The 72,089-nt window shown below is 41.9% G+C and overlaps 2 protein-coding genes across 2 annotated transcripts; one reads left to right on the top strand and one right to left on the bottom strand.

Moving 5' to 3' along the window:
* Nucleotides 1-16,105: 16,105 nt before the first annotated feature.
* On the bottom strand, nucleotides 16,106-52,455 carry supt5h (SPT5 homolog, DSIF elongation factor subunit). The gene is made up of 30 exons (XM_030067355.1): nucleotides 52,314-52,455; nucleotides 51,987-52,091; nucleotides 50,616-50,772; nucleotides 49,921-49,986; nucleotides 44,889-44,900; nucleotides 44,645-44,714; nucleotides 43,936-44,004; nucleotides 42,310-42,375; nucleotides 42,148-42,178; nucleotides 41,965-42,033; nucleotides 40,637-40,888; nucleotides 36,429-36,518; nucleotides 36,279-36,349; nucleotides 34,299-34,404; nucleotides 33,434-33,524; nucleotides 32,455-32,591; nucleotides 32,000-32,155; nucleotides 31,588-31,734; nucleotides 29,733-29,879; nucleotides 29,224-29,349; nucleotides 28,591-28,675; nucleotides 27,504-27,608; nucleotides 25,803-25,905; nucleotides 25,238-25,365; nucleotides 24,261-24,366; nucleotides 23,880-24,038; nucleotides 21,970-22,138; nucleotides 21,482-21,679; nucleotides 17,564-17,659; nucleotides 16,106-16,818 (listed from the first exon to the last, which is right to left on the bottom strand). The coding sequence occupies exons 2-30, from the start codon at nucleotides 52,071-52,073 to the stop codon at nucleotides 16,678-16,680; spliced, it is 3,240 nt and encodes a 1,079-aa protein (XP_029923215.1). The 5' UTR covers nucleotides 52,074-52,091; nucleotides 52,314-52,455; the 3' UTR covers nucleotides 16,106-16,677.
* Nucleotides 52,456-53,037: 582 nt separating this feature from the next.
* triap1 (TP53 regulated inhibitor of apoptosis 1) lies at nucleotides 53,038-53,864 on the top strand. Its single transcript, XM_030067389.1, has one exon. It carries the CDS (start codon nucleotides 53,210-53,212, stop codon nucleotides 53,432-53,434), a length of 225 nt encoding a protein of 74 aa, XP_029923249.1. The 5' UTR covers nucleotides 53,038-53,209; the 3' UTR covers nucleotides 53,435-53,864.
* The last annotated feature ends 18,225 nt before the right edge of the window (nucleotides 53,865-72,089 follow it).

The following is a 72,089-nucleotide window of genomic DNA, read 5'->3' as shown; positions in this document are numbered from 1 at the left end:
CTTCCAGGGTCACCGTTCAACAACTTATTCAGTAGACCCAAGCCCCCAGGAACAGCGCCGCACGTTGAAGCCAATTTTACATAGTGGCCAAATGTGGAATTGCAGCATCACGTGATGCACTGTGGCCCAAAAAGCATTTTTCTCATAGACAATAACGGGAAAAGAAGCAGCTATAAAATGATAGATACATTTTTTGAGTGTCACAACCCCCGCAAAACGACTCATTTCACTAGTACAATTTGACCCATTCAGTCCAATTATGTTTGGAAAGTATAGAAGAGCCACACGATTAAATTATTTTATTCCCGTTCTAGTTAGCCGAGAGCTAAACCAGAAGTTAGCTGGCTAGCTCAGTGGAAGTCTCTAGTGCGCCCACTTCCGGTTTCTTCCTGAATCTGAATAACAAATCCGAAGTTTTTTTAAAAAGCCCAAATCTGAACCCGAATGCAAATGGCTGTACACCCCTAGTAGAAAACATAATGCTGAGTGTTCAATATATCCAGTTATCGCTTAACCTACACAGATTTCTTGGAGGCTTTGACCACTGGCAGCAGCCTCAGAAGAGCCTCCTCTGAAGCAGAGTATTTCTTCAGGTCAAACACATCCAGATCTTCTTCTGATGACAGTAAGATGAAACCCAGAGCTGACCAAAGAGCAGGGGACAGTTTTTCTCTGGAGAGACGTCCTGATCTCAGGTACTGTTGGATCTCCTCCACTAGAGAATGGTCATTCAGCTCATTCAGACAGTGGAACAGGTTGATGCTTCTCTCTGGAGACTCATTCTCCTTGATCTTCTTTTTAATGAACTCAGCTAATTCCTGGTTGGTCTGTGAGCTACTTCCTGTCTGTGTCATCAGGCCTCGTAGGACAGTCTGATTGGTTGGCAGTGAAAGACCCAGGAGGAAGCGCAGGAACAAGTCCAGGTGTCCATTTGGACTCTGTAAGGCCTTGTCCACAGCACTCTGGAGGAGGAGTTGTAGTTGGGATGTTGATTGTTCTTCTGACAGCAGATTGACTCCAGAGTTGATGAAAGTCACAAAGACATGAACAGCAGCCAGAAACTCCTGAAGGCTCAGATGGACGAAGCAGAAAACCTTGTCCTGGTACAGCCCACGCTCCTCTTTAAAGATCTGTGTGAACACTCCTGAGTACACCGAGGCTGCTGTGACATCAATGCCACACTCTGCCAGGTCTGCTTCATAGAAGATCAGGTTGCCTTTCTCCAGCTGCTCAAAAGCCAGTTTTCCCAGAGACAGGATCATCTCCATTCACATCGTTGGAGGGAGGACTGTTTTTGCAGTTGCAGTCACTAAGCAGTGGGGACTCAGAAAATGAAGCTGAAAAACTTTAACCAAAAAGAGGAGCTGTGTCGGTTGTTTGGAAGTTCTTCGGCTTCAAAAAATCCGTCTGGCAAAGGCAAAGAAACATTCCAGGCTACCACAGCGCACTGACATAGATTGTGTAACAAAGTGAAGAGTCCCCTCTCGGCTCTATTTTCACTGGCTAACAGCAGCACACTGGCTTAGCTTGTCTATTCAGAGAAGAGGTATCACTTCGGCTTATTTTTCAATCTATGTTATCACATGCATACTACTGCTCATTCATTGGTAGCTGAATTGTTAGGTCTATTTGATAAGTAATTCACATTTTTAAAATAACAATAATGATATTTTAACATATTGTTAAAAGTCAAATCAGTCTGCATATTAATGCAAGTGGCCTTAAATTTGCATAATAAAAAGGTTCTGTATTTTGACCGCAATGGTCATGCATTCTGATTCCTTCACTTCATTAGAATCATGAGTGCCACCTCTTTGCATCATTTTGTGTTGCCATGTAAACCTGTATTAATACTAGGGTGGACAACTTGGACATTAATGTCCAGTATTCATGTCTCATGACAGTAAAATAGGTAATTCTAAGTTAATTTACTGCAGTAATTCTTCTCTAAATCATTAGAAAATGTGGTTAACACCCAGTTGTGTATGAAAAAAGAAACTACTGTCATATACCGTGAAACCGATATAATTTTGAACAATACCGTGATATACATTTTTGGTCATACCGCCCAGCACTACATTTACACACCATAAATATGGAGGCCAAGTCTGTTTGATGCTGCTGGGCAGACTGACCAATGGGAACCTCTGAGCTCTGCTGCTGGACTCTGTGGAGGAAACACACACACACACACACACACACACACACACACACATGATGAATCCTGATAGAAATACAAGATGAACTCCATGTTAAGGGCTGCTCTGACACTGGATGTGATATTTAGAGAAAACTCAGTCAGAGGTGGAAGTAACTGATTACATTTCCTCACAGTACTGTGACTGAGTAGCTGTTTTGTGTACTTGGACTTTTTTGAGTCAAAAGGGGGAATAAGTGTGGGCAATGAGAACCTTGTACACTCAACCATGACATGATGTGCTTACTCCACATGTGTCAGTTGAGTCTACAGGGTCCTCACTTCAGTTGAGTGTAATGTCCCTTTAAAAGCATGTCATGTGCAGCGTGTTCTCTCCTCCTTTTCTAACTGCATGGAAAAGATCCCAGCTAACACAGTTACTGTTTGGAAAAAGGAGCTCAGTCACTTTTACTGCCAGGACATTTGAAATGAGATACTTTGGACTTTTACTGCAGGAGATTTTTACTGCACTACTTCTACTTCTACTGCAGTCACATACCAGCAGAGGAACAGTACTTCTACTTCTACTGCAGTCAAATACCAGCAGAGGAACAGTACTTCTACTTCTACTGCAGTCACATACCAGCAGAGGAACAGTACTTCTACTTCTACTGCAGTCACATACCAGCAGAGGAACAGTACTTCTACTTCTACTGCAGTCAGATACCAGCAGAGGAACAGTACTTCTACTTCTACTGCAGTCAAATACCAGCAGCAGAACAGTACTTCTACTTGAGTAGCAAGTAGTACCACTGAACTCAGTCAACAGAGTCCGAAGGGCCAAACCGATTCTGTCTCTCCTGGCTGTGACTCTGATAAAACCGAATGCATCAGGAGTGTACCGGTAGCTTATGTGTTAGAGCACATACTGCGCATCAAGGCTGGGTAATTAGCACTGACTTTTGTGTCTGTGTCGACTGTCACCGTTAAATAAATCAGAAATGCCTCCCTCAAAAAATCTTCCAACAAAATACATAATTACCTATGATAAGGAGAGTGGTGTCCATCTTTGAACTCATCAAATCGCTGTACAGACGCCTCACTCTTCATGGACACACAGCTGGGTTCAGGTTCTGGTCTGGTCTGGGTCCAGAGGTCTAGTCTCTCCTGCCACATCCTGATGGAATCATCATGAACACAGTGAAGGGATCCGTGTCTTCATGAAAAACACAGTTTTAATTTCTTAGCAGATACAATGACATAATAATGACTTACTGATTTTGAGAAGCATCTTTATTTTTAAACATTAGAGGTGGTTCCATGGACGTGTCACTCCTCATGGACACACAGCTGGGCTCGGGGGAGTGTGCTCTCTCCTGCTGCATCCTGATAGAAACATCATGAACAGGCGTGGGGGGTAACACGTAACAATGCTAATGGGTAAATGAGTACAATTTTTGAGGAACAAGTAGTCTTCATGTTATTTTCTGTGGGTTGTAGACTACTCTTACCCAAGTGATTTAAAAATAAATAAATAAATAAATAAAAATATTTCTACGGGCATAGCCTTAGTGTAACATAATATGCACTTGTTTCTGGCGTATCAGAAATACGATTCTAATCGACATATCTTCTTCCCATATAATTAAACGCCAATACAAACCACTTGGTTATGGTGACATAACATAACCTTTGCAACAAACACCACCGTCATGTCGTGCTGGACTCAAACTCAAAGAGACGAATGGTTCGTGTCCACAGGATCATTTTGACACTTTGCTTTCATCGTCTATGGAGTTTTGCGTTGCGTTTCGAGAGAGGCACATCGGCGTCTCCTCAGTTGCATACAATTGAGTTTTAGCCCTTCAAACAATTAGTGTTAAAGCTGGGGAGCGGCGTGACACCGAGCATCAAAAATACACCCCTGTGGACACAAACCATTTTATACTGTGTGTGTCTGGACGCGAGACACTATGTTGCTTATGCACAAAGTCTAACAACACAATATCCATCCTATAAACTTGTAACCAAGGTGATGACTCTTTCTTTCCACCACAGGGAATACCAAGGAAGAGAGCATCCATTTTACTGAGCTGACACAGTAAAAGCCGTCTTTGGTGAAATCTTACAGGTGGTGGTTGGACCGACGGGCAGGAACACGCAGGTATGAAGCTCACAAGAGAACAAAATATTTAATTTACTCAAGGGAAACGCAGGGAACACATGACAGTAAAACAAAACAATGAACGGACAAGGAATGGAACTGAAAACAGGACTTAAATACACAAGAACTAATGAGTGAACAAGACACACCTGAGAAAGGGGCCGGAGCACAAGACAGGAGAACACAGAGGAGAGGCCGAGGGAAACACTGGGAGGGATCAGAACAGTCAGGGCTGAAACACAACTCAGGACAGGTGTGAGAAGTGGGAGGAGCTAACCAGACACAGGTGGAAGCACTGAAAGGAACCAGAGGGCTATTCCATGAAAGCAGCTTAAGAAAGCTGCGCTTACGTGATATAGCCTGGCTTGAATTAGCGTCAACTTCCACTAAAGCCTCAACCCGTTCCACTAACGCGATTCAGCCGTGTCAAGTCAACGCTAAATCTAGCCACGTCTGAACAAGCCTCAAGTGCGCGCGTTCACGGGGCACATAAGCAGCCCACAACAGTCGATTGTCGAAACGAAGATACAACGTCTCAAAAGGAGGGGAAAAGGAGAGCCTCGACATTTTCAGTGGCGGAGCAGACACTGCTGATGGAACTATATGAAGAATATTGGGAAATCATCACAAACAGGGCTGGCTTTTGGCATAGGTGGTATAGGAAATTGCCTAGGGCGCCATCTGCTGGAGGGGCGCCGCTAACGGCCAGAGGGACGCCAGAAGCAGGATTGTTGACCGGCGCGACACCGTCGGGATATGGAAATCAAAAAACTGTAGAAGGAAGTAGGCTAAGTAGCCTATAAATTTAAACACAACAGAAAGCCATGGTTTGGACTGTATTTAATGCTTTCATTCTTTATCTTCACAGCTTGAACAAAATTATGATGATTGAGTTTGTTTTGTTGTTGTTGTTGTTGTTGTTTAATGGTTAATAGGCTAAATGATTTCAAAACTTAGGAATTTATATTATATATGAAATTATAGGTAGGCTACATGTAAAAATCCAAATATAAAGGGATCATTCAAAAAGTGGGATGACCATGAATCCAATTGGGATTAACTGAAATATGTGTTCTTGTAAACGTCCCTCACCTGTGTCAACTAATCTATTGGCTTCGGGCAGAATAGAAGCGGATCATCGCAAATTGCAGGTGGGAAATAAAATAAGACGTCTTTTTTATTTAACCTCATGTTCTTTTCACCCCTTTTATGTTCAACGCTTGTTGCATTTGATGTATGACTTGTGCTATATGAATAAAATTTGATTGAGTAATTGTTTATTTGGTTGATTTCGGAGACTGACAGTGATAACACATGATTTTCATTAGCCTACGTTTATTTTTTATTAAGTAAACACGTACATTCATGCTTGGTCACATTGTGGGAAATAGGCTAAGTCTGAATTTATATTTCCGAACACGGACATGGTGCTACATAATTAAATTTGAATTTAATTAAATTGAATATGTGATGCTGGGGCAACAATATAGACGTGACGGAGCCGTCATTTAGGGGTCTGTTTGCGTCCGTCAGACATTCTTTGACACGCAGCTGAGCTAAGCTTGGCTGTAAGCCTGCCACGGAGCAGGCTAGTTCTGCTGACTAAGTTGCCATGGTTATTGAGCTGCAACTTATATAAGCCACTTTGATGGAACGGAACTCTCACTTAAATTAGCGAGGCTCATCGAAATAAGCCAGGCTATCCCGTTAGCCAGCTTGATGGAATAGGCCCCAGGTAAAGGAAACACACTGGAAAACAGAAACAAAAGTCCAACCAAAACACAAGAAACACAAAACCATCCCTGCATTCCAAATAGCATACTTCTATACTTCTTTACTTTTAGTATATACTGCAGCTCCCCTTACAAAGTATGTAGAGTAGTATGCAGTATGCATGTGTATGCATACTATTGGGACACACTACATACATCGTCCCTGACCTCCAACCCTCTTGCTCACTTCTGCCGCCGTCCGTAGCTCCACATTTGAATGTTGTTGTCAAAATGCCGGTGCTGTTTCATACTGCGCTGTCATCTGCTATATTTCTGATCTTCTGTCTTCCTGTCGCTGCTGCTGTCACTGAGGGAGTTTTGTGCGATATGTGTGTTGTGTTGTCTTCAGTATGTGGCCGTGGCTTGTACACGCAGCTCAGTCGGTGCGATGTAACTTCCGCCGCGCAAAGGATTGTGGGTCAAAATGGCCAGAGCAGCATGCTGACATGCATACTGTGAAATCTGACCGGATGTAGTAGAACATCCTGGTACTCTTGGCATACTGCATCTGACCAAACTAACTACTCTTCTAATTCTTTATTCTCATTCCTATTCATACTCATCCAACTCTTTGGATGGGTAACTGTACTCTTACTCAGGATGAATTATTCTGTACTCTTCCCACCCCGATTGTGAACACAGTGAAGAGATTGCTGTTGTCACAAAGAACACGGTTTACTTTCTTAATCATTCCGAGATAATAGCAACTTACTGATTCTGTGAAGCATTTTTAAAATGTATACTTTGATATTTTGACCAGTCACTCCTAGTGTTGCAAAATTCCCGTAATTTTCAATGTTGGAACATTTCCATGGGAATTTTCGGAAATTAATGGGAATTAACAGGAATAAACGGGAATTTTAGGGGAATTTTTGGGAATTTATATTCACTGCATTCACCCGGTCATATATATACATAATAAACATTTTGGTTTGTTATAAGCAGATATGCATGCAAACATGTTACATTATAATGAATTTCCAGGGAATTTTTGGGAATTTTCCCTAGCTGAGTCAAACTGTTGTGAATATTGGCATAACCAGTTGAAATTTTGGGGGAGCCGTGCCTGCTCGGTGCCGGCCAGCACCGCACGGTGTGCGTGGCCACCCAGTCAGGACTGCCGGATTTGGTTGATTATTATCAGCTGATTATTGATTGCGCAATGCCGCGATTCGCAGTTAATCGCGCTGCACACATTAAACAATTTTGCGGAAGCAGCAGGACGACATGATTTACGTCATATCCACGTTCACGTGCTGCATGTGCTCGTGCATGAGCGCCCTACTGGAGCACACCCCCTCCAACCGTGCCAGAGTAATTTTAAGTTGATTTAATTAAACAGTCAAACATTACTTTGGTGGTCTGTGGATTAATTTTTATCATGTGGATTGAAGTTTGCGTAGCCCATATAAATGCTAGGGAAATCTGTTGTTCAAATGAAATTAACCTGATCCATCGGGGCGTTTTATGTAAATATCCTACATTAAGATATTAATGGTATCACCCGTGTGCAGCGAATTTTCTCTTTATAATAATCCTATGTCTGTTCTGTTGTAGGATATTAATGCAACGATCAGCAGTTATACAGCATTGGTAAGAGGTTTAGGCTATTAATTCAGGCATAGGACTGTGTGCAGTACTACTGTTAAGGTGTGCATATGAAGTGGTTCAAACCACCCATTAAAATGCATAGAAATGCAGGAAATTGAATCGTGATGCTGATGTGATGATCGTCTGTCTCAGTGGAAGTGCTGTAGCCTAGTGGAGTATAGGCTACTGATTGATGATGATCAAATGTGCTTGAAATTATTTGCATATGTGAATCATGGTACACAGCTGAATTTGCATTGAATCATGCAACATATTTGTTTCCACCAAAATGCAAAGTTAACTGTTTATATTTAAGTTTTATATTTAAGTTTTATTTCACACACTTGGGTATGGGGATGATGATTTTACAATATGCTGGCATTGTGGCCTTTGGGTTAGAGGTGAGTCCTGAGTTCAGGACTGAGTTAGGATTTCCATTTCCAAAATGGTGACATTGATGTTGACATTCATTTTATTGATTATTGTTTATTTTTGCCCCATTCATCTTAAGTTAACAACAACAAAAACGAAATTTCTTAATTTCTTGATTTCTTAAAAGCTTAAACTTCCATGGAAACTTTTTAAAAACCTCATTCAAATTGATGACAAGAAAAAAAACTAAAATTCCCGAGCCGAATTTTCCGGGGAATTTTCGGAAAAAATGAAAAAAAAAAAAAAAGTGACAGCAAAAATCTTCTGAAAATTTCCAATATTCCAGAGCGAACCTTTCAGGGAAATTTACCGGAAACTTTCCACCCCTTTGCAACACTAGTCACTCCTCATGGACATACAGCTGGGTTCAGGTTCAGATCATTTATTTTTATTCTGGTGGTAGGTTTGTGGTAAATTTCTTGTCATTTAATATTAAATGTGTATTTATAACAATTATACACTGTTGTCTAGTATTTTTCTTTTACTATTATTCATTTATTATTTTATTTTTCACCCTTACTTTATTTTATTTCATTAATTTATTTGCTAATTTTCTAGTAATTCTTTATTTTCTGAGGGTTTTTTTTTTTCATTTTGTCATTCTTTTCTCACTTTCATGTCATGTCTTGCTAATTTGCGACTCATTTTCTCCCCATGTTTTTTGAAAGAAATCAAGTGATTTTAATAATGTAACATAACAGGTGAAATAATTGTGTGAAATAAAAGTGTTTTGCTCTCTTGGTCTACCCGCAGCACAATCTAACTGACACTGACTTTGGTCACCATTAAAAATAGACATAAAACATATAAGACAGGGTGGATTTTCTCCTCAGTGTCGCACAGAGTTGAATATCATGACATGAATATTTAGATGCTGAAACATGTTAATCCCGTTTTGAAAGCCTTTCCACATGTGCTGGTCCCAATCTGCTCTCCAGTGCTCCAGCTTTGAAACACAATATAGGAGCCTGCAGTGTTGGGCAAGCTACTTGGAAAATGTAGTGAGCTAAGCTAGCAGTTACTCTACATTAAATGAAGCTTCACTACACTGAAGCACCACACCAGAGAAATGTAGTATGCTAAGCTACAGTACAGTGACAAAATGAAGCCTAACTACATCCAAACTACTTTTTTTTTTTTTTTTTTTTTTTTTAACATTGAGGCAACTTCATTCCAAGTCATTGCTATCTTTATTACCACTAAAACTGTCAGTCAAATGGATATTTGTTCAGTTCAATAGTTGATGAAACTGAGCTCTCTCTGCTTTTTCTGCTACTAACCATGGCAACAAAAACAAACAACATGCTTCACATAATAACATAAAGCAGGTGGTGTGTATATATATTAGTGTGTGCGTGCGCGCACGCGCGTGTATGTGTGCACGCCTGTGTTTGCATGTAGTTTCTGCCCTTGTGTTCCAAAGTTTTTTCCTTATTAGTGGATACGGAGGCCAGGCATCCTGATCTTTTTTTTTTTTTTTTACAGCAGCTGCTTGTTCACGCGACACAGGAGCTCGTGTCCCACTGCAGCAGACAGGTAGGACAGGTACGCGACTTCAAACAGAGGAGCGGCTGTCGGCTACACCTACAGGTCCGTGAGCGGCGGTGACGTCACCCGCTGCTCCCGGTTAGATGTCAAACCACAGCAAAAGCTCCGCTGCGTTTAAGGTTTAGAAATACCTGGGAAAATGTAGCTTCTGTGGACGCTACCGCGCTATTTGATCAGTAAAATAGTTTCACTACTTAAAAGCTGTTTGATTTAGAAAACAGCGACGTTACGACCACGCTACGGACAGATGTTTAACTAGTAACGTCGCTACTTGTAACGCCGCTACTACCCAACACTGGGAGCCTGTTCATCAAACATCTCTAATGATCCCTGGTCGGCTCTGTACCTGCTGAGTCACATCCACATCAAATGCAAGAGACTTTCAGCTTCACCTGGAGAGTAAACACAGAGAGAGAAGACGCTGCTGCTTCTCCTGAGTGTGTGTCTACTTCTGATCTGCCAATGAATTAACTTCCTCATAACTGCAGGCTCAAAGTGTATAGGTTGATGTTTGTGGACTTTGCCCGTGGCTGTCCAGCTGATCTGATTGTGAAGCACATGATGACTGGGATGGGCAAGGGGAAACGCCTCTTGAATGGAGCCATCATTATATGAGAAGTGGAAACTGTTCACAATCATTTGCTCAGAGTTGAATGTTACTGGATAAAGGGAAAAAACAGGACCCAGCTGCACAGACAGACTGCAGGCTGACTGGTTTAAAAAAAAATAAATATTTATGGACACTCACAAACACTCACAGGAGACATAACCATAACAACAAATGAGCAGGATCAAAAACCAATAGGACTTTAGACTGGAACACTGCTCTGGACTGGTTTTCCTCGTATCGAGCCAACAGAATTTTTTTTGGTTTCTGTTGGTGAATTTACCCCAAGAACTGCTCAGACCGAACAAGGGATACCACAAGGATCAAATTTGGGACCTACTGTATTCTTTTTACGCATTACATGTTGCCATTGGGACAGATACTTTGTCATCACAACATTTCCTTCTACAGCTACGCAGATGATACACACCTGTACCTGACACCAGTTGAATTCATTACATAACCCTAACACTAAACCCATAAAAAGCTGGATGTCCCAAAACAGTCTTAAAACTTAACCATGACAAGACAGAATTTGTCATCATTTGGCCCTGACCTTCTCTAAACAGATTCAGCCGCCCCCGACATGAAGTCAGCTACAAAGCTGTATGACTTTAATCTCAAGAATTTTCTTTTTTAGATTAAAATCAGACATTTATGAGAAAAAACTCAGTTATTATCTGAGATTAAAGTGTTAAATTCACAGGAAAAACACAAATTTATGAGAAAAAAATGGTGAAAACTAGTGTTTCTCCTCCTGTGGGATTCAGTCAGAAGGAAATCCTGCTGTTTTGAGCCCAGAATCACAATCTTCTCCTCAGCATCTGGACGTTGCTGTGACTTGGGCCAATTCAGAAGAAAACAATCTGATGATTCTGGGCTCAAATCGGCAGGATTTCCTTGTTACTAAATCCCATGTCAAAGCAGAATCTGCTGAGGTGATCAGCTGCAGGCCTGAGACACAGCCAGCAGGCGGCAGCACATGTGGCTCCTAAGTATAAATACACTCAGTGGCCACTTTATCAGCTCCACCCGCTCAATCTAATCCAATCCAGCTGTTGTGCCATAAAGTTTCCTTTCCTGCTGCCTATAATGCTCAGCTTTTCTCGTTGTCACAGTAACAGAGGTGCTCATTCACTTCTATGTTTGGCATTGAGCTCATAGTTAGTGCTGCTGTTGTACTGGACTGCATTTTACTGACAGCTGTTCCCTGGTGTATTCTGTCCACTGTCATTGTATATAAACAGGTAGGACAAAGAAGCTCAAACTCAAACTCAGGTTCGACATCCAGACATCCTGACACCCTGACACCTGCACTCGTATGTTGACAGACAGCAGACGCTGCGAGTTCCTGATGGCACCTGATGGATGGTATGTGGTAAAGACACCTGCTTGATGTTGTGGTGGTCTTCACTGAAAACCCCGTCCAGCTTCTCCTGCTGGTTTGAGGCAACGGCCGGTACAACCTGCAGATCTGACAGATGCTCATCGGTCCCACGTGTTGAAAACAGACACGGAACCCGACTCAAACAGGAACACAATTTCTAAATTTGAACCCAGCAGGATCCTGATGGGTCTGCTGGGTACGTTCAAAAAGGTTCATTATGCCTACTTTGAAACATGAGAGTTACGCAGCTATTGGTATATCGGATATACCAATATACTATATCCCAAGGACAAAATAGAACAGGACAAAAAAATGTAACATAGTATATGAAATACCGTGCAAATCATGCAATAAAACATATGTGGGAGAAACAGAAAGGTCATTTAACACCAGAAAGAAAGAACATCGCAGGGAATGCAAAAAGGAAACAGCAAGATGGCTCACAAGAACACAAAAAGAAAAAGCAGAACAAGAAATCAGCCATATCAGACCACTGCAAAAGAGATAACCACATCATGGACCTGGACAAGGCCAGAATCATCGGATCAGAAACAAACAAACACAAAAGATGGATCAAGGAGGCAATCAAGATCAGAAAGGCAAGCAAAGGATACCATCAACTGGGATGAGGGCGCTTTCATGCTCTCGCACACCTGGGACTCTCTCCTCCAGAGACCATCAAGCTGGGACTCTCTCCTCCAGAGACCATCAAGCGGCGTCACAGCTGTCAGGTGACGCTTTTGAGGAAGACTGCAGACGTCAGTCGAAACGTCTACTACCTTAATTTTTGTCTGATAAAAGGAACAGTAACTCTCAGGTCCTGCTGGGCTCTGAGATTAGAGTTTTTTTCTTATGTGCTTTTACTCTTCATTTTTGTGAGTCTCCATATTTCTTTAAGGATGCAGGACTGGTATTAGCATGTCATTATACTGGTATTAATATGTTTTCAGCACCAAGAACTGACAGTCTCTGCATAAACCTCAATGGAGGGGAGCAGCAGAGAGCACTCTAACAGCTGATATGTATTTCCACCATAGAAACCACTGCATTTAGGAGAAAATGACTTTTAAACAGTTGTCCACTGTAGTGACCGCTATGCGCCAGAGGGTTAAAGCGGAGGATCTGTAGTTTAATGGGTCTAATGGGTTCGTCGTAAGAGCGGCTCTCGCCCCCCTAACCTCCCTAACCCTCTCTGGTGTTCAACCAGTCTGACATGGTCTGGCTGGAACACTGCAGGACTTCATGTTCAATTCCCATGCAGACGGCTGCTCTGAAATGCAGCACGCATCCCATAATAATATAAACAGAAAAGTGGGCAGATAAACAGAAACATGAGTCATCACATCTGCTTTAGTTCCAGCACATCGTCTTCTGTCTCGTCACTGCAGCACAAAATTAATCAGCACGAGTTTGACATCTGGGCCATGTAGATTAAATGGAATTACACAGCTGTCACTGTCATCTAAGTGTCAGAGATTACTTTTCATTTGATTTATAATAATATCATTACATCTGCTTTTTTGTGTGTAAATTTTGAAGTCATTTTTTTGCTAATTTGCATCATCTTTTCTCCCCATGTTTTTGAAAGAAATCAAGTGAATTTGCTCAGGTTTCAAAGTGTTCGTATTGAAATAGTGATAGTGTATGTTTATTCTGGTGGTAATTTTGTGATATATTTCTTGAAATTTAATTATGATTTTTTTTTTTGCGATCAAATTTTTATTTTCATTTCCATTTCCATTTTCAAGTCAAGTCCAGCAGAAATAGGGAAAAACAGTTGGCCCAAGACATAGAACATGCTGTGGGATAAAGCAGTGAAAGTATTGATGAAAATAATAACAAGAAAATAAAAAAAATATATATATTACATACATAACCTATAAAGACACTTACGCACATAACCCTTAGACACATACAAACTCACAGGCATATGGACAAGACAGAGGGGACTTGACATCTAGAGGCACTAAGAGAGAGAGCCAGTTGTGAAACAAACTTACAGCATATTTTTCAAACAATCAGCGGCACTACGCCAGGTATTAAGCGTACTTTCATTAGCGCCATTGATCTGAACCGTTGAAAGCTCCATATAAATGACGTCCAGAAAGGACAGAGTCCAAGACTGAATAGTCAGAGAGTGAGGTGGCTTCCAGCGAGTTGCAATCATTTTCTTGGCTGCTGTCAGTCCAGCAAAATGATTCGCTTTTTAAGTTTAGAAATATTGAGGATTGACAGATCATTTAAAATCAACACACATATAGTTACAGGCACTGTTTCATGTAACAACTCAGACAGTTTGGATGCAACATTGCCCCAGAATCTTCCCACAGGAGGACAGTCCCAAAACATATGAATGAAAGTGCGAAAATTTAATTATGATTGTAATTGTAAAAATGTGGGAGCAGAGCCATATCAAGTTCTTGTCAAGCGAGACGTTTCTTTGGGGATCTGCTGCGTTGAACTCGACGTCGCCGACTTCTGAGGGCCGTAGCGTTGCAAGTCTCAGTCAGATTGCTTCGATTATGGCACCATTAGATTCAGAAGAAAATACTGAACATTTTTGGTGTATAATGTGTGCATGTTTGGTTTGAATTGCAGACATGAAAAGTGGAAACTCTGGTAGATATTCAGCCACTGTACAGACCCCTGGCTGACTCTGCAGCTTCAAATGCACAATCCTCCTCAGCTTTCTCCTCTTTCCACCCATCCATCACACCCAGCATGCATCTGATTTATTTCATGTTTTCTAATCAAGTGTAAAAAGGAACCCCACCCCCACTCCCCCCCAAAAAATTCTCCTGAGAGCCTCTGGTTGGGCTGATGTGTGTTTGGGAACATGCTGAGTGACTTCTGCTCCCGTAAATCATTTTCACGGACAAGTTTCCGTCCCTGATGTCAAACCTGTGAAAACAACAGCGCTCACAGAGGAATCTCTTCTCTCTCTCTTCGGCTTTGAGCTGAGATGTAATGTTAAACCTTCACTGAGAGTTCACTGAGGAATGAGGCTGGGCTCATTAAGCTGACGTGCTGCGGCTAACATGGACTTCAACTGGAAATCTGTCTGTGCTGAAAACAGAAAAAAAACTCCTCTGCGTTGTTCCACACTCAGCTGATCATTAAAACCTGGAAAAAAAAAATGTAATTCGAAAGTGTTCGAAACTGCTGTGTGCTTTTGTCCACAATTTAATTTCAGTGGAAGATTTTTTTTTCTCACTATTGTCAGATTGAAATCGAGGAGGCTAACTTTAAATGTATGTACAGGCTCTTTCTAACTCCATGATAATTCACCAAACTGCCCGAGAGGTGAAACTGAAGGAGGAACATTTCTGCACTTGTTCGGGCACTGTGATTTGTTGAAATGTTCCTGAAATTTGATTCATCCTCTCACTAAATCAGTTTTGAAAACAGAATTTGATTTATATCCCTGCCTTTAGTTACTAAAGGTTATGCCTGACTTTTATGTAGATCCAAAATAAATTCAGACTGTTATTCACCAACACAGAATTTCCCAAAAAATGCACCCTGCCCCCACCCCAAACCTTAAAGATGTTTCTTGACCAAATTTCAGAATTGTGACCCTTGGAAGAACTGACCGTGGACAAATATGACAGAGGAGACATTTTTCAAGACTTTTGGTTTCTGTTATTTTCCTACATTGGAAAGTTTTCTAGAGGTTTTTAATAAAAGGCGTGGAGATGTGATGTACCTGAGCTTCTACAGAAAGACAGCATGAATCATGGAGATATTATGAAAGTGTTTTTATAACTCTGTCACTGTTTTTTGTGTTTGGTATGAGGGAGCATGTGGGAGGGAGATGCAGTGTGCTGTTGCATTTCTTTATTTACTTATGGTGTTGGTCATTGTACACAATGTGAAAATAAAAAGACGTGCAAAAAAAACTGCCCAATGTAAACAAGTCCAGCAGTTTAGACTTAGACTAGACTTCAGAACACGGTGAAGATGGAGAATTCACTCAGCCAAACTTCACACTGGACGGTAAGTGTGTCGTTTTTTTGTAGCAGAGTGACAGTGACCCCTAACCCCACCACCCACGCTCACCCCAGGTAGACGCTCTGTATTATTTCCAGGAAAATAACCAGCAGCCGCATTTAACACTGAACACAAACCAAAATATCTCGAGATGTAAGACATATTTGGAGATCCTGATCCAAGGGTCTCTAAGAGGCAAAACCACCTCAAACGGTGCTCTGTGGCTCACTGAGGGTCAAATTGGGGGCACAGAAGATGAAGAAGTTTGAAAACCGCTAACTGACCTTCCAAAGCAGCCACACTGCTGACCTCGGCATAAGCATCCCAACGCGATTATCGCTAAAAAGTCTTCAGCTATATCCCGAGTCACGATACAGTACCAGTACTCAGCACAATAAACCGTAATGAATTGTTTTTTTTTTTTTTTTTTTTTTTTTTTTTTAAACATCACATTAAAAAAAACATTCAAACACAGCTGTATGAACTGGTTCACAGTTTATTGACAAGTTACAGTTTCCCCGAAGACGAGGCTGCGTCCATCTGAAACCCTCTGAGCCCAGAAAACCAAACAGACAGAAAGCACTAAAAACAGATCCAGAGCACTAAGAATACAACAAGCCTAACGACAAAAATAATAATAATAATAAAAAAAAATTATAGAGAATTATAGACCCGCTGGACTGATATTGGTTTTGGAAAAAAATAGAGAGAGAGACAGAGAGAGAGCCGTTGCTATCAGTGATCACAGACAGGGAGGAAAACACATGGAGAGTGTTTTTTGGCAATCTCTCTCACACACACTTGAACACACACTCTGATGTAATGACTGGAAGGATAAGTTCATTTCCTCACAATTTCCCCTTTCCAGATGTCATAAACGTCTCCAGTCTCGTTTAATTCACTGGCGGGACAAACTAAGTATAGCGGGGAAAAGAAAAGTCCAATAGTGAGAATAAAGATGAAATTTATCATCAGCTGGCCAAACTCCATCATCAGCCTTCTTCGCAAAGGCTGTCAAAGGCGCCCTGTGTGTGTGTGTGCGCGTGCGTCTCAGTGCTCCAGGCGGCCCAGGAACCTCAGGTTGAGGATCTTCAGCTGGTCGTCCAGCTCCATGCGGACGATGCCGTCGTCTCCGTCGATGCTCAGCAGGATCCCCGTGGCCTCGCGGTCTTCGCCCAGAATTACCTTCACCTGCACCGAGCGACAAAACACAGCGTTACATCACCTCACCTTTACTTCCTGCTTCACACACGCACGCACGCACGCACGCACGCACGCACGCACGCACGCACGCACGCACGCACGCACGCACGCACGCACACACACAGTCACAACCTGCGGCAATGGGCCACATGAGAGAAACCAGACATGCCAACGGGAAACTTAGGGGAAATGTGTTTCTGATGAGGAAAAACCACACTGGTAGACCTGGAGACCGACTTAATCAAGAGCCAGAAGGGTGTGAATAAATAAACACATAGATAAATAAAAGTGCAGTGGCAGTATCAGAGAAAAACAGGCCCAACTGGCACAAAGCCGGGTCTGCTCTGGCTTAAAAATCTGTGTCAAGGTTTTCAGGTCTTCAGGTTTCTGGACCAGGCACAGATTTGAAACTCCAGCTGTTTTTACCGAGGTTGTGTGATTTGTGTAAGTTAACGTCTACAACTTGTGAGAGAGATGATGTTACTAGCATCCAACAGGGTGATGACTAAGAAGCCCAGTGCGATATAAAGTTGCTGTATCATTCTGTCAAGTTCAGTCATTTATAAATATGGACTCTATGGACTATTTTGACATTTCTAGAGTGGAGCCACTCTGATGCCGGGTGTAGCTGGATTTTATTGACTGTAGAGCAGAGGTGTTTGGTTGCAGACATGTCACATGTCACAGGCTGTTTCTGCAGGTTAAACATGGAGGAAAAGAGGCAGACGGGCACCTTGTTGTTCTTGGTCGGGGTGACGGGCTCCAGGTGATCGCTGCTGATGCTGACAACCTTCTCTGACTCCTGCATGAAGACTGAACACATCCCCCCCTGAGAAAGGGAGAGAGAGAGGGAGAGGGAGAGGGAGAGAGAGAGAGAGAGGGAGGGAGAGACAGACAGAGAAAGAGGGGAAGGAAGGAGAGAAAAGAGAAAATGTCATGCAAACATCCAGTTGATTTATTAATAAACAGATGTGACAGACATCCTGTGTCAACATGCTGCTGTGTTCAAACTACACATAATTTCACAAAACGCACATTACTTCTTTATTGACAACAAACTTTTTACACCTCAGAGGTTGTACATTCCTGAGCAGGTTTTCATTCAAATGTGCCTTTCCCATTAAGCTGTTTTGTTTCGATGTACATCTGAAATCACACAGGAGCAGCTGTGGAGACGATGTCGCATGATGGAAAAGAAAACAGAGCTGGAGGGCGATGCACAGCTGCATTAGCGTCTGAGTGTGTGTGTGTGTGTGTGTGTGCTGCGTCTCAGTGTCACACGTCAGCAGTTGCAACAACACGGCTGGCCAGAGACGAGTCAAATCCTCGACCTGCTGCACTTTCATGAGGCTGCAACTGAGGACGATTTACGTTATCAATTAATCTGTCAATACTTTTAATTCATCAATCATTTCTCTCTTCAGTTCCTTACAGAGTCTGCAGCAGCCCAAACAAATACATGAATAAATGATGAAAACTTGATGTTTTATAACAATATGAAATGGGGAAAAGTATCAGTGAAGCGGTGAAGAATAAATTTTTACATATTAAAAGACAAATGATTAATGCAGTATAAAAATTATTGCTTAATTGTCTGTTGACTGGCTGATGGCACGACTAATTGTTTCAAGCGTGGCTGGAGCACGTCTGCACCTTCACACTGGGGGCACTTGGCTCCTCAGAAACCATTTTAAACAGGTCAGGCTATTTCAAATGTTTCCCGCAGCCACAGACGGCCTGGATTTGTTATCAGATTGTTTCAAACATTTCCAGCTGGATCAAAGCGCGGACAACGAGCTCCTCTACAATAAAAGCCTCAGTGTGTCTGAGCAGCCAGGGGATGTGTGGTTTGGCCGTGGAGTTGCATCTGTGCCGCAGCGTTTGGCGCTTCATTAAAGCCACTGCTGACTCCATTAGAGCTAAACCAGCTGTGACCAGCACATCGGGCAATTTAACTATTATATACACATATATTTAATTATCACCCAACCTCCTTGTTTCCATATTCGACATGCGAGCGCCTAAAGTTTTGGTTTTTGATGCATCTGTTGACGTTTTGTCCCTCTCCCTCTCCAAGAGCACCAACCTTTTCATTTTATGAAACATACTCATATCCAAACATGACAATAACTCTATTTTTCCCTAGCAGCTTATGTTAGCTAAGATCACTGACAGCCACCGAAAAGCTCTGTATTATTACTGAAAACCCCAAGATCACAACCACCAGGTGATGATCAGCCCCTCGCCGACTGTGTCCCACAGACCATAATGTTTTTATTCTCCTGAGCAGCGTGTCAGGTCTTAGTGTCTTCAGTAAAACGGGTTTTGATCCGGTCAGCTGCTGGAACTGGTTCTTCTGATTCCGGTTCCATCAGTGCTGGGCTGCACTGCTGAACCGGAGCTCCTCGAAGGGCCTACTCACATTAGGGCCATTTGCTCTGTATTGTACTAAAGTAAAAACGCCCCCCTCCCCAACATCTACTCTCTAGATTACAAAGGCGGTATTGAGACACTAGTTCAAACTGTAATGGCATGGTTGGCTTGGATTTCAGTCAACACCAACCACTCAGTGGTTGGCTAATACTACTCATTTAGTTGTGAGATTTTTTGATCCAGAGACCTCAGTGTCATGGAGCAAGGGGTAAGAGTCTGATCTGTTCGCTGTGTAATGTCGAGTCCAGGACAACACTCTCACACAGATACAGTTCCAGCTTTAAAAAAATAAAATAAATACGACCAGACAGTAACTCATTCATCATAGGATAAGCAGAAAGAAAAACAGAGGGAAAGTTCTGGAGAAAACACGTCTGGGATTATAACACAGAACAAAACTTTTCAACATTTTCAACTGGTTTTGGTTATGAAAAGAGGGAAAAAAAAGTGAAATCCAGGCACTCAAGTGAATTGATAGATTTAAAAGGCCTTTAATTAATAGGGCTTAAACATTAAAACCACCGACATGTTTCGGCCATGCGGCCTTTCTCAGGGTGTTTGGCATCAAGAATGGGAAGACAAAAGGAGGAAGTTATAGACATACACTATATTACCAAAAGTATTCGCTCACCTGCCTTTACTCATACTATGAACTGAAGTGCCATCCCATTCCTAACCCATAGAGTTCAATATGATGTCGGTCCACCTTTTGCAGCTATTACAGCTTCAACTCTTCTGGGAAGACTGTCCACAAGGTTGAGGAGAGTGTTTATAGGAATTTTTGACCATTCTTCCAAAAGCGCATTGGTGAGGTCACACACTGATGTTGGTCGAGAAGGCCTGGCTCTCAGTCTCCGCTCTAATTCATCCCAAAGGTGTTCTATCGGGTTCAGGTCAGGACTCTGTGCAGGCCAGTCAAGTTCATCCACACCAGACTCTGTCATCCATGTCTTTATGGACCTTGCTTTGTGCACTGGTGCACAGTCATGTTGGAAGAGGAAGGGGCCGCTCCAAACTGTTCCCACAAGGTTGGGAGCATGGAATTGTCCAAAATGTTTTGGTATCCTGAAGCATTCAAAGTTCCTTTCACTGGAACTAAGGGGCCAAGCCCAGCTCCTGAAAAACAACCCCACACCATAATTCCTCCTCCACCAAATTTCACAGTCGGCACAATGCAGTCTGAAATGTACCGTTCTCCTGGCAACCTCCAAACCCAGACTCGTCCATCAGATTGCCAGATGGAAAAGCGTGATTCATCACTCCAGAGAACGCGTCTCCACTGCTCTAGAGGCCAGTGGCGGCGTGCTTTACACCATTGCATCCAACGCTTTGCATTGCACTTGGTGATGTGTGGCTTGGCTGCAGCTGCTCGGCCATGGAAACCCATTCCATGAAGCTCTCTGCGTACTGTACTTGGGCTAATCTGAAGGTCACATGAAGTTCGTAGCTCTGTAGCAATTGACTGTGCAGAAAGTCGGCGACCTCTTTGCACTATGCGCTTCAGCATCCGCTGACCCCTCTCCGTCACTTTACGTGGCCTACCACTTCGTGGCTGAGTTGCTGTTGTTCCCAAATGCTTCCATTTTGTTATAATAGAGCTGACAGTTGACTGTGGAATATTTAGGAGCGAGGAAATTTCACGACTGGATTTGTTGCACAGGTGGCATCCTATGACAGTTCCACGCTGGAATTCACTGAGCTCCTGAGAGCGGCCCATTCTTTCACAAATGTCTTGTTTCACAGTCTGCATGCCTGAGTGCTTGATTTTATACACCTGTGGCCAGGCCAAGTGATTAGGACACCTGATTCTGATCATTTGAATGGGTGAGCGAATACTTTTGGTAATATAGTGTATGTCCACGCCCATAGGTGGGAGGGCTGAGTGGTGCAATGGCACAGGTGTCCTCCGGGGGTGTGGAAACATAGAAATGGAAGCAAATGAATGAAAAACAAATTCTAACATCTGTCCTACATAATGTTCAGAAAATAATGGAAGCAAGTGAGTAAAAAAAAAAAATAAATTATATACTCTGACTAACACAAACAAAACATTCATTAGAGATAAGAAGAGAGGTCAAAATCCTCATTAAGGCCTGGGTGACTGGTTGCCTTAAGGGCATGAATCCAGTAAGCCTGTCTTGGTTTTGGTTATAATCTCATCTGCTGCATGTGTGTTTTTTGTGGTTTTCTGTGTGTGTGTGTGTGTGTGTGTGTGTACCGTAACACTCCTGATGACGCCAGTCTGTCCCATCAGGTCCATGAAGGAGTCCTTGACTCGCACCAGGATGTCAGTGGTGACCCAGTCGCTGCTGCCCTGCTCGATGTTGGAGCCTGGGGTGTGAGGGTTGTAGCCTCCAGGAGAGGGCGCTCCGGGCGTCATGGGACTGTAACCCACTGGACTGGGACTGGGACTGGCCTGGTGGGAACATGAAGAAACACAAAACACAGTCACCAGCAGAAATGACAAAGTTTTGAAAGCATGCTGAAGGCAGCTTAACCTGCAGAGCACATTGACCTTCTGCTTTTCCACCATAAGATTATTTTCATTATGAGCTGAACTCATATCGACCTGCATTCAGAAACCTCACAGTTAATGTATTTTAAACCAGTTGCTGTATTTTAAACACTTAATGTATTTTAAACCAGTTGAGCAGCAGGAGAGCAGGACGAGGTGAAAGCTGCGGTGAGGGTTGCTCTGCAGTCTACCTGGTAAGCCATAGGTGAGGGCGTCGGGTGGTAGCTGGCTGGAGAGTGTGTGTTCTGGTAGCCAACAGGCGAGGGCGCCACCTGGTGGTAACTCTGAGGACTGGGACTGGGCTGGTAGGAGCCCTGCGGGGACGGGGCCGCATACGGAGAATACTGCTCTGTATTATACCTGAGAGACAGACAGACAGGCAGGCAGGCAGACAGACAGGTTAGACTTGGCCTGGACTGCAGAGGAAAATACTTAACTCTATTAAACCTGAATATCCTCAGCTATAAAATGACAAATGATTTTTTTTGTCGACTTGCTTCCCGTTGTGATGAAACACCTCGTGACAGACAAACGGCGCTCTGAAGGCTCATATAGACATCGATATATGTTTGTACTGAAAATGTCAACAGCTGACAATTTAAACCAGGCGTTCTCAAAATGGGGCACACAGGCCAGTGGTGGCACTAAAAAAACATTTCTGGGTTTTTTTCTCGTGCGACTCACCAAACAGACTACATCGTCACTGCAGGCATGTTAGCCGGTTAGAGAGATGGAGGAGGCAGGGCCGTTGTGCAAAAAATGTGGAGTCATGGCGAGTTCAGACCAAACAGCAAGTGAAGTTTTGCGTTGTGGACTCACACTAATATGACCTCGAAAAATTTTGAACTCAGGTGAAAACATGAGTGATGAGAATTTCGAATTATGGCATCATTCACGTCTCGCGGTGTGAATTCACGTCTATTCGCGTCTTTGCAAATGGAGAAGCTCTTACTTTGTTGTCCCTCGGATAAAGTGATGTGTGTGATCTGCAAGCGGGTGAAGTTTAACTTGTTAACTTGTGCGACAAGTTCACGGCGAGCAGTGGCGGTTCTGCCCATGTTGCCGCCCTGGGCGAAATTACTGCCTCGCGCGTGCGCACACGCAGCGAAAACTTCCAAGCAATAACGGCCGCTACCGGTGCCCCTCTGGCGGCTAGACGCGCCCCTCCCAGAGCAGGGGCGCCAACACCTGCACAAATACCTTTTTTGGAAAAATACTTTTTATATGGACAAAATCTTGTTTGCATAAAAAAAAAGCCACCGGTCAGCATCAGGCGGGCCGGCCGCGGCACCGGCTTGATGCCTACAGGTGCCGCGCCCACCCGGTCAGGTCTGCCGGATCTGACAGGTGAGCAGCACACACATACTGCCATCCTCTCATTATGAATCAACTTTTGTTCATACGTGGCTGCAGCAGCACAACGGACAATGACACAGACAACATGGTTGATTATTGACTGCGCAATGCGGCCATTCGCCGGTAATTGCGGCATCAGGCGAGCCTACCTACTGGTTTATATGCAAGCACAATACATGTGTAGACCCCAATATTAGACGAGGGCGTTTTTTCAGGGCATTTTCAATGGAAAAAATATTGTCTTATATTCAGATGAATACGGTAATAGAAAACTGCTTTGCAGCGAGGATGATTTTTTTTTTTTTTTTTTTTTTTTTTTGCGCTCATGCCGCCCCCCACGTGACATGAAAATATGCTGCCCTGGGCGGCTGCCCTCTTCGCCCGTGCCTAAAACCGCTACTGACGGCGAGGAGCAAACAGCTGAGCCTGAGGCTGAACTGCTCAGCGGTCAGTTTTCAGTTTTAGCCTCATGAACAAACTCGCACAAACTGTGTTTATTTTATCACTGGCTGCAAATCATTTCCACAGCAGAAACTCCAGACGAGTGGCTTTCTCATTAAAACATTTACAAATTGACACATCGGATGTTTTTTCTGCTGCAGAAAACACAACAGATGTTTCTCACATGATTCACAACTGGCATCTCTTTTAGTATAGAACAGGTTATTAGAGAAAGGATTGGTTTTGGAATTATTTTGTATTTGTTTTTGTCTTTAGTGTGCGTGTGTGGGGGTTTATTACTCACATAGCAGGCGTGCCTGGCGTTTGAGGGTTGTACTGAGGGTTGACCTGTGGAGAGGGGACTTCTGGGTAACCCGGTGTCTGGGGGTTGGGGGTTCCTCCGTAGCCCTGAGGGGAGGGCGAGGGCTCGTCGTCGTAGCCGAAGTCATACTCATCATCGTTCCTGTGGAGAAAAACAACACGCGGCAGAGTTATGAGGTTTACGTGTTGCTTCTTGTCTCTCAAAACTAAAAACACATTTCCTGTAAACACTGGTGTTGTTCAATCTGAACTCACAATATCTCAACGCAAATATTTCAATATCTAAATTGCAGGAAGAGGATGTTTTTTTTTTTTTTTAAATCTCTTTCTGTGTGTGTGTGTGTGTGTGTGTGTGTGTGTGTACCTGGAGGGTGTGTTAGGGTTGTTGGGGTCCCAGGCTCCACTCTGACCGGGTGTTCTGCTCCCATCATGCAGCGGGGTCTGAGACCCATAGTGAGGCGTACGGCTTCCTGTTTTAGGGAATAAACAATGAGACGAGCTTTGGGCAGGACACACCAAGGCAGGGATTGTGGGTAACATTTAGCCTCCAATTCTCTGTCATTTTTATCCCCATTTGAACTTAATAACAGAGAATTTTATACTGTGCTACTATAAATAGTAACGTCCTGTTTTTTATAGCACCATGGTGGTGCCACTGACTCCACATCTGTTTCTGTTTAATTCTTACATGTTTTCATTGGTTTATAATTCACACAACCACATGAATTTCCCTTTAGGAGATAAAAGTTTATTTTACTTCAATGACTCACTCTAGCAAACTAATAAAAACTGAACTCATGGAATGAAATGCATTTTCCTAACATGAAAACACATGGTTTTGTAAATTATGATAGTAATTCTACTACTACTGCTACTACCACTACCCCTGATGAAGAAGACACATTTTAAACAGGATTATTAATCTGTGTAGATTTATAATAAATAAAATAATGTTGGAGCTGGATGACCAATCTGTGTGGATTTATAAACGCGCAAATTTGAATGTTTTGTTGCAAAATCCATTTCAGAAAAACACGGCAGGTGTTTCATGGAAATGCATTCTGTCCAAAAAAATAAAAAATAAAAAAATAAGGTAAACTCAGTGTTGTGTGCATAATCAAGCGCTGCCTGTGCGGTTTATGAATGAAATCAAGGTTTTTTTGGATTTCACGCTGTAAAAATTGCATTTTGTGCTGAGGAAAAACACTTTCTGGCTGTTCAGGAAGTGACGTGTTTCATAAACTGTCTACAGGCTGGACTGCCTGCTGCTGTGTCACCAAGCAGCAACACAAACAGACACCTGGAGAAAACGTAGTGAATTATCTCTTTAAACAGACTGACCGTCGTGCAGCGGCGTCTGGGAGCCGTACATGGGAGTCCTGGAGCCCGTGCCATACATGGGAGTCTGGGAGCCGTACATGGGAGTTCGGCCGTGGGTGGAAGTCATGCCGCTGTGTCTCTTGGCTCCCCTGAAGGGTCACAGAAAGAAACAATCTTTTCATCAGCATGGTTTGTCCTCATTTCCACTTAAGCTCCAGCAGATGTTGCTATTTATTTTATAGGTCGTTTCCCAGCAGATGCTTTGGCAACAGAGATCTTCATGTGTTGACGACAAAGGAACATTAAAATTAAATTGAAACCGTGGGGCAAAGATGCAGAAAAACATTCACAAGACAAAAGGATTCAGTTGACAAATGTCCCTCTAGGTAATGTGTTACATGAGGAGGACAATAAACGGTTTGGCAGGGAATGTGAGAGCAAACTGCCAAAAAAAAAAAAAAAAAAAAAAAAAAAAAACTGATTTTTTTTTTTTTTTTTTTAAATAAAACAAAAAGGGGAGAGGTATAGAAAACCATGAGCAAAAGACTGTGTGTGTGTGTGTGTGTGTGTGTGTGTGTGGACATACATGGTGGTTAGGCGCTGTCTATCCACAGAGATGGTCTGGCAGGTGGAGTGCAGCTCCACTCTGGCTGTGGACTCCGTCGCGTCCTTCACCACACCAATGTACCCTGGGAAACGGAGTCACAACATTAGCACCACTGTATGCTGGGAAATGTAGGCACAACTGCTACATCCCGTTGTCCCCCACCGATGGTAAATTGAGTCCATAGTTTGTGGTGTTACATTATTCTCTGTTGGGAAGTTTGGTAATTGTCTCTAGTAGGCCTCGCCCCCTTTTGAACGGCCTGACAAGGTAATCAGGTCTTCTGCGGTCCATGTGACACATCAGAGTTTTCTGATGATGTGGGAATCCATTCAAAATGTTTTTTTCTGATATGACACGTCCTTACCACGCTTACTGCCACAAAAAGTTTAGCATTTCTTCCTTGAGCTGTGACCAAGCGTCCCCGAGCGTCCGTTTGGAAGTAACACCGCTGTGTTATAACGCAGTAACATGCAGGCAGCGTTTTCATTTTCAGCAACATTACAGTTACTTTCCCAATGGAAATCGAGTTACAGCCGTTACTTGCACACGGGTTGTCAGCTGGATTATGGCAAGTTTAACACTTCGAATCACTCTTGCCCGCTCGGGTTGACAGAAGAGTGGTGACAGGTGGACGGACTGACAGGGAGATCATTCAGAAACCAGAAAAATCCTCCTGATCAAGTTGTTTTCAACAGTTGAAGCCTATAGATTCTCAGTGGGCAGAATACAGTATCAAAATTTATGTTAACCCCCATATACTACTACTACTGTTACTCCAATTGCACTCCTATTGCACTACTGTATTCACATTGCACTGTTTAGATTTTTGGATTTGTGTTCGCTGCTACTGTGCCTTCTACTTTTTAATACTTTCTTTTAGTTTAGTTTTTATTTGCCCCTATTTATATATATTTTAGACTTGTAGATAATGTTTACTGTGTCTTTTATTGTCTGCACCGTTGGTCTGAGAGAAACGCAATTTCGATCCTCTGTATGCCCTGTACATACTGTAGAATTGACAATAAAGCTGACTTTGACTTTGATAATATATAGGGGGTCTAACATACACACTAGGAGACTCCCCCACTTTGGATCAGGTAACTTCCGCTGAGAATAATCCTTCAATCAAGATAATTCCCCAGAAACCCAGTGAAGGTGAGGCCTTACAGTAAATTTCACATGATAATCTGGTGGTAATCTGTTTCTGGAACTGAAGATGTGTTGAATTAAACTCAATCTACTTTTTTATTAAAACCATACAAATCAAAAGAGATTAGAAGTATTATCTTGTCCTAAGGCAAGGGCAGGAAAGTTTGTTTTTTTTCTGACAGCATACAAGAGAACTAATGCATAAATGTCAGCTGAGGGCTAACCCAGAGATGAAAACATTACGCCAGGCCACAGTTTTAAGATTAATAAATACTGACAAATAATTGATTGAAAACATGAATAAGACTAATCAGTGATGAAAAGGATGATCAGCTGCAGCTTCTATAGCGACATCACAGGAAAAACTTTTCACAACAGGCAGTAAAATGTGAATAGAGCTCTAATTTGTTGCTGCAGGCCAGAGCTTTATTTTAGTTGAGTTTTTTTGTTGGCCCCCACTGAGCTCACCCAAGTGTCACGCTGGTTTCCTGTCAGCTGATCAATCGGCATCGAATCACGGTCCAGCCTCACCTTTGTAGGGACCCTGCGAGATGCGGACCGTCTGCCCAATCAGATCGTTGTCTCTCCTTCCTCGGCCACGGCCCATTCCTCCTCCTCCTCCTCTCTGCTGCTGGCCTGCAGGACGACGACGAAACATCAGGACAAAACTCAAAATACACAAAACTACCTGAGGACAGTATGATTTTTTGAATTGAGACATTTTTCACTGCACGAGAAACACAAACAAGCTGAAACGCTGAGGAAGGCTGACGGGCTGAAACACCAATATATTGTTGCAGAGTTCAATTTAATGCTTTTTCAGAACTTTTCAAGATAAACTTTAACAAAATTTAAGACACATTTTGGGAAAAATCATCTTTTTCTTATTGAAATGAGCATTTCAGGTAAGAGTAAAGGTCAGTCCGATACATTTAGTCTTATGCTGAGGTCACATGTTTGGTTACTGACTATATGATTCTAACAGACTTCTTTACACAAAAAGCTACTGGTGGAAAAACTCGAATTAAGACATTTTATTTTATTTATTTTAAAAAGAGCTTGGAACAGGCATGTCCAATGATATTTATGCATTTGTATCTGCAGATGCTGATTTCTTATGTGCATGTAAATGTAATGTATGAGAGTAAAGTCAGTAATCTGCAACAGGCATTTCCCCAACAGATAAGTGTAGCACATCAATATAAAGATGGTATCCGGTTCAGCAGCAAGTTTTAAGTTTTGTAACATTAGAAATGTTGAATTTCATGCAGAGGAGACTGACAAAACAAAGTTAAAAGAGGGATAAATGAAATTAGGTAACAAGTTTATGCGGAAATTAAGAACTCATAAATAGACTTTTAATGGGTATTTGATTACTTTTAAGGCCTAATATTTAATTTTTTTCATTGATCAGCAGCCATTTGATTGATTTTTTTTTTTTTTTAGCCAAGCATGCCAGATCTCTTGGCTGTGTTTTGAAACACATAACACTGTGGCATGTTTGCCTTGCCTTAAAATATGTGGACGACACCATGTAACATATACACACACACAACACCTTTGTCACATTATCGTGTGTGTGTGTGTGTGTTGTCTGCATGGAGCAGGCAGCACCCACCTCCGCCGCCGTGGTGCATGGGGCTGCTGATGCGGGGGCTCATGGGAGCGAATCCTCCCACCGTGAAGTTTGTGACGTCTCGGGGCTGAAAGAGGAGTCACACTATGAAACATCATCACCCTGAAGATTTAAAGACGCCCTGAAACAGACTCTTACTTTGTTGATTTGATGTATTTCCTGTTGAAACAGGACGTAGACGCAGGACAGGGGAGGGATCATTCACACGTGTGAACCAACAGGACAGAGCAAACCCTTCACACCAACCCAACAGGATATCAGTGTGGAAGAGAAACATGATCTTATCTGGAAGTCGTTGTAGTCACACATTTTACCTTTATCACGACTATAGCCCCTGCCAAATTGTGACGTTGAAAATATTCCAATTATCTGTTCGGTCCCAGCTGCAATAACCCAACATGTTGATTATGAGCACACAAACCAATTAATTTAAATCAATGCCATTGCTGGAACTCTCAAATCATCACAGCCCTGTGGTCTTAATGAAGGAATTCATGAGAAGTAACATATGACTGTCCATCTGCACCACATCTGAACAAACTGGATGCATTAGTGTGACTCAATCCAGCCAATGAGAGCTTGCCGTGATATCTAAGCAGCCAATGAGGAACTGACCTTAGATCCTCCGGCCAACACGAGGTGTCTGGTCTTGCAGACGAACATGCCTCCGTTCTCCACCAGCTTTTTACAGTGCAGGAAGGCGAAGCCACGGAACAGGTGACGGATCTCACCCTCACGACCCTGGATGACACACACACACACACACACACGACACAAATCAGACATAAATCTCTGAACTGTATTGTTCTATTTCGCAGCAGGATCAAAAGTGTTTAATTTTAAAAAGCTGTGAACCATTTCTGGAAAAGGTTTCAAAGCCACAAATGCTTCAACCCATAAGAGCAGCCAATTTTGTGTCTTAAAAAATGTCATTCATCTTCATCAAAGCAACATATGACAATGTTCTCAGTCATAAACAACAATTGACTAAGACCTGATAATTACTTTCAAATTGTGGATCTCATTTTGGAGGGAAACAATTCATTCCAGACTAAAGATTTTAATATAACGGTGAAGAGTGTTGAATTAAAAATCACTGAACAACAACGAGCAGACGTCCTTACAGAGTGCGGCCCGTCGATGACCTTGACGATGTCCTTTACGTGGATGTTGTTCTGCTCTGAGTCCAGAGCCACGGCAAAACGGTTGTCCTTCCTCCTGTTCACAGCCTGGTGGCGCACCGTCAGCACCTTCCCATGCATGTTTAACACCTGAGAGAGAGAGAGAGAGAGAGAGAGAGAGAGAGAGAGAGAGAGAGAGAGAGAGAGAGAGAGAGAGAGAGAGGGAGAGAGAGAGAGAGAGAGAGAGAGAGAGAGAGAGAGGGAGAGAGAGAGAGAGAGAGAGAGAGAGAGAGAGAGAGGGAGAGAGAGAGAGAGAGAGATTATAACTGATGTTTGTCATTAAGGCACAGGAGTAAGTAAACAGCCTGGATCTTGAACTTCTCACCATCCTGAAACCACTGACGTCTTAAAGGAACACTCCAGCGTTTGAGCAGGATCCCCATTTTCTGACGTATTTTTTCCACTTTGATGGAGCCAGGCTAACAACAGACTTCACGTGTTTATGCTAAGCTAACACAAAACACTACCCACAGGAAGTATTCTGGACATAGAGGGGTGAAAATGGTGTGCAACATCATTGTATCAGTCTGGGGAAGACGGGAAAATATTCTGCCCAAATTATTGTATTGATGAGTATAAATAAGTATTCCTTTCATCATCACAAGGTTGATTGTTAACTGGGATGACTTTCTGTAGTGATGTAATACCTGAACGGCTCTGTGGCTGGACTATTACTCCCTACAGTAAGGGCCTAGATCACTGATGTATAATACACAAGATAATAGGTAAGACATTAATAGACAGCCATCTACAGCTGAAGGCACAGGAAGTGGGTCAGTGGCCGTGCTGGTATTCCCAAATGAAGCTGAAGATGTGCAATGCAGCATGAAAGAAAAAATACATATTTTTCAGACCATGCTAATGGACTATTAGGTGTGAAACTGACCTAAGCCTCCAGACTACAGCCTGGGTCATAAATGTGTGTTACCTGCTACGTCTGTGCAAGTCAGCTATGAGTACGTTTACATGCACACCATATTCCGGTTCGGCTCAATATTCCGGTTAAGGTAACTGCGCCGCGGCAACTGGAATATTCCGTTTACATGTCACTTGGCATGCCCCCGTGTTTCGGCGTATTCCACTCTCTGACGTAATGCGACACTCAGCCGCGGGGGGCAGCAGCACGCGTATAGGCGTCTGGTCTGCCGGAAAAACAGACGAAGAAGTCTTCTTCCTCGTCTTATTCTACTTTTTCTTCTTCTTCTGTCGCTATTTCTATGTTTTCTCCCATCGATATACTCCGTGATATTTAAGTCTTTCATTAGCTGAAGGTGGACTGCAGTTTCCTGGCTCTTGCTGCTGTTCGCCCTGCCGTTTTCCCCGCTTGCAGGTAACCATAGCAACGAAGACGCCACAGAAGTCCTTGTAAGTCGAGCATGCGCAGTCGTGACTGAATATTCCGGTTCGGGGAGTTTTCCAACTAAGGTGTTTACATGCCCCAATATTCCGGTTGGAACAGGAATATTCCAGGGGGCTTATTCGGAATTCTCTCCAACTGGAATATGACCTTAATCGGGTTCGGTGCGTGTTTACATGACACGTGCGCAACAGGAATATTGCGAATATTCCGGTTAATACAGGAATAAGGTGTGCATGTAAACTTGCTCTATGACCAACAGCCTGAGTTTGGCTCATGTATCCCTCGGGTGGAATGACTCTGCCGTTGAACTGCAACTCCTGCACTGGGATTAGACCTCACATCCGGCCTGTAACAGACTGTCACCTGGCTAATCTCTGTGTGGCTGTTCTGTGAGTTCTCTGAGTTCAGATGCCTTATCTGCCCGTGGCAGATCATTACCTGGAATGTCTCTCTCTCCAGTCGGACGATGACTCCCACAGTTTGGGGGTCCAGCTGGACGAGTTCGCCCCACTCGTGCTGGCCTCCAGCGTCAACGCCAGACGCTGTCTCCGAGCACAGCTGCAGGTCTCGGGGAAGGACCTTCAACTACACACACACACACAGACAGACAGACAGACAGACTATTAGCTGTCTAATACTCTCCCATTTACTTTAGAGGAGAGAGCCCAACACACACAGCTGCTTACAACACTGTTTCCTCAACCTAAAACAAATAAATATAAAGGTAAATCCCAAACGTTGCCTCTTTGACCCGTTCATATCAGACACAGCCATTCCAAGGAGCATGAGCCGTTTGACCAGCCACATGTGCAAGGGATCCTGTCGTTCACTACCACTCCTTCCTCCTCACCTCGTGCATGGTGAGGTCAGAGAAGAGGATGACGAAGTTCTCCTCCACTCTGACGATCAGGCCGGTGTCGCCCTCGTATCGGCCGGCGATCACCTTCACGTGGTCGCCCATCCGGAAATATTTCCTCAACTCATGAGCTGGGAACTCCAGGGGGTCCTGAATACACACACACACACACACACACACACACACACACAGACACACAGACACACACACACACACACACACACACACACACACACACACACAGACACACAGACACACAGACACACAGACACACAGACACACAGACACACAGACACAGACAAGACAAGACAAGACAAGACAGTTAAGAGGCAGATGAGTTATGGGTGAAAAATCTGAGTACATGACAGAGCCAATCTGTCAATGAAAGCGAGCGAGAGAGGGTGTGTGTGTGTGTGTGTGTGTGTGTGTGCGTGCGTGCGTGTGTTTACCTTCAGGTCTTCGTGTTTGGGCATGATGGTGATCTTGTTGCCGTCCACACTCAGGATTTTACCCTGCAGGTTGATCAACTCTCCCTCGCACACCTCCACATTGTCACCAGCCTGCAGGTTGTGTTCACGCTCCTTACCTACACACATACACAATTGCACAGAATATATACAAAAAGATTATTTTCAAGAACCATTGTACACGTTTTATTTGCATCATAATGCTAATGCTCAGATTCCTATGCTGTGTTTCCTTTCCATAGTTTTATTTACAGAGTTTTATTTGTATCTCTATTCTGCATTCTTTATATATTCAGCATCTTCTCACTTAGTTTCGCGGCAAAAATCTCTATTTTTTGCTGCTGTGATGGCCCAGTTTCTCCTCAAGAAATCGACACAGTTGGTTATTAGGATTAACCATCAGTCCTTCAAAAATGAGAAGTTTCCACAGATTTGCCTTCAAACTTCAGCTCCCACTTTTACAAGGGTGTCTGAAAGTTTTAAGACTTTTTTTTTAATGCGACCTATTATTTAGCTGAGGGAGGAATTTTAAAGTCAGAATGCAATAGCAGAGCTGAGAAAAGCATCTAATTTGACTGAGCATCTGCTGAAAGCTGTGTAACTGCAAATGGGAGGAATAAGAAAAAAAGGAAAAGGAGGAATTCCAACTGTGTTCAGAAAGCAGACAGGATGCAGACTGAACTGCTGACCCTGCTCTGCAGTTCAGTTTGGAGTCAGTATAGATGAAGAGACCGGCTATTATGAAACTACTAATCACAGGATGGGAGCCAATTTAATGCTGTAAATATTGACAATTTAAAGATTTTAACCATAACAATCTTTCTTTTGCCTTCACTCACACACACACACACACACACACACACACACACACACACACACACACACACACACACACACACACACACACACACACACACACACACACACACACAACACACACACACACACACACACACAGTACCTGACTCAGTGACAACCTCCAGGTCGATTCCTTCAGGCTGGTCTTCAAATTTCTCCAGCTCTGACAGCGTGGGCTTCACTCCGTCTGTGATCTGTCAACAATCCACCAATAATCCATCAAATAATTTAACCAATCAACTATCAGTACAGGCAGAATATGAGCTTCTCTTCCTCTAAAACATAAAGACAGAGAGAGACAAAGGTCACGAAGGTCAAATTCTCTCTAATAAACAGGTACTGTTACAGCTAGGAGGCGGGACTTTCAACTCTCTCTACCAATCAATTATCAAACCACACTTCCAGCTTTACAGATGTAGACACTGTGAGACTAAAAGTGTCAAAGGCTTTGGGAGGAAACGTAGGAAAATGACAGTCTCCACATGATGTGAATGGAGGCATAGCACACAATCAACTTGATTAAAACCTTAACACATTTCTAAGATGCAAGGTTTAGGGTTCCTCGCTAGAGAAACCCACCCTGAAAGGTTCCATGACGAACCACCAGATCACTGCTGTCAGGTTAACCTCACATCTCCAAAATGTTAGCTTCTCATGAACCAAACATAAAACAATATGCTGTAATCACCATTTTCAGTTTATCTGCTCAATTTTTTTTTCAAAAGCCCATATAATAATTCACTTAATTACACAAAAGTTAACACATGAAAAATCACCATGAGTGGAGTTGGTGTTTACATGTCAACATCAATTTGTTACTGATCCCTGGATGTACTCTCAGGATTCACAAGGCTTTTATTGAGGGGTTCCTCAAGGCACCCTCTGAGGGACTCCTAAAGTTTCAGTTTCATACATGTTCCTCAAAGAGCCTTCACTTTTTAGAGCACAATTTTACAGGTCAGACTCACCACAGCAGACATGGCGAAGCTCTTGAACAGAAATCCTTTGCGGCTGTAACGGTTTCCCTCAAAGATCATGAAGTCTCCGTCATGACTGACCTCCCCTCCTAGAGACCTGTCAATCAAATATTCAGTTATTGACTGTTCTGTCAATCACACAGCCTGATTTGACAAATACATTCTTTAAGCATAAATCTGTCATTACTGCTGTTTTGTACCGTGTACGTCTTCTAAACCTCTCCTTAAAACTTACTTTTACATTAAATCCTTTTAAAACCTCTTAACTTCATTTTCAGCTTTTATTTTTTAATCACTATCGCCTTATTTTTATTAGCATTTTGGTTCATTTGTTTTATTTTTGTGTTTCAGTGGTTTGTCTATGAGTTTTAAAGCTTGATGGCAAATCACTTTGTCACTGTAAAAGTGCTATGTAAGTAAAGATTGTAATTGCACTGCCATTACTGTTTCATTGCGGTTGCGTTACTTTTTAAAGACCTTCAGTTCTGGACCTGATTTGAGGATTCTGACTTGTGTTCAACAGCATTACTGTGAACACAGCGATTAGTAGATTAGCAGCACTGAAAAGGCCAAAAACTTCAGTTTCCAGATGTGGTGAGCAGTTCAATGTTTTGCTGGGTGGCGTCATTCAGCAGAACGTCACAGTCATCACCGCCATGTTGTCCATCAGCCACACACAATTCGCCTCTGATGAGAGCCACAAAGCCGCTGCATCTGTGAGCCCCAACATCCTGGATCAATTTTACACCCTCTGTGCATGAATCACTCGATATTGAGTATCAATCCATCCCTCACCCTGACGGTCTTTACTGAACACCATTATTAACATAGGTTATTTAAAGTATGAACTTTTTTTTAAGTTGTCAGAGGCTCTGTTCTCAGAAATGCTTGGAAAGTTACGGTTTGCAACAGCGCACACCACGGGAGTAGATGTAAACTGGACAGAGGGGAGAAGTTATATCATTGGAATTTAACTGGGTGTTCTGTAGTCGATCCCCATCACTTAAAAATGCCTGGATCAGGCCCTGACACTGATCTCTGATACATCAGCTCAGGACATCCCAGGTTGACTGGCCTTATATTCAAAACAGATGAGAATAAAAACAGAAACATACTGTGCAAACAAATGATTCACTCTGCAACTCTAACCAAAGAGTCTTTAGGAATAAAGCACTATCCATATAAAGAAATCCCATGTAATGAAAACAGCCATTCAAAAAAAAGCGAGATCACGGGAATTACACAGTGTGACTTAGGGCCACCACTTTCTGCCAAAACCAAGGTCCAACGAATCCTTTTGAACTTTTCAGTAATCAGAATCGTGTTATACAGCCTGAGAGTGACTTGGAGAGAAATTGACTACAAATGGACATAACTTTAAAAAAAAGTCAAGGAACTATCTTTTCACCAAACACAAATGGTGGTTATCAGTGGTGTATTGCACTCGCTTCCTACTTCCCACTGGCGTGGATTGACACTGAAGTGTCATGTGATAGGCGGCTTACAGGGCGAGACTGCAAGGCTATAGGCAGGACAGTCTAAGCACAAACACTCGTTGCTCTTATGGTTTAAGGCAGAGGGCCATGAGCACCATCTGGCTTGAAGACAGCCTTAGCTCGCCGTGGTACCACAGTGGAAAGCCGACTAATGATGCCTAATTTAAGCCATTAATTATGACGAGCGCATTTTAACGGTGGGCCTTTTCCACAACATTCACAACTTTCTCAGGAAATCGGGTCAAATGTTTGTACTGCTGGAAATAATTTACTTTGTATCCAAACCATGGGACACCGAACATTTCCCAGCAATAAAATGAGACATTTAATTGTTTTTATTGCTTTTCTTGTGCAGTATGCAGCCATACTGATTCATACCGTGTAATAGATGATATTATTAAACCAAAATGTTTTCTACCAAAAGTTTGTTTGTTTTCTATTGATCAGTACTGCTTATGTTGTGCGTGTGTGTTACCTGATCTTCTCTGCGTCAAACAGTCTCTGAGCAGGTCTCTTGAACTTCTTCCTCTTTGCAAACCAGTCTTTCTACAGGATGGACACACAGAGGACAGTCAGCTATGACGTGTGTGTGTGAGTGTGTGTGTGTGTGTGTGTGAATGCCTACCAGACTCATCTTGGCCTTGATGCGGTCCAGGTCGATGCGAGGGATCATCTTCAGAGAGATGGTATTCTGGCTTGGCTCCACGTAGTCCACCTGAACGACGACACACACATCACAGATACACACACGCCATCAGGAGCAAAATTAAACTTAGACTCAGTTTTATTGTACAGCTATTTTCCTTCAGATATGATAGGAAGCCATTTTAGCCTCTGGTTTCACCGCCTCGTCCTCCAAACTTGCTCCTTTTGTGTATAAAGATGTCGTGATGCAGATGCCTTCACAGGTTGCGGTAAAAAAAAAAAAAAACATAACATCCATTCACACACCATCCATCTGCCACTTTAGTGAGGGCACGCACCACAAAAACTCTGGCATTCACAACTTTTTTCCACAAACCACCTGCAATTAAAAAAATCTTATTTCAACGAGGAAGTGTTTTGCTGTGGTCCCATCATGTTCGAACGCTGCTCTCTTGTCACCACAGTCCCCTAAACACAGCTGGGTCTTGTTTTTTTTAATCAGTTAAAATACGTTAAAGTCTTTGTGTTCATTTATAGCGTTTGTTGTGGAAAATGTACCTTGTTATTATGAGCTACTTTTGAATTGCTTAAAAGTTGAAAATGGAGGTAAGTGATTAATTTAATGTTTGGTTTGCACTGGGGGCAGGGCTTAGTATTCATAAGTCTCTCGCTGTCATTGCCGGGAGACTCTGTGATGGCAGCAGTTACCTAGAAAATCCTTGTGTGCTGTGTTTTCACGCCTCATTTCTCATCATGTTTTGCTTTTTAACTCGGTCGGTTAGGCTTCCTTTCCTGCCCCGTAAATGATCTTTTTAACTAATGAATCATGAACATGTCTGGCAAAACACAAACTTATTTTCTTTTTGTTTTCCAGTGGAGTTGAGGTTTCAAGAAACACTAATAACGTCTGTTCACAATATTTCCCAGGCAGACAAATCATGCTGCATTCTTGGACGCTAATGCTGCGTCTAGACCGGAGTTTTGCTTTAGTTGCGTTTTTCTTCAAATAAGAAAATTAACTCAAACTAACACTGACACTACTAAGCAATATTTTGACCATATGACCTCAAATCAATACCACAATTAACTGAACAGTTTACCTCAATTACGATTTATGAATGATTATTTTGTTTTTTTGTTGTTGTATTTTTCCCCTTAAGGTTCACTGACCAGGTTTGCGAAACACACATTTGAACTATTTATGGTTATTTATTGAATATTTGGAGTCTGCTTTGTGGAGGCACCTGTTGCTGGGCATCTGTCCGTCTGTCTCTGTTTTTTTTTTTTTGAGCTGAGCTCTGTTCATATTCGCTGATGTGATTGTGCTCCAAGTGTTGAACCAGATTGGTGGTGTGACCTTTGCTCACTCAAACTGTTTTTAGATTTGACTTCTTTTTGTTGGGTGTCGTCTTCACTAAAGCAAAAATGTGTCCAAACGACAGACACAGCATCAAAATTACCAACATGGGAAAAATTAGTCGATTAGAGGTTCTGAATGTCTGTTTCAATGAATATTCGCTAAATTGCCCACAGTGGGAAACAGACTTGACTAGACACTCAGGGCCTGCTCACATTAGGGCCATTTGCTCCGTATCGTGCTAAAGCAAACCCCCCCGGTGCCGGCGCTCCGCGCACACAGACTGCTGTACTTTCATTATAAACCGACTTCTGTTTATACGCAGTTGCAGCAGCACAACGGGCAATGACACAGACAACATGGTTCATTATTGATTGCGCAACGCGGCCATTCGCCATGCTGCGCGCATTAAACAATTTTGCAGAGGCAGGAGGAAAGTTGCATGATTTACATCCGCGCGCTGCGTGCGTGACCGTGCATGTGCTCGTACTGTGCTGAAGCACACCCCTTCCAACTGTGCCAGAGCAGAGGAAGTGTGTCCTTGAAATTACCGTCCTGTAAATGTCAAAACCATAATCTTCACGGGATCAACTCAAAGAAATGGATGCTCCTTTCTATGGTATTACCAATGGGATGCATCCAAAATGAATGAAGTAAATACAGACCGGAAAACAACATGATTTCAAGAGGCTGCACAAAGCTGAGAAAATTTGTTGTAGCGTTGACTTTAGTTCCAGCAGTCTCTTCAGTGTCCGAAATGGTGGAACTATTTCATAAGTTTTTTTCTACTTAATTGGTTTCGGAGCAGCACACTCCCGGTGAGGCCCCGTTCTCGCATGGTTCACACAGCACTAACAGTGGATTTTATGTTTACATGTAGCTGAACTTCTCCAGATGCTGGGGACCTCCCTGCAGCTGCAAATGCTTTCGCTAGCACACATCAGTAAATCCTTTCATTGAGTCTTAGCTGCTCCTTTTCCCCAATCGCAGACAGTGGCTCCACACAAGGCCAGAGTTGAGGTGGAAAAAAAATTAATAAAAACACATTATAGTCAGATTTTCAGACGATCCCGCTCATCTCTAGCCACCTCCTGAATGCATCTGATCTTTACGGATTCCTTATGTCAACGTTTTTAATGATTATTTTGGGGTATTTCTGTCTTCCTCTAGAGAAACAGGAAAGACACAAAGAGGAACACGGAGTCACTGAGCCACCCGGCTGTCTGAATATTAACTTTCAAACTAGGAAACAAAGAGCGGAGATCCCCAGTTCCAGAAGGCCTGAGTAACCAGTTGATATCATTACTGTCCACTGATCACCAATATATTTCCAAACCAAGTTTGGGTTTGGCCCTTCTTCCCTGGAGAGGCCTGGTGTTCTCCTAACCACACACTCCTTAAAATATTTCCCACGGCTTTCTTGAGAAAGCCAACATGTTTTTCATATTCTGATCCCAGCCGAGAACCCTAGGGAGGAAAAATGTGCAGTGGCTCAGAACTGAGAAAAAAATGTAAAAATGAGCAAGTGAGCGGCTGAAGTAAAATTTACAAATTGTAAACATTTAGGTGCAATCGCTCCAAAAACTACCTGTTGTAAAGAACTCAGGCACACAGCACATTTCAACTGTGTGTCTCTTCCAGGCACACAGCTGTTTTACACGTTAATTTTTATTAGTCATCCCCACCAGAAGCTGAAAAGAACTTTGGCTGCTCCTCATTTTTCTCATTCCAGTGTAAAATGTATTTTCATAACAGAACAAAAGACACATTACAATGACGCACAATTTAAGACAAGACAAAAAAAGGGGGGGTGGGGGGGTGGAGTTGGTACAGATAAACTTAAGAAATGATGGTGCCAGAGTTTCATCACGTTAGGCAGATCCTTCAACGTTTTCTTTTACATCAGTTCAGTTCAACAAGAACATGTGTCAGACACTTCAGATCAAGTTAGTGTTCTATTGTTTAAGTGGACAACAGGACATTGGGGAATGTGAATATTAAATATCACATTTTAATCTCCTTAAATGGTATAATATCACCAGCTCTTACAACCTGCCCCAGCTGTGTAATATTGTGTTGTTGCCAGGTATTCTCAGTCAATGTTCTGCCACCTGCTGTTAACAGTGGGTTATTCCAGATAGGGCAAGATGGTAAAGACAATCCATGTATTGACATTTGTTTGTGTACTGCCTTTACAATTTCGCATAAAAAAATCGATAAGTGAATTATTTATTTTGACATTATATTTGGGATGGTACCATAAAGAAATTGATTTATTATATGCTGATATGGTCTTCTCCTCCAACCACTCCCAGCTACCCTCCATGTATTGATTTTTATTTTTATATGCCCATGACAGTGGAAACCTTACATTGTACGCTAGATAATAAAGATATACATCAGGTACAGCTAACCCTCCCTTAGTTCTAGGCATAGACAATTTTTTACGGTTGAGTCTGGGATTCTTGCCACCCCAGAGAAAGTTTGAGAATAGTGTATCAATTTCTTTGAACCATTGCTGTGGAAACTTTAATGGTATGGCTGATATGACAAAGGATAATCTGGGTAGGATGTTCATCTTTATAATTTCTGCTCTGCCCCACAATGATAGTGGCAGGGCTGTTTAAGTCTTCTCTAATGCCTCTTGAAATGTTAGGGCCGTTTAAATCAAATATCTTATTAATTGGTGATATGATGTTTATGCCAAGATATTTCATGCCTTGAGGTTTCCAAACAAAGGGTGCAGAACCAAGCAGTTCCATGGTCTGACGCACCCCCGGTACACCTCCAGCTTCCAAACCAAACCCTGAGTGTGGCTGTGTGGTTCGTACCTGAGCGATGTCGTCCTTGTACAGGCCTCTCTTCAGCCGCACCCAGGACTTGGGCTTCAGATTGGTGACCTCTTTGACGACCTTGAGGACGTCCGTCATCTCCTTGATGGGGACCATCTGCTGGTTCCAGAAGCCCATCCTCAGGTTGCCCACGCCCTCGATGGCCGCCTTCACGTGTGTCTGCTTGTATGACTCCACGTAGATGTAGCCTTTGACGTGCTCAGGAGCCACGACCGACTTGATCTGCAGCGGCTGGAGGGGGAAGGTCGCGGCCGGGTTAAACTCTGGAGAATGCTGGTGTTTGTTAGGTGATGCCGAAATCTGACATGTTTTTTTAAATATCTGATATCAGCGTGTCCGTGTCTTCCCTCTCTGATATGAAGGAGGTTATTCTCTGGCTCTTTTTAGAAAGACTTGTAATATTGTTTAACAGTATCATGCATTTATACTATTCTCTTTGTTTGTCACTAAAAAGACACTGACTCAAGCACTAGTTTTCATGTTTCTTTTTTACACAGCCCAATGTATTGGCTATCGACAGCTTCAACTACCTCTCTTAAATCTGAGTAAATTCATTTGATTTCTTTCAAATACATGGGGAAACAGGCAATTAGCAAAATAACAAAAAAACTACCGTAACATTAGTAAAATTAAAAAATGGCAAAGCCAAAAAAAGACATGAAAATTCCCCATTCCCACAGCAAAGCACTTTTTTTTTTTTAATTAAAACAAAACTCTAGTTATAATTTTTAGAATTAGACATTTAAACGTGAGATCAGTGATGCTGGATCAATAACAGATTTTTTTTAAATGCTTGTGAAAGTATTTAACCTTTTGAAACAGGAGGAAATTCACTAAATTTTTGTCAAAGGGGAGAAAAGGTGATGACAAAAAAAAGTATTGCTCTCAGAAAAAAGCACATTAGTTGACCCTCCCAGGTCATTATAGATGAATTACTTTGTTAAAAGGTTAACTGAATTAATCTTTAATTATTTATGAATGAAGCAGAGCTGTAACCACAGAAACGTCTGACTCAGCTGTGACCTTCAGGCTGTTAGAAATTCAAAATAACACTCAGAGTCTTCACGTTTCTAACCTCAGAGAGTTTTGCATTTGCATTTTTTTTTTTTCCATTTATTTAGTTTTGCTGTGTATATCACCAGACATGAAACAGCTGTCTGTCATAAATATCACAAAATATCAGCAGGCATTCACCGGCCAATCAGAATCATGCATTAAGCAAAGACTTGCAATAAAATAAGAATAAAAAATAAAAACATAAAAAACATAAAGTAGAATTTAAAAAAGAAATAAAAACACATCCTTACCGTGTCTGTGAACTGGTAGGCAATGAACTTCCTCATCAAGGCGATGGCCGTCGCTCTCTCCTCTCCAATCTGGAAACACACAACACAGTCTTGTTTCGGAAATGTGTGTGTTAAAATGAACAGATAAAAAAACAAACAAACAAACAAAATCAGTCATGGCGAACGAAAGGCCGACACACACACCTTGCACTTGACAGTCCAGAGGTTGGGGTCCCTGCAGACGACAGAGAAAAATTAATCACATGAACATTTTGAATTCTGCTGCTACCTCAATGCTGATTGGTGGATGTGTGTGTGTGTGTGTTTTTTTTTTTTATTTATTTATTTGTTTTTTTTTTGACATACTTGACCCCGGGAAGCAGCTGCTGCTGGGTGATGTCATCAGACAGCTCCTCGGACCCTCCAGAGTAACTAGACACCACAGAAGAAGAGGACAGATGGCCTTTAAATGCGGAATATTCAGGTTACGTTTTCAGGTGTTAATATACAAATATTTTCATTGATTAATCTGTCAAAAATTTGAGCAATCATTTCATCTAGAAAATGTAACAAATAATAAAAAAAAACGCCTATCATACCCACACATCAACTTCAAATAGTTTTACTCTGACCAACACAGTATTTTAAATCTTTTTTTTTTTTAAAACACATAAAAAATTACTTGATAGCATTTTGTTCCTCCACACCTGCATAAAGACGATTCAGGTGTGCAGAAATTGTCTTTCTTTTGCATTTTGTAATGACACAAAACTGAGAAGAGCAAAACATGCTTAGCAAAATATTCTTTATGAAGCTGTATCCAGAAAATATTTGGTATTTCTACTAGATAAATTACTGTTATATTAATATTATTATTATTGTTCCGGTGATGGAATACTGTTGTGAAGAAAGTTTGAAGGCTCTGAAAGTTCATTCATTTTCTTATCGTAGAGGAATGAATGGAAACCAATGGCTGGAGAAAAGGGAGGAAACATGATATTGGAGTTCCAAAATACCACTGCTTGCTTTTGGAAATAACTGGCAGGAACTGTACAGTTTGTAATATATAAATAAAAAAAATCCCTGGAATGGACCTTTGACATATTTGCTGTTTAAGACATTTTCAGCAGATGCTCACACGAAACAGCAGCAGCTTCCAGTAAAACAAACAATGTTTAATCCACTTAGCAGATTCCCTCCAGACAGATTTACCGACTGCCTGCAGATAAACTTGTTGCTGTTTCAGTTGCTCAAGTCTTGCTGTGTTCCTGCAGCGCCGGACACGACGAATAAACACTCACTCAAACATCTAGTCAACCGAGCGCTCGGCAAGGGTCAGCTTCAGGGCAGCTTCATAATCCATCATTTTGGTCGTTCGTGAGGGAAAAAGAAACATCTCCTGCATGCAGCTCCACAGAGGTTCCACACCAGATCTGCTAGTTTCTCTTCTACATACATATCATGAAATGAATACTTCATTTTTTGACATTTGGTCAGACTAAGAAAAATTTCAGAAGTCACTTTGGCCTCTGGAGATGCTCGATGCGGGATTTTTTTTCTCGCGATATCCCATACGCCGATATTTTCCAACTATTGCGAATGTTGGGGCACTTCTTGCTAATTTGCTCATCTCCTTTTTCTTCATGATTTTCTTTAAAAGCCAGGTGAATTTTCCTTGGCTAACCTCAACTTGTGAAATATTTCAAAAGCATTTAACTGCAAGGTCAGACATTTAAATACAGAATTTAATTAACACTTAATGACAGAAATATAGTCTTCTTCATTTTTTTCTATATTTTGCTAATTTTCTAGTAGTTTTCTTGTACTTTTTTTTACTAGTGTTCTGTCATTTTTTGGTAATTTGCTGGTTGTCTTTTCCCCATGTTTTTGAAAGAAATCAAGTGGAAAATGAAAAATTATAAACAGATAAACAAACTGTGCCTCTGGAATGACATGCCCTTTAGACTTCATGAGAAACGTCTGAATACTCACTGCTCCCCTCCTGACGACTTGGCATACTTCCTCATGTAGTATTCACCCAGCGCCTCCTCTCTAGAGTCTCTGTAACACACACACACACACACACACACACACAGATTATCTGTCTCCATTCGACCAGAGAAAAACGATAAGCAACATTTTTCTGTGACACAAACAAAAACAGAATCATGAAGCAACGAGACGTTTAAACACAGAGAGGAGCTGCGTGTTTGTTCACACCGGTCGTATTTCCTGCCTCCTGATACCACAGGACATTTCTAACGCACCATCACACCACGCGGCCTGTTGCTGTATAAATGTTGTTAATGTGAACTGAGCCTGAGCTTTTCATGCTGCAGTAGGAAAGACTGAAGTGAGATGAACAGGACGCACAGGTAAAGATAATCTGAGATTTTCCTGCATAATCGATGATGTGAGTGATGGAATTAAAAATCTATGAATTAAAAAAAGAGAGGTTTTTGCGCAGCAATTTGTGCATTTGTATGTGTATCTGCACTCTGGATAGCGATATATTTTAATTTATTTTGTTTGGCTGTGCGTGTTTTGTTGTCTTTTTTGTGCACTATTTTCAAGGGTGTTTTTTTTCTCGTCTTTTCTCACATTATGGAAAGCCAATTAATAAATAAATAAACTGAGTGATGGACACCCAGCTAATGAAACTCTGCCTGCTGTGTCAAGACACGTGGAAGATGTTCATCACCTCCAGAGGTTCTGCAGCCGCCGGGAGCCGGAGTGATCCTCATCCAGAACCACGTGGTCGATGTTGGACACTGAGAGGGAGGGAGAGGGGGAGAGAGAGAGAGAGAGAGAGAGAAGACGAGCAGATGGAACAACGTGACACATTCCAAAATAAACAAGAAAACACAAAAAAACCTGAATTTTGACGGTGAATTTGTTGGTGTTGTTGGTGTTAAAAATGGGTGACGACTGTGGTTGAAACTCACCTTCAGCCTCCTCTGCTCAGGTCCAGCCGGGGTGAGGAAGGAGAGAGGAAGAGGAGGAGTAAGGAGAGGAAGAGGAGTCGCAGCAGGACAGAAACAAAGCAGGGCGATGATGGGAAGGGAAACGAGCAGGATGACGGAGAGGAAGACGTAAAACAAGAAGAAGACGAAAGAAAAAGAAGAAACAGAGGAGAGGATGGGTGAGGAGTGAAAGAGGAGGGGAGGAAGAGGAGGAGAGTTGGAATAAGAGGAAGAGGGGAGGAAAAAGGAAGAGAAGGAGAGGCGGATGAGTAAGGAGGAGCGGAAGAAACGGGAAACACAGAGAGAAGAAGAGGAGAAGAATATAAATGAGGAAGCGGAGGGAGGAAGCCAAAAGACATGGTCATCAGGGCAGAGCGAGGAGAGCCGGGCAGCCGCAACAACAAAGCATGATGGGAAAAAAAATCAAAGAAAAAGAAAAACGGGGACAAAAACGGACAGATTAATGATGATGTTGAGCACAGAGAAGCATGGAGGCCAGTGTGGGGCTTTCATGTTTTAGTGAGGCTGTGCCGAGCACGGCTGTTAGTCCAAAATAAACAAATAAACAACAACAACAACAACAGCAACAACAACAACGGCAACACGGCTTCTGAGCAGGCAGCAGCGTCAGGCAAACACTCAAACTTCTGGACAGGTCAACTGATCTGAGACCTGATTGGTTGGCTCTCTGGCCGCGCTGCATTACTGTGACTTTGACCTTTTTACAGGATGCACAATAACACTGGCTCTTCATCGGCATCGGCCGCTATCGCCTCCAAAATGAGCTGCTCTGTCGACGCGCTGATGTGTGAAATCAGTCAAATTTGTAAAGATGTATGTTATTGGATTTTTTCCAACATGCTGATATTTTCCAACTCTTTTGGCTGATTTCCGATGCCAATTTTTTTCTGATCTTTTCCTCTCCTGGACTGGGTTGTGTGCAATAATTATGCTGCTTTTATTATGCTATGGCATGCTGCACGTATGTATTTTTTTTTATTTTAGCTATTTATTGTTATGTGTTATATGTTTGTCTTTTTTGAGCTGCTGGATACCCGAATTTCCCTGTGGGGATGAAGTATCTTCTATTCTATTCCTGCAGTGCAATCAACATATTATTATGCCTACTCTTATTGTGGCAGAAGCAGACATAAAATACAGAACTTCTCAAAACGTCCACATTCACTGGACAAATTAAGAAAACTACTTCAACTTCAACAAGGTTGTGTAAAACATGCCATATTTATTTATTGGTTCATTTTCTTTCGAACAAAATCAATTTCATCCTACTGTTCATCCTACTGAACCAGCATGGACGGTTCTCTCCCCTGAGACGATCATCATGTGGATGTGAAATACTCGTCTCGGGTTTTTTTTCTTTTTGTTAAATAAAATGCGAGTGGTTACAGGGGAAGTCAGATGGTGGAACCGCTGAACACGTTCATCCTTCCATCTATTAAGGTGATCCAAGGTAGAGGAAGATCCACCACTAATTAACTTCAAATCCACCTGATCCACTGTGTAAATCAGACAGCTGCTGGAAGGTTGATTTTACACTTTGACGGAGCCAGGCTAACGACTCCCACAGACTTCAAGTCTTTATGCTAAGCTAACAGGAAATGCTACCCACAGGAACTGAACCACTGGACGTACAGAGGTGCAAACAGCGTCCAACATCTGGTCTCATCCTGGGGAAACTGGAGAAAAGGGGCATATCACCCAAAAAACTGAGGTGTTCCTGTAACAACTGGAACTGGATATGAGTCCACTAAAGGCTCTAAATGAGAGGTTTGTAATATCCAAACTGTTCGGGATAATTCAGACTGAATCTTGTGTTTGTAGCCAATAAAAAGAGATTTTCTCCTGTTTGTCTGAAGTGAATTCAAAGCAATCTGACAGCTGCCCTGTCTGCTGGTTTTAGGAGCCAATAATGGGATGGATTTGCCCTCAGTGCCTCCTTTACGTCGGGCTACGCACGGTGCAGAGATGGGTGAAGTTAATAATGTACACATCTGCAACGACTAGATGGAAATTAAACACAGGGGATGTGGGTTTTACTGGATGGAAGAACTGATATCCCACTGGATTGAGAAAACACACCAACTGAGATGAAAATCAAAAACATGAGAGCAGAAGAGTATCTGGAGTAGAATTACCGTTAACTGAAGAGGACATGCATGACAGAGGAACACCGGTGAGACAAGAGAATACAGTCAGACAGCACTAATGTCGCTCATACAGTCACACAGTCTGCACACAGTTTCCACCCCCGCGGCTTTCACGTACTCAAGTGTCTCAGTCCACTTTCAAACCCTCTGAAACCCAGGAGGCCAGCTTCCATTATGACACGCTTTATTTCACAATAAATTTCTCAAATTTTCTCATCAATTCCCCCCCACGTTTTTGAAATAAATCAAGTCAATTTTCGGGTTTCAAAGAGTTAAACTGGGTGCAAACGATATTGAAACAAACATTGAATAAAATAAAAAAATTACACTGCAATTATTTTGACAGGCATTGTGACATGATGCAGAATTTTTTTTGGAAATTAATGTTTGCATTATTATTTTCATCCTGTAAAACCATTAAAACGATGCTGATGATGATGTGATGCTGCCAGGATTAAACAAACAAACAAGTGTTCTTCTGTCTGTCACACAGGACGAGTTCACTTTTATCAAAAAGCTGCAGCTCCTGTGATTTGGATATTGCACAAGTCTTTTCCTCGTTTTAAACTCTGCCTTACAGTAAAGAAATGCAATTTTCTGAACATATTAGACTGTTTATCATATTGACTGTCGTATATTTCATTACTTATTTCATTAATGATTTACCTGATGTATTTTTATATTCTCCTCAGCAAACTTCCAAAAAAAAAGTATCTCAATGTGACTGGAAGGTAAAATAAAAGTTGAACGAATTATTACACTGTCTGATCACAGGCACTTTTTACCTCTAGCTATCTCTTCCCTCTCACACACACACACACACACACACACACACCAGTGCTGCTGTGTCACCGGTGCAATGAATTATGGTCATTGGAGTATGCAGACAGGCTGTGAGCATTTGGCGTCTCAACTGTTTGACAAGCACGGCGAATTGTCGGCTTCTGGCACAAACAAACAAAAAAAGAAAAAAAAAGGGAACTTGGCCGGCTGTTTGAGACCCGAGCGGGCCGTCCTGATATCCAGGCTGCACAGGAAACTCTGCTGTGAGGACTCAACTCAAATATCAACAATATCACTGGCCTGCTGTGACAGTGACAGAGCTGAAAACCTGGTTAAAAGCTGAAAAAAATGTATATATATATATATATATATATATTATTCTCTGTCGCCAGACCGCAAAATGTGGAACTCAAATGCGAGGGCGGTGCAGCTACAGCATACACACACATACACACGCTGCAGTTTTGAAACACTCGCAAGACACACAAGTATGGGCATTCGCCATCGTCCACAGACTGTTATCAGAGCAAATATATGCAAGAGCATGATTTCCAGCATATCAGTTTTTCGTCAGATTAATATAAAACCCGTGCCTAAGCATTGTTGTGTTTATTAAAACTCTGTCATTGAGGAGCTGCAGGCGTGTAGCGCACAAGCTTCTTTTCCACTCCCAAATTTAACCATAAATGTATGAAGACACGAGGAGCCGTTTTCATATCAGTTCTCCGCCTGCTGCACCCGTCTCTACACCTGTCAGCGAAACAGACAGGAAATAAATATGGGCCCTACAATGTTAACATTAACAATAACATTAGGGTCGTTTTCACAGGCTTGACCAAAAAAAATGGATAAAATTTAATCTTGCCTAAGTACCTTTCTCTTGCCCTTTTCTCTCCCTCTGCGAGCGCACAGCAGTAGTAATCAAACAGGCGCGTGATGACTAAAGTTAATTGCAGTGTAAAGTAACATTTCATGATATTTAAATTATCATTTCAAACTGATTATAATAAGTATATTTGCGCAAATAAAGGCTACATAACCTATATGTGTGAGTATATATATATATATATATATATATATATATATATATATATACACATTTAAAATTGTTTTACCATCTGGAAGAAAAAAAAAAAATCATCATTCCGAAGGTGTGGCGGCTTTTATTTTGCCGTGGCGGTGCGCCACAAAGAATTACATGTAGCGGAAACTCTGCCACTGATAAAGTAAAAAGCACATTAACAGCTAAATCAATCAAATGTTGACTGACTTATTGTCAAATCAGATAATGAGCACAGATATGTTTTACCATGACCACGTGCAGGCTCCACGTCAGCACTGTTGTGGTAACTAGCCTCCACAGCTTCACCTCAAGATGGATTATTTAGGTCAAATCTGTGTCTTGCTCACGCACATTACATGTCGCTTTTACATCATTGGGTCTGTAACATTTTCATGTGAGCTCCTGCACCCAAAACGTATATAAACAACATTTTCACGTGTTTTAACAGGCACTGCACCATTTATAACCACAACCTCACTGCTAGCTTTAGAGCGGAGAAACTCACCACTTGGCTGCAGCTTCCTGCTAACTTTCAATACAGTCTGACTGCATTTTGAGGCCTAATCATCATCATCATCATCATCATCATCACCACATGCTGTAATACATGGGGACTCAGAGTAAATGTAGCCTTGAGTCCTGATTTAACACAGCAAAACCAATTCAGCAGGTCAAATGTCATATCAATGGGTTGTAAGTGGCCAATAAAATGAAATAAGATTTTTTTCCCGTTTGCCTCCTGATCTTAAATGATGCACCTGACCTTGGACTGAACTCACTTTCCTTTCTAGTATTTGAGGATGTCAGTCTGCGGCAGACCACTGCACTGAGACCAAACCCAATTCAACTTTAAAATACAATCACATTTTAACAATCATTTTATCACATTTCTTAAATTTCACCCAAATAAAAAGAGAAAAACTCTGTACATGCCATCTAACAGCTCAAGTTCTGCCGTCACAGATAACACCTGATGCTGAATTTCCGTCTGTGCACGCACCTTTCTCCAGGATGTCCTCGGCTCCTTCCTCCCACGGATCTTCATCCTCATACTCATCGTCCACATCTAGAGAGAGAGAGAGAGAGGAAACACAGGGATGAGAGATGAACGTCACATTACGTGGAGCTTCAGTCCTACAGAACAAGACTTTGGTATTCACAGAGAGAAATCACGTACAGAAACCAGAGCAGAGACAGACGAGGACAGAGACAGATGAAGCGAGCTGAAACACTGATGCTGCTTCTTCACCTCGACAAAGTTTACCAGTAAAAAAAAAGAAAAAAAAGGCACCCAACTCCAACATAAGCAGATATGTAAGAGGAGACTGCAGCAGAAGCAGTCTTCCTTGTGACTAACATGTTTTTAAAGTTAATGTTCAGTCTTATGAGCCAAATAAGCAGCGGGGCTTAAATTTTAAAGAGAAACATTGTGGAATATAATGAGAGAAAGAAAAATGAGTGCAGAGAGACTCTCCCTTCCTGACAAAACTAAGCAAAAATGTCCCATTTCCATGTTCTGATTGCACTGCATAAAGTGGAAAGAGAACCAGGGAGGGAGAGGTGACAGTTAGCTGGTCGTCCTCCAACATGGCGGCGTGTCGCCTGTGACCTGCAGTTACTCTCTAAACATCTCACAGTGCAGACAGACAGAAAGACAAGGAGAAACAAGGTAAGGAGGACTGGGTGGGTTCGTACCGGCCTCGTCCAGGATGAAGCCTCCATGTCTGGGCTTCTTCCTGGGACGGTCGTCGTCCTCCTCCTCCTCTTCTTCATCGTACTCCTCCTCGTCCTCCAGGTCTTCCCCCTCCTCCTCTGCCACCTTGTCACTGCCCACGGGGCTGGCCGGCTCCTCCTGCACACAAGAGACACGGCTCACGGCCTCAAACTCAAATATCATGACATCTGAATAGCTCAACATCCATATCATATCATAATGTTAATCTATGAAGTTATTTACACACAGATTGATGATTTTTGAAAAACACTCATAATGTGGATATGATAACCAAGGAAGCAGAGACAACATAATCAGGCATGAACAGCCACGTAAGTTCAGAAAAATCTAAAAACAGGGAAAAGACAGCGTATATGTCCAATACATACCATTATGATTATATCACAAACTACATCAAATGTCATAAAACGATGTCAGTATGATTGATATATATCACTTAGCCCAGGCAGTGAAGAAAATGAAAACTGTAATACTGAACAGCAATGCTCATTAATAACTGTGATCACCATGTTTGGTAAAATAATCAGGATAACCTTTTTTGCAGCCATAGACTGTTTAACCCTCCCGTCATCTCTGGGTTCAACACGACCCCATTCAGTTATTGGAACGCCTCTAAACGCATATTTAACGTAATTTTTTCTTTTTTTTTCTTTTGCTTCATTGCTTCTGACTTCTCCTGATTCAAAGGAAGCAGATGAGTAAACATAAAATTAACATGATGATGTGTTTTCAATGTCTTGAACAAATCTGGTACCCATCAGTGTTTCAGTGTTTCACTGTTTTAGAGCCCTCACCTGACAAAACACACCTGTAGTAATATAGCACACCTGTAAGTAACAGCTATAGTAACATAACACACCTGTAGCAATGAGAACCACTGAGCTTATGGGAAATTTGGGTGGGAACACTAATTAAGTCATTTTCTGGGGGTTTAACTTGCTGGGATCAAACTGAACCCAATTTATGAAGAAAAACGTCAGAACGTTTGCAGGTAACAGGAGGGCTAAGACATGACACGGCTCAAGAAATTACACTTAACCCAATCTGAATGTTATAGATTATTCTGTAAATGGATGTAAACAGGCTACAGACCGCAGACCTGTTGCAGTCTTGACGCTCCTGTTTGCCGGGCTGGCTTACGGTTAGCGGATTTTGTCCCAGGATGGCGATCATTATGGTGATCATTATGGATGGTTGGTTAATGTTTGAGTTATGATTAGGGTTAGTTATAAGTTGGAAATGGCTCAAGTTGGGGAAAGGCTTCAGTCAGTCAGTTAGGTAATGACTTCACCATCCTAGGGAAAGAAAAACACCGCTCACGGTTAGCATACCTCATTCTCCTCCACTTCCTCCGCCTCTCCGTCGCTGCTGCGCTCGCTCTGGTTGTCAGAGAAGTCGCTGTCCTCGCTGTCAGACATCGTGTAATCCCAGACTTACTAAAAAATTAAGCATAAAAATTACAAATACATAGAAAGCAGCCTGGCTATGCTAGCTAGCTAGCACAGCTCGCGGGGCCGCAACTCATTGAAACATGACAACAACAGTGAGGACGGCCTAGCTGAGCCAGCTAATACAGCTAGCATGGATGCTGCGTGCGCTATATCTTAAAAACTACAGAAAACAAATGTCAGTAAATGGCTCCTGTAGGTTTTTCTTACCTCTTTTACACAGCCGCTCTGGTCTATATCCTGTTAGCTGCCGAATAAATTCGAATATGAGCTTATTTCGATTACTCCCACGTCCTCCCGGATGCCCAAACACAGCACCGCGAGACTTCGGAAGCTGCTCAGGCGTCGTCACGCGGGTTTTGGACGGCGGCGGCATGAAAGAGAGAATGAAGAGGTCTCACTCTGTGTCTGTTTACGTTAACAGAAAAGTAGGCAGATATGGCTCTTTGTTTTACTTTGCTTTGTTTTTGGGGGGTGATGAGTATTTTACATATGTATATAAACCAAACTGTATGTCTGCCCTTATGCATTAGTTCCCTTTCATCCAAAACAAATTTCTTCCACAGGAGACCACAAACACAACTTACAGCCAACTTAAATATATGGAATATGATAATGATTACGAGGCTGATGATAATAACTACATCCATTGAAATCATTAGTTGTTGTTTTCACACTTGTACATGCTGTGATTCTGGATATGAATTTGTACTGATGTCTTGTCCTTTATGTGATGGCCGCTTTGACATGCCAATAAAGCACTTTTTGTGTAGAATTAAAAAAAAAAAAATGGAATCGATGACGCGTGTATGTTAGAGGTCCGGAAAGTGTTCATGTTTTTTGTTATGGAGTGAAGTATCTTCAACATGTACAATCTTTGTCGTATCGGAACACCAACAGCCTTCGACGGCCGCTCACCTGCCAGCCAATCAAATCATCCGGTTCAAGGAAAGTCAAGGGAGCAACCCGGAAGCCAGCAGTGTGACGCTGGAGCTCGTTTCAACAGCGGCTGCTTTTTTTTGCCGAAAACGACAGAAATAAGTCAAAGAAATATCCGGATACTCTCCATTTCTCGGATTGGTTTTGGTCGGAAGTTCCGGTGAAGGATGAACAGCGTCGGCGAGGGCTGCACCGACCTGAAGCGGGAGTACGACCAGTGCTTCAACCGCTGGTTCGCAGAGAAGTTCCTGAAGGGGGACCGCAGCGGGGACCCGTGCACCGAGACCTTCCGGAAGTACCAGCACTGCGTGCAGAAAGCCATCAAGGAGAAGGACATCCCCATCGACGGGGTGGAGTTCATGGGACCCAACAAGGACAAGCCGGAGAGCTGAGGGCCGCCAGGGTCGCCCCGACACGGCAGGCGGTGACCGAACACGTGTGGTGCAGCTGCAGAGGAGCGGCCATCTTGGCTCCAAGCTGATGGAAACTGGACCCAAACACAGCGAGCCGCCGGGCACAGGAGCAGCGCTATGCCTGCAGTGTGTGTCTGCAGTGTGTGCATCACCTTGACCTCTGGAGAGTTAAAGCCCGGCGGACAGCAAACAAACAAAAGTAAAACTCAGCTGATTGTTTTCATTGCAAAGTCTCTGTCACACTGGATGGTAATTTAAATGAATGTCATGTTCAATACAGTGGAAGGAACTAGGGATGTAACTAACCTCTATTTTCTTTGTCAGTTAATCAACTGATTATTATTTGTCATTGTTTTTTTTTTTGATTAATTGATTAGTACAAGAAGTAAAAAAAAAAAAAAAAAAAAAAGTTGACTAATGGATTAACTGACTGATCCTCTCAGCCCAGGACAGACTTTGTCAACCATGAAGAATGTGGTCATGTGACCTTACTTTTTTTTTTGTTAAACTGATTGTGACACTTAAATGTAGGCCAGGGAGAGTTGGGAGATATTTTTTATCTCCCGATTCGATACTGTCACTGGGTGCTGATTCAATATGTATTGCGATTCTATAAGAATTTATTGTGATTTTAGTTTTTTGAATTCTCCTCTAGTTTGCCTGTAAAGTTGGATGAGGCTGTGATTCTCCTAGGGGTCATTTTATACAGCGGCGTCCAGTTTGACAAAATGCTCTGCCTGCAGTGAAATGGCTGCTATGGGGGTAAACATCATCACACATGAATCAAATGTGGCTCATTGAATCCACAAGAGTCTCAGCTTTCCAGTCAAAGCCAACTGATGCAGCTCCAAGGCTGTTTAGGCCCCAGTCTGCACAAACACACCATTTTACAACAGGCCACAAGAACACATGTGGACTGCAGGGTTTGTGGCCCAAACTGCATGGGATTAGCAGAAGGTGGGCATGTCTGCAAAGGGGAGAGCCGTGGCTGCCCAGAGAACCCATTTTCATTCACACATCTGGAGGTCAGAGGTCGTTTACCTTCATATCACACCAATATCAACCAGTGTCAGTTCGGTAATTGATTTAGAAAAAAGAATCACGATACTTAAGTGAATCATTTTTCACATGCCTTTTTTACCATGATGTGATACACACATGGTGCAAAGTGGCCCTGTGTCCACCTGGCGTTAACCTCCGTCCTGTGTCATCCGATCAGCAGCTGGCAGCCCTCAGTTCAGGTGTGAACAGGAGCAGTGTGTCCTCGATGCATCCTGAGGTCCGATCGCTCGTGACACATCCAGAGGCCCGGGACGCTTTTGTCCACATCGCATCAGAGGAGTTAACTAGAGGACTGTAGAGGCACCACTGTTGTATTTGTATTTGTTGTAGGGGAAAATAATTAGGATTTGGATTCAGGGAAAAAGTGGCCGTGGTAAAACCTGAAGGGATTTTTTTAAAATCATTGGTTTTTAGCCACAGAGAAATATGAAATGAGTGAAATTCCTGTTTATCAAAGTTATATTTATAAAGAATGCCATACTGAAGCCACCATGGTTATAATAAGCAGTTCCAAGCTTGACTGACAGACTGATGATGTGACTCTGACTGATGCTTCTGAGGATGATTGACAGCACTGGCAGCCAATTGAGTTTGAATTACAGAACATCAGAGCCAATCACCTGCAGGAGGCGTTTCCCTTAGGCAAGTAGGGTTGAAATCTATATTATGTGTATTAAATTAAGCTGCTTTCTACAAGCTTTGTAGAAAAAAATGTTGGGAAGGGTAATTTATTTATCCGAGAGCCACCATTTGTTACTTGCCAAATATGGGTTCAGGTTCTGGTGCATCCTACGTGCAGATCGGGCCCGCTCACCTGCATCTTCAAACATTACAGGTTCAGGTTCATTAATCCACCGCAGCACAGAACCCGACTCTTTCAAACCAGCTAGGATTATAAACTAATCTGAGCCTGAACGTTGATCGTGCTGAGCCTCTAATAATTTGCAGATGTGAAATATGTCTTCAGTGATTGACAAAGCATTAAAATGAGGCTGGAGTGAATGATGGAATGATGTTTTATTTTTACTTTTTTATTTTTTTGCATGGAAGGAGGACCAGTGAAGTAAGACTTGCATTGTACGGTGTAACCACCAGTTTTACTGTGCATATGACGATACATCTCTTTCTCTCTCCTCTTCACTCAACTAAAAAAAAAACAACAACCTGCATGGAAATGATCCGTGTTTATTTGCATATTGAGCGGGAAAGTGAGATCTGATCACAAGTGGGCACGTGAGTTGTAGTTTGTTTGGATTGCTTTGTTGGGTGTTTTATCGCCAGGTGGAGACGAGGCCAGGGATCTGAACAAAACGCCTCCTGGCCTCCATTTGTTTACATCACATGTCGCCGGTCCACCTGTTGACACGCGATCACCACCTGAGCACAAACACCCAGGAGATACCAGCCGGGACATTTTTCTTGACTTAACGAGCCGGCGAGGAGCACCTGAACGCAGCACCAGTGTTTTGTTTGGTGACACTTCAGCAGGATGGATGATGGCACAGAGTTTACAGTGACAGCCTGTTCAGGTCACGTTCACCAGCTGTTTTGCAGAGCGTGAGGTTTGCAGTTACACTGACTTTTATTATTATTTTTTTTATTTATTTACAGATTCAAAGCCGGTTTGAAATGAAAATGAGCTGCTGTCCCTTGCTAAATAAAAAATCCATGGCTGTGTCAGTGAAGTGTTTTTGAGGATTTTTTTTTTGTATGTGTGATGTTTGGTGTGTGAGACATGGCAGCTTGGAACCTGTGGTGTTTTTGGCCTGGTGGTGGCACTGTGGTGGGTTTCATCCAAAACACGCAGCAGCAGCACCGCAGTGTAACACCAGTAAAACAACAAGCCACACGATTTTTTCTTCTGTGGCTCATTTAAATGGAAAAGTCAATTCAGCTCTTGATTTCTTTTCCTTTGTGACATTTTAATCGTGAAACACAAAGCTGTGCAAACACACGAATCGCATTTCATTTCTGTGAGCCAGTAAAACACAGCAGCAACACGGCTGCTTTGTTTCTGTCAACCTGATCAGATGAAAGTCACATCAGTTGCAACACAAGAGGAGGATGGATCTGCTCTGCAATTTAAATAAAAGTCCACTACGGTGGTGATGCTTAAAACTGGAACTTTCTAAGTGAGAGTTTTGATGAATCTTAATGTGCAAATTGAAGAACAAAGATGTAATTTATACATTTGGCATATTCCTAAAAAACAATGTATAGGCTTGTACAAAAATCTCAGTCATGACTTGTGAGCCCCTAGCAGTGTGTGTGTGTGTGTGTGTGTGTGTGTGTGTGTGTGTGTGTGCACGCAGAGCCCCTGCCCTCTGCCTGGGTTTTCTTGTCTTGCTGAGCTTGGGACTCTTCTGGGCGTCGGCCTTTGGGCAGTGTGTGTGTCGCTCCCAGCCAATCACAGCACAAACTGACAGCACCACATCCAATAGAAAGCTGCAAAAATCATGGATGGGGCTAAAACAGGAAATGTGACAAGGAGAAACGGTGAGCAGCCAAAGCTCGTTCCACAGCGAGAATGAATGTGGGGCTGGCTTACTGACGGAGAGGAAGAGGATGAAGAGCTGGGAGCTGTTGGACAGAGAGGGGCTGACAGGACAAATTTCCTTCCCTAGGATGTCAGTGGAATGTTTTATGTTTCATTCCATCACCATCCTAGGAATTCAATGTGGTGTGTACAGATCCTGTTCGTTCTGCCTTTAAGGTTAGGGAAAAAGTTAGGTTTAAGCACCAACACAGAAACTGGACACGGTCTCAATCGAACACGAAAAGTCTCTCTGGAAACAGGAATCGATTTCAGGTCTGGTGCATGAAGGTCCTGCGGTTGACACACTCGCCCTCTGGCCCGGCCGCCTCCCTGTGTAGACCTCACCGCTCTTTACACTCTGTACCCTGCATGTCAGCGACGCCAGCGGGGCGTGACCGGGCTGATGTTTAGTGAACTTTGCTTGGGCACGCATCACATGTAAATACATCTGCAGGAGCTCCGGGATCCAGTTCCAAATCCAAATCAGGAGGTGACGTGACCTGTCAAAATGGTTCTTCATGGTTCGTCTGGTTTATTCATGCAGACACTACAGAGGAACCTGAACTCTGACTTGAAAATAGAAAAGACTCTGGTTGAAGACCAAGCTCTTCTGCGCCACTTTGACACCTAACTCACAGCTTCACTGGATTTTATACAGCTCCGCCTGTCCTCTAACATCATGCCAGGTCTCCATGTTTTCGCTCTGCTCAGTTTAACGGCGCTGTTTCATGAGACGCTCTGCTCTGTGGAATGACATAACGCAGAGATTGCTTCCGCCTTGAGGAATATCTTGCAAGCTGTAAAACACCCAGAAGATAACCCAAGGTGAAGGCTGCTCAAACTGGAAGACATCCCAGGTTTTACAGCACTGTAGGGGGAAAAAATCCATGTGGATGAGTGACAGGTTCACTGTCATGGTGTTTGCCACTCAAACACTCCGATTTCCCTCTCACCAAAAATGTAATCTTTTCCAGAACAATCTCCTTTCTTTTTTAGTCTCACCTTCTAACTTCAAATCTTTTCCAAAATCTAACACTGGGATGAGACAATCCCAGTTGTTTCTAATGCAGTTGCACTTGTTTCATGATTTTTTTTTTCCCGTGAACAATTAATATAAATGTATTTAAACAAGGCAGAATCAGCTACTAGGATCAGGAAAATGACACTTGACTCAAGAAAATTCTGGAAACAAGTTGACTGACTTTGGAGACAAGTGGGATTACTGTTTATTGAAGAAAATATTTTAACTATTGTAACTTTATTTTAGCTGTTTATTGTGGTAATTATTCTGAAACAATCACTGTCTAAATATCACAAGTATTTCCCCAAGCAGAGAGCAGCAAGTTAAAGCTGGAAAAAATGAGCTTTATGTTTGTTGAACTGAAACCACACACACACACACACATGCACGCGCACGTTCAGGCTGTAACACAGGGTAATCTTGATAATATTTATGGAGTAATCTTTGACCTCTCACAAGCCGATCACAAAACGGCACTACAGTGTATCTACTAACTACCCTCACCACAAACATGCACAGGATTATTTTATAATCTTGTGCATAATCTGTAATCAGTCATTATCTGACAAATAAGTAAGACGCAAGCATATTAGTGCATAGTTACACACCAGGATACAATTCCATACAAAAATCCTAATCGTAACAGTAAAAAAGTCATAACAGTGCAGGAAACAAAGCATCACTGTGCTTGAATGAAGCATGAAGCATAGCTTACCTATAGACGCGGAGTGTAAATTGTTCTTTATTGCTCAACTTTATTGCCAGAGTCCATTAGAAAAACATTCAACCCAAACACAATGCAATCCATACGTTAAAAAGAAAAAGAAAAGCATTAGCAGCTGGTGTAACAGACAGTTATTCCGATGTTTCTGCAGGGTGACTGGGATCGTACGGAGCTCACACCACTATTTATTTATTTATTTATTTATTTATTCATTCATTCATTCAGTGAAGCTGAAGAGCTGTTTGTGTGGCATAGCTATGAAATTGATTATTTGCTGTAAATAAATGATTAAAAAAGGAGGGGAGTATTCTGTTCAATGAACCAAATACAAATTGAGCAACTTGGAGTTTGTTGATTTGATAAATATTTAGTATACCAAATTTGTGGAATAGTGGCAAAGAATGGCTCCTGGGAGCAGAGGAAGTAATAATTCTCACTGCACGTTTTTGCAGGCGGAGAATTGGCTCCAGTTTAGTTGGGTGAGAACTGGCCCAAGCAATATTACAATAACTAATTAAGGGGTAAATCACTGAATAATAAAGATTAAGTGAAACTGTTGAATTGAGAAGATAGCGAATCCTTCCCATTATTCCAATATTTTTGGCAATTTTAGATGTAATAAGTGAGATTTGAGGTTTCCAAGACATGTTTGCATCTATAAGTACACCTAGAAAACGAGTTGATTTGACTCTAGTTATTGGCATATTATCAAGTACAGTTATATTTACAGGGTTCTTCTTATAACTTTGACCAAATAAAATAAAATTATTTTTCTTAATGTTGAGTGAACATCTTGTAATTTTTTTCAATTCTTTATTTACAACATTCATGAGAGTTATTGGGTTTGATGCGAATAAAACAAACTAGTATCATCAGCAAACAAGATTTCTGATAACTGGTCGGATACATTTAACAAATCATTAATATATCTAAGGAATAGTAATGGTCCCAAGACTGATCCCTGAGGAACACCACATTTTGCCACAAGGGGAGAAGAATCTCTATGTAGCTAGAGAGCCACAATAAAGCCTGCGTATCTAGTCCCAAATGTTTTAATTTCTGTAAAAGAATATAATGATCCATGATGTCAAATGCCTTTGACAAGTCTAGAAAAAATCCTATTGTAGATTGATTGTTATCCTTTGCTTTATATAGCTCATTAGTAAGATGTGTAATAGCCATATACGTAGAACAAGATTTCCTGAAACCATATTGATGTTGGTATAATATTTCACTCTCATCAAGATGCCTCAACAATCTGTTGTACGCTAATTTTTCAAGAATCTTTGAAATGGTAGGGAGAAGAGAAATGGGTCTATAGCTGGTAAATATGGTTGGATCCTCAGCTTCATAAATGGGGATAATTTTTGCTGTTTTTAATTGCTGCGGTACAATACCTTTACCAAATGACAAATTAAATATATGGGTTAATGGTTTGGCAATGGAATCAGAGATCACTTTAAGTAATTCTGCATTGACATTGTCGAATCCAGGAGCTGAATTTTTCAGGGATCCTAGTATACTTCAATGCAGGTGATGGGGCTCAAATGAAATACACCTATAGGTGGTGTTTTCATAAATTGGAGGGGACTTTCACTGACCTCGGGGATTTTGGATGCCAGTTCTGGTCCAATTTCAGCAAAAAATGTATTGAAGTTGTGGGCTATTGCTAAATAAGATTTTAGTTTGAAAGGTTTGATTGTTTATATAATTAGGTATCAAGTATATTTTACTCTTATCTGGGTAAAAAAAAAAAGTAGCCTATTTTGTGTAGAATTTTTGATTTTTTACTTTCTGTATTATAACAACATTGCATGACGGCAACAAAAAAAACAAACAAAAAAAAAAAAAAAACGTGAAAAATGGTTGAGAAATAAGCGAGTTATGATTTATTTTAATTGTACAGGCATTGTCCACAATGGGAGGGATGCCCCCTTTGCAATGGCAGCCGCGCAAGCACCTCACTCACCGTGCTAAAACAGCGCGATGACGTATCTAGCTTTCTGTCTATATCTGTGCTCTAAACCAGTGGTTCTCAAAATTTTTTTCTATAATGAATCCCCAAGAGTCTCTTAATCAGCACAAAAAAGTAGAAAAACAAGGTTCACTAATGAGGGTCAGTCCAGCTCCATCCTGATACTGAGCAGATTGTTCCAGCTTCTTCTTCTCTTCTTCCTCCTCCTTGTTTCCAGCTGTATCGCTGCTACGCTTCAACCACTGATCCACTTTCTGGATTTGTTTTGTCTCGTCTTCCTGCTCAGAGTGAATAAGCGTCCTCGCTCCACGACCACGGCAGCAGATTTAAAGCACAAACACACAAACAATGACGCCATGAAATGGACTCTTACTTTCTTGATTTGATGTATTTCCCGTTGAAACAGAATGTTGGGGTGGGTCATGGTGCAGAGAAGTGCAAAAGGATGTCAAACACGATTTCTTTTGAAGGGACAGGTGGATGAGAGAGGATGTTTGAGGATTTGTGAAGGTGTTATTGGTCAAAATCTTAATTTACAGCCACTGATGCAGGATGACATCACCATTTAAGATGCTCTGTTTCATAGGAAGCAGAGGTCGTGTGGGGGTCATTAGAATTTATTAAATGTACCCCGATCAGGGAAATGCTCATCTACATTTTTGTCAAATAACTGGGAACACCCTAGTCGAGACCTCACAGAACCTTTTAGAACAGAGAATGCCAAAAACAACTTGTTTGGCTCCAAACTCAGATTTCCTGGCCCGGTGAGTGATACCACTAATCAAAGCCAAGCGCGGCTCTTTTCAAAGGCTTGTTGTTTTCCTCTGTTGATACCAAACATTTTGAACAAGAGCTCCTCTGGTTTGAATTAGGAAAGCCCTCAGAAAACAGATTCCACCATACTGGAGCCATTTGCTGTTTGGCATAGTTCAGTGGGATTTTTTTTTTTTTTTTTTTTTTGGATGCTATACCCCCCTCCCCCTTGCTTTTCCTGAGACTCACAACCCGCTCACAGCCTCTGCAGTCGCAAGTTGACAAGTTGATTTTTTTGACATTACCCTGGAAGTCAGGACAGATTTTGGATCTTTGCACGCTGTCGCCTGGCTGTGATATTTCTGTAATATTCCTATAATAATCAATTACGTCTGAGGAAAAGGCTGATGTAGGGCTTAGCAGTTTGATCATTTGCCATCATATGCCATCATCGTGCTCATGGCGGCATAGCGCCACAGTGGGCCAAGCCCATCATGCAGTCAGATTAGAAAACTTGACTGTAGCCTACAGAGCGGTGGTTATTTCTGTGAGAACAAAAATATGTTTAATCAGGCTAGGGCACAAAATTTAAGTTTAAGTTTATATGGAAGAAAAACCCTGCATTTTGTGAATTCATATCTTAGAGACCACCTGAAATTTCTCAAATCATGTCTTTAAGGGAGCTAATGTCTTACTAAGGGCAGCTGTTGGGATCTGCACTAGAATTGCAAATGAAGTTCTGTTCATTTGAACGGAACAACCCTACCGAGACCCTGCTCAGGATTTAGTCTCTCTGAGTGATAAATTAGGAGCAGCGAGGAAATAAACAGTATCGGTATACAGCCCAACATCTGTCATACCCTGACCAATCAGCTGAGACCTCCATGTGGCCTCTGTTGATATATTTTGGTTTGTTTGATTTCTCTGCCATGTGAAATCAAATTGAACCAAATGAACAACACAACACGGGATCAACTATTCCCCTGAGGCCCTGCTTGGTGGTTTATGTTTGCCTAATTCACATGCTTAATAATAATAATAATAATAACTCAAAAATGCTGCTCAATAAGAGCAGCATTTCTAATAATCTCCGTGGTTACTACAACTGATGAGGCACGGCCTGCTGCACTCTACGGGGATTTTCAGCCCAGAGAGGGCTACTCTCTCTGCTGGACTCAGCAAGATTATTATGTTTTATTGGGGATAAAACATCACACACACACACACACACACACACAGGACACACATGAAAAATACCGTCGCAGAGTTGAAGAAGACAAAGAAGACAAATAGTAGTACTGAGAAAAATACTTAATTTGCGAGTTGAATACACAGAAATTTACATTGTTTTTCTGTACAAGTTGATACCACCAGACCCTGCACTGGGTCAAAGGTCACCGTGCAGCAGCCCTGCAACAGGTTGGGGCTTCAGTACTTAGTACCTTGAAGGAGCATTCTAGTGATTTTGAATGTTTGGTCCATTTTTAACAATTACTTTCTCCACATTTTCCATGTCACCAAACCATTTTCACAAACCCTGCAGGGGAACTAAAGATTTCACATGATAGAATCAAAATGTGAGTTTGTGGTTGAAGCAGCCGCCTTATAATGTTCTGCTTCTACGGCGAACAAAGTCCTCAACATTCAGAAACCACACAGCTGATAATTGGCTGTGGAAAGCAAAACGTTTCCCTGGGGACTATTTTCCCTGGCGGAGGAGGAAATGAATGTGGAGGACTTTATTCCGCTGATGGAAAACTGGAGTGAAGAAAGTCTGAAGTATCTGAAAATTCATTTTCATATCATAGTGGAATGAATGGAAACCAACGGCTGGAGGAAAAGGAGGAGAAATGATGTGGCAGCTCTAAAATCCCACTGCTCGCGTTGGGAGGAGATCAGCAGGAAAGTTCTGGAGCGAAAACTCTGAACATGCAGAGGAACTGGGACAGTCCTTAAACTTCCGTGGCTAGTTACCATAAAACACAGTGGCTCTGTTCTGCTCAAAGGTTGTTGGTTCGAGTCACAGCAGAGCTGAGCTTTTGGAATGAAGGGAGAAGACATGAGAGAAGAACTCATAAATATAGTCTATACCAGGGGTGTCAAACTCGTGCCATGGAGGGCCAAGAGGCTGCAGGTTTTCATTCCAACCAACAACTCCACCAGGTGATTTCACTGATTAGTCCCGCCTCTCTGTTTCAAGGTAGGGTGATCAGTGAAATCACCTGGTGGAGTTGTTGGTTGGAATGAAAACCTGCAGCCTCTTGGCCCTCCATGGCACGAGTTTGACACCCCTGGTCTATACTCATTGTGTTGGTTTACATGCATTCTGGTACTTCCTCATGACGTGCAGTATGTCTGCTGCAGATACGAACTCTTTCCAGATTAATTTTTGGAAATCGGCCATTAAAGCCTCATTTTCCCTTAAATTTCCCTTGTTAGAAAAACAGTCATGTTTCTATATTCCAGGATGGAGTCTCCTCCATGTTGTGATTCTGCTGAAACTCCATCACACTGATACTGAGGGAGATATTGAAAGCCAAGATGTCGTTGTTTTATGGCTGCAGCATCACATCAAATAGAAAAGATCTACATGACTTTATGCATCATTTTATATACATTTCCCTGGAATTCAGTAACACATGTTTTGGGATCTTTGGATACTTCAGGATCTCCTCTGGAAGTTTATTTTTACCAGAAGTTTTGAGTGGGAGTGAATCAGAGGTGAAGCTTTCGGTAACACAAGTATGACCGCCAGTGCGGGAAAACCTCCTCTTCAGCTCTTCCAGTTCACTGCCATTGTTAACATGCACCCAAACTGTTTCTTATGCCTAATCTGAATCTATTTTAAATAGTTCCAAGTCTTGGTCAGGGTATTCAGAGCATGACTAATATACATTATTTAGATTTCTTATCCATCTTTGGATTTAATGGAGGATGCAAAAGCCTTTGTCAGATTTGTTTCTTTAGAACAGGCAGACCTACAGATCACCAGACACAGTTTTTATTTTCTGCTTTAAAAAGGGCTCAGAAAGCTCTTCATACATTATTTTTTTGGTAAATTAATTATTCAAATTCATTGTGTGCACATCCCGACAAATTTTTCCAAAAGCTAAAAGAAAAATGGTCTGCACATGTGTGCTAAGCTAACCAGTAATTCTAACACAGTGTGCAGCCTTTTTTCCTTATAATATCTTTAGATGGATTATTAAATGAATCCATGTCACTAATGTATCTATGTTATATGACATATTGTGCAAGTTAAGCCATGTACACTGTGTTTTTATCAACATACTATGGATTTCAGCTAGCATACCAACAGACTACTTGCTGTAATTGGACTATTGTGTGCATGTAAATGTTCTCAGTGTTAGCTTGTCATCTGATGGCTGAGGTTAAATGCCTTGTCCCACCTCCAGCCCTCATTGGGATAGTTCCCCTCTGTCTGACCCCAGGACTGGTCCAACTGCAGTCTGATTATTGGCTATTGTCTCAGTCGGAAAATGGAGGGGGGGCAAACCTTTGTTGTTTTGTGTGTGTGTGTGTGTATTGTCTAGTCTCCTGGCTGTGATGTGAGTCCACATGGTGGTGAAATCTCCTCATCAGTTGCTTCGTGTTCTCCTGGGCTGCTAATTCACAACACTGAATTTGTGTTTCTCCATTCACTTCCATGGCATGACAGCTCCCAAAAATGCATCTTCTAGTAGGTCAGAAGCTGTTATCATCAGCTGGGACCCTGGAGCCAGATGCACTGTAATGTTGCATAAAGACCAACGAAGAAGTTGCTCACCACAGGAGGTGTTTGGGGGGTGGATGGGTCAATCACACGGACCTTCACTCCAGAGACCCGGGATTAAGTCTGGACTGAAGCAAGAACTGTGTTCATTTTTAGCTATCAAACTAACGTTCACAAACAATAGCAAACACTAATGTTGCATTAACTTTGCTAACTTTAGCCATCACAACAAACCTTCTTCTAACCTTAACCAAGTAGCTAAAGAAAGCTAATGAAAGTGGCTAAAGATTACATTTGAATGGGTAAGACAGATACATGAATGAAATGTAAATTATGAATTCAACCTGCCAAGTGTGTCAATATGCTGATGACACTGTGTTACTCGTCTTACACAGAAAGGAGACACAGTTACTCAGTTGACATATCTGCACCATAGTGGTGAACTAAGCGCTGTGAAGACAGTGGCATCTTTATTAATGAAAGTAAGACTAAGGAGCTGGTTATCATGAGTCACCACAATGCCTGCTGTTATTTTCCACCTGTTCTGATTAATGCTCGGCCTTTTACAGGCAACACAGAAAACATCTTCAAAAAAGCAATAGCGCTTCTATCTAACCAGGAAACTGGATTCATATGGTATAAGCAAGGAAATCTTAGAGACTGTTTACAAAAGTTTTGTTGAAAGTGTTTTAATTTTTAATATGTGTATATGGTATGGGCACCTGGAGTCTAAATGTAGAATATTACTAGTATATGGTTCAGGAGTGATATCAACACAATGGCTTGTGTGTTAGAACAAATGAGCAGGGGCAGGAGTTCCAGTCCAGTATATTTATTTTATGAGAGCTGGTTTATCTGGCAAACAGAAAACAAAGGATAACAAAGATGTTAAACTAAACATCAAGTCTAAACTGAGTAATTCATAATCCAACAAAGTCATAGATTCAAACAGTACTGCTAAGAACCAATGAATAAAGAAATTAGGGGAGAAATAACTTAACCACTAAGTAAGGTTAAATATAACAGTAATTAGATCAAATCTATGCATTTAAACCAAAGAAAGCCAACTCAATCAAACTCACATATTAAATACACAGCTCAGCATTTGGAAGGATGATCGCCGAAGGGACAGCCAGCTCCTTTGTTCTCAGCCAAAGAATGACTGCAGGTGAGCTGCATGAATTTATCACCTGTGGGCTCCACCCACCTCTTGGGCACCGCCCACACAAGTGAGGTGGCAGGTAGAAGGGTCAGAGAGGTGAGAGAGGGATTTTCCACACTAAAAATAAACCAATGCCAATAAAGAGGGTTATGACAATATTAAAAAAAAAAAAAAAAAAAAAAGCCCAGGATGGTACCTTTTTTTAGGAGATGCAACATCTCTTTTCTTGTTATTTTCCAATTTGATCTGTAATGTAGATCTGACGTGTAGCACCTGCAGGAAACCTTTGTACAGTAACTTTACACTAATAGCACTTTTACAAGTAATTGTTTATTACATAGAAAAAAAAATACTGGGACTTGTCTTTTACATTGTTGTGCTGCATTTGATTATTACATGGAAATCAGGATTCCCAACCTGATGAAAACAACCTTCAGACCTACTAACCCAAACCTGTGGGTCGATTATGACTGATAATATCCATTCAATGCTCTGATAAAAATCAAATCGGGTGCATTTTAGGAGCTGTTTTGCTCTGGCAGTGAATGGAGAGAGACAAATCTAGTATTATAGATCTGCAGCCCAGGGGAGCAGCTGATGAGGAGATTTCACCACCATGTGGACTCACATTACACCAAGGAGACTAGACAACACACACACTACACCAGTGCTCAAAGTTTGGATTTAACCCAACCCGGTTTAGCAACAGTTCTCACCAGCACATGAAAACGGTGCGTCCAGTTTGTGGTGAAGAAACTTAATCTTCACAAGCCAAGTCCACAACATTTAATCTGTCTTCCATTGTCTCTGCTTTTCTGTACTGAGGAATGAGGAAACTTAAAAAACTTGTCCAAATCCCAGTTGATGTTTGTCTGGTTGCAGAGGGCTGATGGGCCTTAGCACCCACCAGAACCAGCCATAATGAAAACACAAGTTATGACAAATACAAGAAGAGAAGATCCTGTTTCCATTTTGGATTCAGGCAGAATTGTCATTTCTCTGTGAAGATGTCCGTCCTGTTCATCTATATTTGTGGAGTTTGATTTTAGCTATGACAGCTGGTTAAATTTCCCTTAAGATACTGCAGGAATAAATTTCCCGTGCCTCACTGATGCCGGTTTAGGAGATTATCTCATCCAATCAGACAGGGTGTGACCGGCGATTTCCATTCACATTGACTGAGAAATGTGTACATTTACCAAATGTACCTGTGGAAAGGTGCCCAGTTGCAGACCTGCAGATAGATGATCCCATTCACTGGTAAATGTGAATGATGTGCAGTGATGACGCGGTGATGTGAAGCATGGCGTGCTGCTTTCTCTCCACATTGGAAAACTTGGTTTAAATTCCAAAGGTCAGAGATAAAATATCACTGCGAAGCTCTAAAATCCTGTGAGCTGAGTTTGATTTACGTCTGTGAAGAAGAAACCGCATCGTTCCTCTATTCAGTACTGTTGCAGTAGTCAGAGTTTATTTGCGTGATGACTTCTTTGAGGTTATATAGGAACGTCTGCGTTTCCATCTGTGTGTGGAGCTCACAGGCACGAGAACAGGGACTTTTTACCTGGAAAGAGAGAGAGAAAGAAAGAGATAGAGAGAGGGTTTAATAGACCACAGACCGCAAGCTCAGTCACGGGAACCACAAAGTACTTCAACATTTCAGTTTCTACTAAAAACAACACACACACACACACACACACACACACACACACACACACACACACACAGTGTTTTTTTTAACAAAAATAATAATATACTTTTTTTTATATTGCACCTTTTATACAGGGGGTGTAGCTCAAAGGGCTTTACAATAAAGTGAAAAACAGGAATATAAACCAGGCATTTTAAAACAAATGCAAATACTGCACTATATAACCAAGTAATCAACTGAATAACAAACAACAGAGGCAGTTAAAACAAATGTCAATAAGATATGTAAAAGATGGAGATAAAACAACCTAAGATGTAGAAACAGTAAGATATGTAGAAACAAAGGACACCAAAACAATAAAATTTGTAAAAGAACATAATAAAAGAATAAAACAAAAGAAGTGTGACATGTCAAAGCAATATTAATTCAATTAATTTTCAAGTGTCATTTAAAATGTTCACAGAGGCTTCATGCCCTACAGCCTTGGGGAGGGGATTCCATAATTTTGGTGTTAAAAAGGCTTTGCTGATGATTCTTTGTATTTAAAAAAAAAAAAAAAAAAAAAAAAAAAACAGCGACAGAGGATCTAAGAGGCTGTGAAGGATTATAAAACGACAAAGAATTAGTAATGTAAGCCAGCCCTAACCCACTGAGAACCTTAAGAACAAGTTAAAGAACTTTAAAGGACTTTAGAGGATGAAATCTGCCCTTTTTGGTGTCCTGTGGCCTTTCCTCTAGCGCCACCTCAGAGCACCTTCTCAAAAATCTGACAGGAAAAATGTGACATCATCCAGCATTGGTAAAATATGTAAATATATTATTTCAAAAATAATATATTTTTTCTTTTACTGTTTTTTGCTAATTTTCATAATTTCACCTATAATTTGTAAATTTTACTTTTCCCCATGTTTTTGAACTAAATCAATCTATCAATCAAGTATCGATCACTAATCTGATGCTTGACTGCAAACTGAAGATTTGTCATCTGCATTTGTGTTAGCCGGTTTGAACAAACAAAGAATGTTCAAAGATCTTTAAACATTTCCTGGAACATGTCTCAGCCAGAGACACATCATCAAAACACCACAATGGGATCATCTGATCCTTAAACATGATAAATATGACAGAGCTCCACATAGTGAAAACCACTAACTGGGCAAGGAGCCAAAGCAGCTCTGCCAAGGCTGCACTTGTTTCTAATGTTTTATTGGCCATGTCTTGATTTAGTAGATTCTCATTACATTTGTTTTTTCTCACTCTGATCTGGTTGGAGTGCTACAGAAAAAGGTTTAAAGGCTTGGTTGTAACATGGACACAGACATAATCAGTTCATGCGTCATTGGTGTTCATTTCCCAAAACTGAGCCACCTCCCAAAAATTGAATAAACCCCGCCATCCTACACACACACACACACACACACACACACAAACACACCCACCCACCACCACCACCGAGTTACCGAGCTCTCTTCTGTCTTGGACTCTTGTGGCAGTTAGGAAAAGAGATTATGAAGGGCAGCAACATAAACTGCTGAGTCATTTTTGTCTAGAGAGAGAGAGAGAGCAACACTCTCAGTAGACAGTTTGGTCTTTAGTGCAGCATGACCACAGCCTGCTGTTCTCTCACACCAAAACAGAGGAGTGTGTGTCACTAAGGAGCTGGTTGTCATGAGTCACCAGGATACTAGAGTCACATGGGAGGAAGCTGTGGCTTATTTACTATTTTATTTATTTACTGCACTTAATTTGTAAGTGGGTATATTGTTAGTTTACTAGTGACATGGATCTGCTTTGATAAGTCAGACTGTCACAGACCCTTTGTGCTAAATCATAATAATGCTGTACAGGATGTTGATGGTGCATTTTTTTCTCTTTCCCCACTACAATAAGAAAAAAAAAAATGGAATCGGAGAGGATAGGTTGTATCCTGAGAAAAAAAAACGTGTAGATAAATATTGGAAATTCACAAGAAAAAAACTCAGATGTTCTCTGAGATTAAAGTAGTAAATTCCTGAGAAAAAACACACAAATGTATGAGAGAAAAAAAATAGAAAATTATTTTCCAAGTGTTTTTTTCTCATAAATTTGTGTCTTTATAATCTCAGAATTTTTTCTCAGTTTTTTTTCTTGTAATCTTTCCACTTGTTACCCCCTTACCTGGGCTCCATCATTTGCACTACTACACCATTGTAGTTCACTGGTGTTATTATACAGTTTTCAATTTTGGGGATTTTGGAAGAAAAAACAAATTTCCGTCTGCTGGGGTGCTGTCCATGGTGCTGACACACACTCAGGGCTCTAGTTTCCCGGCGCAGCGCAGGGTGGCGCAGTGAGGCGCACCCCGCGCAGAGCTAGTTTCGACCAGCGCAACGCGCGAGGTGAACGGTTTCCAAGTTTCGCAGACGGATCTGCGCCGAGATGGGAGTGGCGGCGCAGCAGGGGGAGGTGTCGACAGATTCATCTTGGCGCAGTGACAGTTTCGTGCCAAAAGGCTTCGCCGAGGTGCGCCAAAAGCTCGCCTCCTGAAACCACGTCTACTTTCGGCGCAAGGCGCAGCGGGACCGGCGCAGTGGAAGTTTGGCTGACAGGCGGGCAGTGCACACGTCACCACAACCTCACAGATTGTCAGGCACAGTAACAATGCAATAAATACCCACAGAAACCACTATTCAATGCTACTATCTCAGTCAGCACATAAACGTATCTCCACATCGACTGTCCCGTCACATCTGATGTCAGATCAAAGGAGATTGGCACCGTTTGGCAGCGTAATGGAAACCCAACCTGATCACCTGTCAGTCAAACAATGTGTCCCATACAGTGATGTCTTTTTTCCAGTCATGGTGTCTGGCGCTGCCCCTGTTAACTACACAGTTTTTCTTCCATATATATTTAAATATTCCACTCTGGGTTTTCGTTATCCGGTTATCACCGGACTATGACTGGTAAAATCTGCCAAAGTCCGGTAATTTTTAAATGTCCGGTGAAAATATTCACAATTTGAATTTTATTAAAACAGTCAATTTCAACGTAATTTTATTTGTAATTTAAAAAAAAAATAGACTGCATGATCCCTGTCTCCGGTGTACCAGAGGGAGAGAGAGGTTTTTTTTCTGCAGAACCGGATCAAAACAGCGCAGCAAAGTCGCCTGGGGGAGAACAAGGTCACAAGACTGATGCATATTGCAAGTTGCGGAGAGACACTTGAGACTTTTGATTTTAATTCAGCTGATGAATTAAGTTTTTATTGCATCTATTTGATTTCAAGTTGGCAGCACACCGCGTTATTAAAATGATATGAGCCAGTTTTTTTGTTTGCAAATTGTAGTTGCAATTGTGTGCAATGTTCATGTTAAAAGAGCACAGGCTTGTGCAATATTTATTTATTTATTTTAGACGTTACGCACGTGAGTCAATTGACGGCACTAATTTTATTTGATACAGCCTGCTTTTCAATAAAAAGATTACGCTATAAATTGACATGCCTTGATGTCATTCTTATATAGCCTGCATATAATTTTAAGCTCAATAAATTCAGATAATATTTGACCGGAATTTCAAACATTTGTCCGGTAAATTGAAAACCTGCCGGTCACGTTGTCCTGTGCCAAATTTTTTCTAACGGAAACCCTGATTCCACAAATCGAAAATGTAAAATGCATCGGTTCCTTGCCAGACACTGGGCGTTTAGAACAGCGAATGTAAAAGCTTTCATGAACCGGATTTTGTTTTAATCTCTAGTGTGTTGTTGCATCAGTAAGTGATGGAGTCGAAAGTTGCAAAACAAACATGTAGGCTATTTATATGAATATGGCGAGGATTATCCTTTGAGGTAAAAACATTCATTAAAAATGGGGGCTTCACAGTAAAATTTATATTTGCTCGTAAAAATCAATAACTTTAACAGACGGTGACAGAGCTGGAAAAAAAAGAGATGCGAGGCAGGCAGGTAATGGAAAGACAGGGGACTCAGGAAGACAAATTTAAGGATAGATGCATGGATGGATGGGTGGTTAG

This window comes from Myripristis murdjan, chromosome 13 (genome assembly GCF_902150065.1).
Source record: "Myripristis murdjan chromosome 13, fMyrMur1.1, whole genome shotgun sequence".
Taxonomy (NCBI): Eukaryota; Metazoa; Chordata; class Actinopteri; order Holocentriformes; family Holocentridae; genus Myripristis; species Myripristis murdjan.
Note: the sequence above shows the minus strand (reverse complement) of the source record. Positions and strands in the feature narration are given on the sequence as shown.

Excerpts from the sequence above, each read along its gene's own strand:
- triap1 (XM_030067389.1), top strand. The coding sequence starts at position 53,210 with ATGAACAGCGTCGGCGAGGGCTGCACCGACCTGAAGCGGGAGTACGAC.
- supt5h (XM_030067355.1), bottom strand. The coding sequence starts at position 52,073 with ATGTCTGACAGCGAGGACAGCGACTTCTCTGACAACCAGAGCGAGCGC. Across the intron at positions 49,987-50,615 it reads CTTCATCCTGGACGAGGCCG|ATGTGGACGATGAGTATGAG; the intron begins GTACGAACCCAC and ends CTCTCTCTCTAG. Across the intron at positions 32,592-33,433 it reads GGAGGTTGTCACTGAGTCAG|GTAAGGAGCGTGAACACAAC; the intron begins GTACTGTGTGTG and ends GTATGTGTGTAG.